The sequence below is a fragment of the Conger conger genome, chromosome 9 (assembly GCF_963514075.1).
Source record: "Conger conger chromosome 9, fConCon1.1, whole genome shotgun sequence".
Taxonomy (NCBI): domain Eukaryota; kingdom Metazoa; phylum Chordata; class Actinopteri; order Anguilliformes; family Congridae; genus Conger; species Conger conger.
In genome coordinates, this window is record NC_083768.1 from 43,848,664 (window position 1) to 43,919,428 (window position 70,765).

General features: G+C 44.9%; 4 protein-coding genes across 9 annotated transcripts; 1 reads left to right on the forward strand and 3 right to left on the reverse strand.

The window, feature by feature from the left end:
* Positions 1 to 961: 961 nt before the first annotated feature.
* si:ch211-288g17.3 (ABC transporter F family member 4) lies at positions 962 to 6,643 on the reverse strand. 2 transcript variants are annotated; one of them, XM_061256379.1, is made up of 2 exons: positions 6,313 to 6,643; positions 962 to 5,018 (listed from the first exon to the last, which is right to left on the reverse strand). In XM_061256379.1, the coding sequence occupies exon 2, from the start codon at positions 4,977 to 4,979 to the stop codon at positions 3,894 to 3,896; it is 1,086 nt and encodes a 361-aa protein (XP_061112363.1). In that variant the 5' UTR covers positions 4,980 to 5,018; positions 6,313 to 6,643; the 3' UTR covers positions 962 to 3,893. The 2 variants fall into 2 exon arrangements, with proteins under 2 accessions (XP_061112363.1, XP_061112361.1); XM_061256377.1 differs by lacking the exon at positions 6,313 to 6,643 and adding an exon at positions 5,943 to 6,281.
* Positions 6,644 to 14,396: 7,753 nt separating this feature from the next.
* On the reverse strand, positions 14,397 to 20,995 carry rnmt (RNA (guanine-7-) methyltransferase). Of its 3 annotated transcripts, none has more exons than XM_061255470.1 (11): positions 20,941 to 20,995; positions 19,761 to 20,076; positions 19,245 to 19,380; positions 18,911 to 19,033; positions 18,640 to 18,755; positions 18,149 to 18,330; positions 17,252 to 17,416; positions 16,701 to 16,818; positions 15,677 to 15,778; positions 15,430 to 15,463; positions 14,397 to 15,133 (listed from the first exon to the last, which is right to left on the reverse strand). In XM_061255470.1, the coding sequence occupies exons 2-11, from the start codon at positions 19,968 to 19,970 to the stop codon at positions 15,096 to 15,098; spliced, it is 1,224 nt and encodes a 407-aa protein (XP_061111454.1). In that variant the 5' UTR covers positions 19,971 to 20,076; positions 20,941 to 20,995; the 3' UTR covers positions 14,397 to 15,095. The 3 variants fall into 3 exon arrangements, with proteins under 3 accessions (XP_061111454.1, XP_061111453.1, XP_061111452.1); XM_061255469.1 differs by having other exon boundaries at positions 19,761 to 20,079; positions 20,941 to 20,993; XM_061255468.1 differs by having other exon boundaries at positions 19,761 to 20,144; positions 20,941 to 20,964.
* Positions 20,996 to 21,170: 175 nt separating this feature from the next.
* Positions 21,171 to 26,383, forward strand: LOC133137290 (uncharacterized protein C18orf19 homolog A-like). Its single transcript, XM_061255472.1, has 4 exons — positions 21,171 to 21,467; positions 22,439 to 22,807; positions 24,960 to 25,068; positions 25,549 to 26,383. The coding sequence occupies exons 2-4, from the start codon at positions 22,476 to 22,478 to the stop codon at positions 25,666 to 25,668; spliced, it is 561 nt and encodes a 186-aa protein (XP_061111456.1). The 5' UTR covers positions 21,171 to 21,467; positions 22,439 to 22,475; the 3' UTR covers positions 25,669 to 26,383.
* Positions 26,384 to 27,801: 1,418 nt separating this feature from the next.
* LOC133137299 (low-density lipoprotein receptor class A domain-containing protein 4-like) lies at positions 27,802 to 53,526 on the reverse strand. Of its 3 annotated transcripts, XM_061255485.1 has the most exons (5): positions 53,426 to 53,526; positions 52,239 to 52,704; positions 34,388 to 34,542; positions 34,128 to 34,181; positions 27,802 to 33,482 (listed from the first exon to the last, which is right to left on the reverse strand). In XM_061255485.1, exons 2-5 carry the CDS (start codon positions 52,333 to 52,335, stop codon positions 32,943 to 32,945), a joined length of 846 nt encoding a protein of 281 aa, XP_061111469.1. In that variant the 5' UTR covers positions 52,336 to 52,704; positions 53,426 to 53,526; the 3' UTR covers positions 27,802 to 32,942. The 3 variants fall into 3 exon arrangements, with proteins under 3 accessions (XP_061111469.1, XP_061111468.1, XP_061111470.1); XM_061255484.1 differs by lacking the exon at positions 53,426 to 53,526 and having other exon boundaries at positions 52,239 to 52,861; XM_061255486.1 differs by lacking the exons at positions 34,128 to 34,181; positions 53,426 to 53,526 and having other exon boundaries at positions 52,239 to 52,861.
* Positions 53,527 to 70,765: the final 17,239 nt, after the last annotated feature.

The following is a 70,765-nucleotide window of genomic DNA, read 5'->3' on the forward strand; positions in this document are numbered from 1 at the left end:
TGGGACGCGAATTTCAACTTGTTTACATAAACATACACCATAGCGCAAGAAAGCGACTCGCTAAGCACCTCGCCTCACCTCACCAGAAATGTCTGTGTGACAACACTGGGATTGGGAAAAGAAGGAGTTTTTCTGTTGCAGAAGAAGTATTTTGTTTCGCTCGTCAATTCGAACGTATGCCGTGAGTTTTCCCTCATGAGTTGATACAGCAATGTCTTAAGCAATATCTTACAAGCAAAACCTGAGATGCACGAGTGTTAAATCAGTTCAAAAGCATACCAAACTCTTCGAGACCTGAACGCTTGGTCAGTCACTTACCAGTTGTTGTTGATCTACCCAACTAACTTCAGCAATCACGTTCCTTTCGTCGTCCTTGTTGACACTGTTTTTCATATTTGTATACATTATCAATAATAAACCACTGTAACGTTTTATTAAAGCGGCTTTACACATGCACGTGCGCATTAAGTTTTCCTATTCAATGTTCTTCGGTAAACATCTCAAAGGAACATCCGTGGTCTACCGGAAGTTAACTCAAACAAAAGTTGTAGGGATCGGGGCCCACTTTGGGTAGCCAGATCATTAAAGGCTATCAGTAAATTATCAAAACATCAAACATGTCGATTTAGCTCAGTTAATGTGCTGCAACGTATTTATATTCCAATAAGTCGGAAAAGACTTAACTTTGCTAAAAGATTGACATATTTTAGACATTATAATGCAAACTTCTTGTTCCAAAATGCAATGTGTCATCCTAGCAAATAACGTTTTACCATTACATTTTTAATTCAACATTTTCTTCCTTTTGGCGTGAAATGCAGGGAATAATAGATTTGACTAGACTAGTGTATCCGGTTCAGTTTTGCACTACTTTCTGGAAAGTTACAATTTCTCTGGCTTAGTTTAACATTAAATACATGCACACAAAGCATCTTTTTCAAATATGACACCAATACAGCAATTAATAATGGCAAGACTTTGTTTTAATTGACTTCCGAGAAGAACACTAACATAGGACCAGATATATAGATTTGTATTAGTTATTTATTGGCTCTACATAAAATACACACATTTCTTTTGGTGCTGATCAGTAAAAAGAAAAGCAAATGTAATTCACAAAGCATTGCTGTAAATTTGACATAAGAAGATAAGGGTGAACTTTCCTTTTGAGTTTTCCCAAGTTAAATCTTTTTAGCTGACTATGGGTTTTCAAAATCGGATTCAGTTTAAGCCATACATACTGGAAAATATTTGTTTTAATTTTCTCGAAAGGTTACACACAAAAAACATCAGAAATAAATGCACAAGTAAAACCAACAAAACACCTACTTTGCTATGTAGACTTTTTTTGCAAAGGAACTATACTGTACATAACTGTTATTACTATGAGGGGAAAACACTGACAAGTCCTTTTTAAAGCTGTGGTAAAATAATAATAAAAGCACAGACTATTCACAAAATCATCAGAAACTGGAACAATATGTTGTGTCCATAACTAGCAAACTAAAAACTTGGTCCTGAAGAAAACCACCCATACAAATGAGTTCAGAATTCAACCTTTTTTTTAGGACAGGAAAAACAGGCGACTTGACCAAGAATGTTAAACACCTTTTTAAATCTTGATCAATTTCACATTTGAGAATGATGATAATTTTAGAGTACAGATGCCATTGAAAATGTAGCTAATGGTGGATTTATTAATCCCATTAATCTCACGTGCAGGTGGAGTACGCAAGTAAGATCAAGGTATACACATTAGGTGAAAACAAAATGTACAACCCCAAAGCTAGTTACAGCAATTCAGAATTTGGAATTCTACATGAGCACCATCCATTTTAGTTGATGGTTCTAGTTTGCAATCAGACACTATTTCTTTCATGGGCTGTGGTTGAAAAAGGCTCACCATTAATTCCAGCTATTTTCAGATTTGGCCATATGGGTGAAAACTAAATTCTTAGCAAGAATAACAGCTTACATCTGTTCGCTTCCTTAATACCTGCTCAAAAAGGTACAGCTGAAATTATCCCATAGGTTCAGGCAGGTCCATTTACCAAACCTAAAGCCTCCAATGACCACAACCTGATGAACACAAACCCAGACAGACATTTGAAACTACTTTCTAAATGTATGGTAAATGTGAATGCTAATAAATGCTACCAGGCTCTAGGGAAAAATCCTATCCATCTTCAAGCTTTCCATCTTCACTTGTCGCTGTGTTTGGAACTTGCACTGTGAGGCGAACAACTCCTGACAAATACATCTAGTGACTCAATCAGACAGCCCATCCAAAGATTTAATTTTGACGTGTCCTTTCTGTTACCATTGTTTTTAAAATATATATTGACATGAGAAGACTGTACTTAGTTTGAAAATAATTCATGAAAATTTTTTGAATTACAAATACAAATGCTACATAGTACCTGATGCAATATGTACTTATTTCATGAATGACAAACTAAGCAGAGCATCATTAAAGTTAAGTAAACAACAGAGTGCAAATAAAATTGTCCAAAAATGGTATGGTTACACCGGCACAAGTTCATAGGATGCATTTTATGTACCATGAATATATACTTGTGTAAAAATGCATTTTGAAACAACAGGATTATAATGTTTTAATTTACCAACAGTTAAAAAAACACTACATTGTAAAACTGTTTACTATATTTGGAGGGATCCCAACCTGGAACAATTTCATGCATTGGCAAGTAAGGCACATAAAACATGTTGAGCGCATAAAAATAACAAAGGGGGATGAACAAAGAGCAGGTGAATTTTTGTTTGGGCTGAAAGAACAGTTGATAATCACCTCAATTTAATTTAAAGGACTGTACTATTATGCCATGAAAGGTCTCCCATCTTTCTTCACTTGATTTATTTGAAGGAACAAATGCATTTTTATTTAACATATGACCTTGGTTATAGTTTTCTTCAGTAGTTTCAGGCCTCATTAATAGCACAATGATTTGGCACTCTAGAGTTTATATTAAGGTTTTATATCATAGCATTTGTTTTTGGTAGCCTCTTAAAGCTTTCACTACATGAACAAATTGTTTATTAACAAGACAGCATTACAAAATGACCATTTTCACCAATTCCATTGTTTAAAAAAATTTAATTTCATTACTATTAAGTAGTTCGTTCAAAGTTTTAAGTTTTGCATCCTAGCACCAGTTACCCAAATCTAATCAGTTTCCATATAATTATAAAATGAAAAAGGGACAAAGAGGTTAACACAATAACAAGCACATTCTCCCAACAATGTAACCCCTTTAGCCACAATTTGTGTAATGCCTATAGGAACTTGCACACAGTGATTTACTTGTGGACTTAAAGGGACATGGATATCTGAGTGCATTGAACATTTTATTTAGGTACATAAGTTTTTCACATCAGTAGAGGACTGAGGGGTAATTCCATGTCAATTAAGTACACGTTTGGACATGTGGAGATTTAGCATGCCGATTTGGCCTCTTAAGAAACCCCAAGAACTGAAATTACACTTGTCAAATTGTTAATATGTGGGGTATGGGCTAACTAATTTGCGTGACTCTGTGACTTTGACTTGCTCGATCTCCATTACTGTAGGCCGTAGAGAAATGGTTCTTATAATCACTTTATAGATGTTCACCAGCTCTTCTTATAAGGTCAAATCAGCACGCCAAATCTCATTAAAATCAGTCCAAAACGGTGTTGAACTGACTTGGAATTACCCTGAGGAGGGTTTACAAAAAGCTTAAATTCAGACAGCATCTCCAAGACCAGTCTTTAAACGTAGAAAGGAAAACTGGAGGATAGGTTAATCAATAAAAACAATAGTGGGATTTGGTTAGGGTAATCCCACAAAACACTTAAAAACACATCCATCTGTCCCATCTATCCCTCCGGGCCTCTTACAGGATTCTGCTGATGCTCTCCCTTCCTGGCTTCTCGTTCTTGCTCCCTTTGCCGACGGCCGCTTTCTTGGACAGCACTGCCTTCCTGCCCCTCTTACCGGCCGCTTTCCCTTCCTCACCCTTCTGTTCCTGTGCGGCCAGTACCGCCGTGCTCCGGGGCCGGCCGCTCCTGCGCTGTGAGACCACCGGAACACTCTCCTCCTCCTCCTCCTCCTCCTCCTGCTGCTGCTCTTCCTGCTTCTCCTCCTGCTGCTGCTCCTCCTCCTCCTTTTCTGTCGGGTCTACGCTTTCCGGCTGGTCACCCGAAGCACCCGGCTCAGGTATTTTTGACCCTTCGTTTTGGCTTGTCTCTGTGTCGCCCTCCGTCTGTTCCTCCGCATTTCCCTCAGATTCTTCCCCCTGAGGTTTGTCCGCCGCACTGCTGTCGTCCTGGCGCGAGCGCTTTGTGGGGGGCGTGCTGAGCTTCTGCTCAGAATCCCTCTCCGCCTCGGGCTCCTTTTTGGCGAGGCTGTTTGCGGACGAGCCCGGGGGCCGACCCCTCTTGCGCGGGGGGCCGTCGGGAGCCGGGGACGGCTGGGCGTTCTTGCGCAAGTGCGCGCCCTGCGCCGACGGGGTCTTGCGTGGGCGTCCTCTCCCTCTGGGCTCCGAGGCAGTGGCGGCCGCGGCGGGGGGATCCTCACGGGGGTAGATGCGCGGCCTCCCCAGGGGCTTCCACACCCGTGGCGACTTGGGCTTGCCCTTCATTTTCTTCCTCTCCTCCTCTTCCTCAGGTGTAAGGGGACTTTTCCTGGGCCTTCCCCTCACTTTTATTACTTTCGGAGGTCGGCCTCGCTTCTTGACCGGCCCAGGGGATTTGACTGGAGCTGAGGTGTCCAAGACTAATTTGCGTGGCCTCCCGCGCTTGCCTGGCGTTTTTACTGGTTTGGGGCTCTTCTTGGCGGACCCCAGCGGCCTGCCCCTGCCACGCTTGGGGGGCTTCTCGCTGCCATTGGGAAGGGCCGAACTCACCGACTCCTCAGAATTCCCCTGCATTGCAGGAAGTTGATCCGACTCTTCCGACAAACTAGAGGGTACTGGATTCATTAAGCCGTTTGGGGGAGGGGGGGGGGGGTTCACTGTTACCTGCAAATACAATATGGAACACACGATAAAAACTTTCCCAACATATAAGCATGCCTGACAGATCAAGCTCTCAAGCCTACTTTGCCACTCATATTAGTGTTGCCTTTACACATTAGCAACATCACCTACACCAGGGGTGTCCAGTCTTATCCAGAAAGGGCCGGTGTGTGTGCAGGTTGTTGTTTTAGCACAGGACTAAGACAGCTGATTGTACTCATCAAGGTCTTGATTATTAGAATAATCAGGTGTGTTACTGCTGGGTTAAAACAAAAACCTGCACCCATGGCAGCCCTTTTAGGATAAGATTGGACACCTCTGACCTACACAAAGGAATTGTGTTTCATTAAAGCACAACACCAAATTGGCGGCATTACAATGCGTCCGATGCTTTTGTCTGAATCTTACAAAGCATTGACTCTTGTCCACCCACAGGTTTCGTTTTTTTAAAATGCATTGCAGCTGACAAAACGGAGCTGCTGATGACAACTACACATAAAACCACCTAAGCTTGGAGAAAATAAATAAATAAAACCATATCAAAGTTAATAAAGTTGTGATAATGTGGAATAACTAATGGTAAATGGTTGGCATTTATATAGCGCCTTCATCCAAAGCGCTGTACAATTGATGCTTCTCAACCCTATTAACCCATGAAGGCACGTGCGAACATTATTTCCGGCAGGCTATATTAACGCAAATGGCGCCAAAGCTGCAAGCCATACCCAACTGTGAGGGTGGCATTTAAAACCCCTCAATTATTATAATTCTCAAATCAAAACACAATTATTTGAAATAAGGATAACTGGGTAGATGGGATTTGATTGCACCTCTAAACTGAATATCTTCAGAACACACGCACTGCTAGCTATAACATTAACAGGCACATTACACAGAGCCAAGTTAACAAGATAGCTAGCTACCCACCTTACAAACTACCGATACTGTACAGCTAGCAATACTACTGCCGCGAGCTAGTTGTATCTGGAAAATATGCAATGCGTTTAGACCAAAACCCATCGCATTTTGCAAACGAGAAAACAAAAATATACCGTGGGCGCGTAACTTAACTTAGAGAATAAAAAGCCTACATATTAGCTAATCAATAACAACCAAAAAAATGTACTAGCTACCAAGCTAACACCTACAACGAGATGGAGGATTTATTTCCTTCCAACGTAGCAAACATACTGCCTTGCAAGGAAGGCTTGGACACAGGTTTCTGCAAACAGATCTACAAGATGCATTTAAAATGTGCCTGAAACATGTGCGCAAAACGCGTGCACATGGCTCTTACCTTGCAGAAACCACTTCTGCTCGTTCACGGTGTCTAAAAATAAAAATATGATTTCACAAGCGGGAGTTACTGAATCAACCCAACGGTCTTTGTTTACGTTTGAATTTGAAACTGCTTCCGGGCCAATGAAAGGCGCAGAAAACTCTTGCGACCCTACCATTGAACTATATGGGGACCCATTTGTTAGTATAATAGTTAAAATCGCAACCTAAAACCTATTTTTATGAATCAAATAACCCGTATGATGGAGAACTTTCTCACATGCATAACAAGTATTTTCATTCATGACACATTTCACGAAAACTGACTGAAATGTAGTAAATTTTATCAACGGAAGTATCACGATGACGTCACCTGTAATATGCCCGCGCAGACAGGAGGCAAAAGATCTCGCGAGCTCCGGACGTCACGTGACGAGATATGCTTAAGCCGCCATGTTGGCAGGAAAACTCTGGGTGCCTGCCATTACTCGAAAAATGCATATTCCTTTACTCCACTACCACCATTCTCTACTCCATGCCCTGGAAACCAATCTTTGTGGACTCCCTCTGTGATCCTGATACTGGAGTAGATGAGCGAAGCGGCTTCAACTGGGCCCTCTAATCGAAGTGTACAAGATATAGGCTACAGTGGAATATTTTTTACATTTCTTCATGCTACGTACTATGAAACCCCACCCCACAAAATCTGTCACTAGGAGATGGTAGAGAACTTAAATACTCCCAATTCTGCAAAATATTTGGCCAAATTTGTGCCGTTCAAATGTGTGTGACGTACCCAAAGGCTAGATTCAACACACCGGACTAATCAGAAACACCTGTTAAGCCATTTGTTCCTATGTTATGCCACCCTAAAATGGGGGACTATAGTAGAGCTATTGGCACCCTTGATCAAAATAAGTAAAAAGTTTGCAATAAACAACACACTAATAGTCTAACTGTATACTTTTATTTAAATACATTTACTCATGTTTCAATGTTTTTTTAAATAATCTCAAAATAGTAGGCACCACTAACAATTATTCTAAATAAAATCAAACAAAGTGATCAATCAAATTTTATTCCAATTTTATTTGGCTTTTCCCATCAACATGGGAAGTGTCAATTCAAAAGAGACCGTCTGGTAAAGGGTACAAAACAAACATATTACATTACAAGGCATTTAGCAGACGCTCTTAAACAGAGCGTCATAAACAGTTCAACATCCCACCTAGAGCTGTAAGGGCAAAGATAAAACAATGTAAAACATATTGAATTGCTGCAAACTTGTCAAGAACAGGAAAAAAGTATAAGTCATGTGGCTGGCGCTTTTATTCAAAGCAGTTGATTTAGACTCAGCAGGAGACAATCCTCCCCTGGAGCAATGCAAGGTCAAGGCCCTTGCTCAGGGGCCCAGCAACTGTGCGGATCTATACCGGGATCAAACCGCTGACCTCAGGGACCCCAGTCATGTACCTTAACCACTACGCTACAAGCCACCCTATATGTTGTCCCCACGGATGGTGAGGAAGATGGTAAGGGAAGCCATAAAGAACCCAAGGAAAATTGGTTGTATCTTGGGGTCACTAAGTGACCTCCATACTAACAAACTCTTTGGAAGGGTGGCACAAATAAAGCCCTTACTGAGCACAATGAACAAAACCAAGCATCTGGAGTTTGTCAAACATCATTGGAATTATGACCAGAAGAGAGTGCTATGATCATATGAGACCAAAATGGAAAATTTGGCCATGCCCACCATTCAGATGGCCAAAGAGGAATGCATACTGGGAGAAACACTTCATACCTACTGTCAAATATGGAGGTGGGTCATTGGGGTGTCTTGGAGATGTTTCTGCCAGTGGTCCACGGGCACTAGTTAACATAAATGGCATAGTGATGTTTCTGCAAGGAAGCTGAGACTTTTTCGTAGGTGGATTTTCAACCAAGACAATGACTCCAAACATACATCACAATCCACACAGAAATGGTTAAGTTAAAACAACATGTTCTGCAATGGCCATCTCAGTCTCCAGCCACTACGAGCACACTACTTGACACATGTAGTTTTAGTTTACAATATTTCTTCTGCATATTTATCAAGGTTCCCAATAATATTAGACCTGTCTGTATATTCCCATGCTCTGTCTTGGCGTTTGGAGTGATCCCAAGTCTAAATTTTCCTTTAATAATGTCCTTTCATGAACTACTAAAGCAGGAAGTAACAACTGTTCTCATTTCAAGTTTGTTTTTTGTTTGTAAGGCATTTATTGCTGTCAAATATGGTTACTCTAGCCTAATAATTAAAGGCCTGCATGTCTGTTCATTATTTTATGAGCTGCCTGACATGCAATAGGCTGACAATTAGCCAAATATATACTTGACTAGTCAGTATGTTATCTTTTGTGTCATGTTAAATCAGCAGCACTTAGTTGACATTTAATGTAAATTTTAATATTGCAACATGATTTCCTCATGCTACAGTATTTCTATGATTCCCATATCAACCAATCACTGTGGGCATAGCTAGTTAGCTTGATCATGAAGCACAACTATAGCAACAAGGTCAACGCTGCCCTGCTCTCCAGTATGCATTTCCAAATATTCTGAATATCTGTTTTTATAAAAACTTATGCCTCCCAAGCTGGGTTCAGTTTCTTAGTAGAATGGTGATCCTGATGCCCTGAAAGAAGATTAGGCCAATGAGTCATTGACTGCTTCCTTCTTATCTGCAGGGCATTCTCCCCCATTTCAGTGGTTGTTTTGAGAGCCCCACAACATATCCTTAAATCTTGTGCCTGAATAATGTCCAATCTGATCAGGAAAGATCTGGCTGCTGAGCCAAAAACGATACAAGTATAATTAAAAACCAACCTGATCAAAGTACATGGTTGGAAAGGCAATTCTGTCCACTCCCAAATTCAATACCAGTTAAGACAGTTTAACTTTCAACAGTTCTTACATTTTGCTTCCACTTCTCAATCTGACATTTCCATGTTAACAAGGTATTAAACAGAAATGTAAATACTTTCACTCTTTTTGTCATATAGTTTCAAAAAATAAAATATCTTTTTCTTTAAAAAAAAAAGAGGAAGTTTCACCACTGAAAACCTAAAACCCCACTTAATATACAATGATCACTCTCCTACTATTTTAATAGCTTCTTCCATCTTATAAAAATGATTAGTATTCTTCTATTGAGACTGGCCATCTGCAAACAGTGATCTACCAATGTTTGGACCCATTTGATTATGTATATCATTAATAATTATAGAAATGAAGAGTGGGTTTTCACGCTACCTTGAGGTGTACCATTTTCTACTTGACATTTACTTTATTATGTATTTCCTATGCAAACCTGAATATTTATATAAAATTTCTATCAAATCTGCAGGTCGGACTGCAGTCTCAGGCTTTCTGTGACCCAGCCTGCATGGCTAATAGGCCTAAATAATGAGAAATCGTGATGGAAATGGTCATGTCCACTTTCTACAGTTTTGTGAGTGACCCCAACTTACTGCCTGGTGATAGGGCCTTTCCTCTTATTAGCTAGGCTAGGAAACACTGGTAACAAAAAAATTCACATATGCATATATATTTAATACTTTTTATTATTCTTGGTTTAACAATCATAATAATGTCATTAACTACACAGATTCTTTTTTTGAGACTTATTTTGTGTATCTGTGTGTGACAGAGGTGTTGTGATCCTGATCCCTCACAAACAACAAAGACTCAACTGAGTATGAAATGTGCAATTTCCTTTCCTATCATTCTCATTTTTAATTGCGCAGTCTCTCCATCATTAAACACATCTATGCCTCCTCGAGCTCCACACTTTCTTTCTCCACAAGGGCCAGCTCTCTCCTCTCGTCCTCCATCCTCTTCCTCTCCATCAGCATGTCCTCCTCCATTCTCTCGCTCCGTTTCACCATCTCCAGCCTCTCTCTCCTCCGTTCCTCATCCAGTCTCTTTATCTCCACCAGCACCGCTTCCTTCATCCTCTGCCTCTCTGCCTCCATCAGGGCGCTCTCTCTCCGTCTCTCTTCCTCCATCTGCATCCTCTCAGCCAACAGCATCTCCTCCATTTTGACCCTTTCGTTTTCCATCTGGGCCTTCTCTCGTCTCATCTCCTCCTCCAGCCTCTTTCTCTCCAGCAGCATGGAATCCTGCATTTTCTCCCGCTCCTCCATCTGGGCCTGCTCCATCAGCCCCTGCAGCGAGTCGCTTTCGTCCTCTTTCTCCTTCTCCTGCTCCATCAGCCCGCTCACCTCCACAAGCATCGCCTCCTTCGTTCTCGCCATGTCATTCTCCGCTTCCACCCTCTGCGTCCTCCTCTCCTCCTCCAATGTCTTTCTCTCCACCAGCACCACCTCCTCCATCCTAGCCCTCTCTTTCTCCATCCGCGCCTTCTCCCTCCTCGCCTCATCGTCTGTCCTCTTTCTCTCCATAAGCATCGCGTTGTGAAGCTTCTCCCTCTCCCTCTCGAAGTGCGCCTTCTCCGTCCTCCTCTGCTCCTCCAGAGCCTTTATCCCTAGGCACATGGCCTCCTTCATCCTTTCCATCTCCCTCTCCATCTGCCCTTTCTTCCTCCTGCCCTCCTCCTGCAGCCTGGCCACCTCCAGCATGGCCACCTCCCTCACATTCCCCTTTTCCCTCTCCATGAGCACCTTCTCTCTCTTCATCTCGGCCTCCATCCTCTGGACCTTTGTCAGCAGCGCCTCCTCCAGCTCTCGCTTCTCCTTCTCCATCCGCTCCTTGCCCCTGCTCTGCTCCTCGCTCAGCCTCTTCCTCTCCATCAGCACAGCGTCCTGCATCAGCTGCCTCTCCTTATCCAACTGCACCATCTCCCTCTTCCGGGCCTCGTCCAGCGTCCTCATCCTGGTGAGCATTTCCCTCTCCATCTTCTGCCTCTCCTTCTGGATCTCCAGCTGGTCCCTCTTGCTCTGCTCGGCTAACGCTTTCACCTCCATCAGCGCCAACTCCTCAACCGACTCTTTGGCCGTCTCCTTCACTCTCTCCGTATGCACCTGTCTCCTCTCCTCCTCCAGTCCCATCATCTCCATCAGCAGTTTGTCAGCTATTTTCTCCTTCTTCAGCTCCATCTGACCCACCTCTGCCCTCCTTTCCTCCTCCAATCTCTTTACCTCCATCAGTACCCGCTCCTTCATTTTGTCCATCTCTTTCTCCATCTTTGCTTTCTCTGCCCTCCTCTCCTCCTCAAACGCCCTTAACTTCATCATCAGCGTGTTTTCAGTTTCCTTCCTCTCTCTCTCTGCCAACACCTGCTCCGCTGTCTGTTTCTCCTCTGTCAATCTCTTTTTCATCGTCAACATTTCTTGCTCCGTTCTCTCCCTCTGTTTCCCCAGGTGCGCCTGCCCTATCCGCCGTTCCTCCTCAAGTTTCTTCTTCTCCGTCAGTGTTGCGTGCACCATCTCCTCCCTCTCTTTCTCTATAAGCGCTTTCTCTGTATTTCTCTCCCCTTGCAATGTCTTTATCACCATTAACATGGCTTCCTCCGCTCTTGCCCTGTTTCTCTCAATCTGTGCTCCCTCTCTCCTCCTCTCCTCCTCCAGGGTTTTCATCCGCACCAGCATTGCCATCACCATATGGTCCATCTCCTTCCGCATCTGCACTTTCTCTCTCCTGCTCTCCTGCAGCATGCTTTGCACCTCCCTCTGCCATAGCTCTCCCTCCACCTTCACAACGTCCTCGATCTTCTTCACCGAGTCAGAAATCTGACCCTAGAAAAGTGACAGAAAGTTCACAAAACAACATTGATGTGCTATCATCAACCATCCTATTTTTATTTCATTTTCAAGTATTTCTGTGACATTTCAAGGATTAAACATAGCAAAGAAACCAAAAAGTTCAATGATTAATTATTTAGTCTTTTATTATTTAGCTAATTAGATGTATAATCATTTGTGACCTGCTCTCTCAAAATCATCACACTCACCACAAAACCTATTTAGAGTTTTAGAAACTACTCAAGAGGAGAACGTAAGCTTCCTAACAATACCAATAAATGTTATCTCTCTACTCCAGATATCAAGGGAGTTGTGTCCTGTTGCATTTTGAGAGCCACCAAACCAGATTTTTGAGCAAAACAGCTTCAAAATGTAGCCGCAAGATTGTAGTTAGATGAACCACACTGGGCTAACAAAACTACGGGCTTTGACCTTGCCATCTTATTCATAAACCCTTTAAAACTATATGTTTATATTTACTCTTGATATTACGACATACAGATCATGAAACAGGTACATTCTTGAGCAAAATCAGATGAAAGCGAATAGCTACATGCAGCCACGAACACAGCTGATGTGGGTATTTTCCAGGTGTCTGGGGAAAGATGACAAGTTGGCTGGCAAATGATGAAAGCCAAGCGATTAAAGTGGTTGCTATGTGCAACATGGTAACAAATGGCTACATTGTCTCAGTAGCTGAACGGGACTATTTAACTAATATAAGCTTCTTACATATAATAATAAACAGCAAAATCATTTAGCTCATATATATATAATTATGGGAAATCACATTTAATGGTTAGACCTGATATGATTTCAAATATAAATGGGGGCAAAGGAAACATTATAACAAATTGTCTCATAAAGTTGCTGTGTTTGGTATACCAGGGTTAACCACCACACATCCTAATAAATAAAAAGTGCGTAATTGAGCTGGTGCAGTATATGGGTGGCACGTGCTCAAGACCTGCAGCTTGTTGTTGACGTCGTTTGAGAGGTGATCAAAATTCTCGTTGGTTGTAAAATATGACATTAGTACAGGCTAGTGGGGTAGCTCAATGTCGTCGTTGTTTTGCCCGCCACCCCTTCGTAGCAATCAATGAACAATGAACAGTTTAGCTTACAGTGGGGGCGCGTTTGAACCTGTAGAGTGTAGAAAGTTTGAACCGGTACTTGATTGGTACTCATTGATTCTAATTAAGCAGTTACAGGATAGGCCATAGTAAAAATCTACAGGCTCTACAGCAATACCAACGCCTTCTGTCATAATACCCCGCGCAGACGTTAAAACGACAATCCCAAAACATCAGGAGTAATGGTTATTCAAAAGGCACGGGCACAAAACATCTTACCGTATTTCAATAATATCTGTTATACCACCCTCTCTATTTATTGTATTGCTGTTAATGTCGTAATATACATACTACCCTACAAGTTTAAAGGAATTCTACCGGTTGCGTCATTCAAAGAAGCAAAAAGATAAAATCTACCAGAGGAATTGGGAGCATGAGATTACTTTTAGTCATTACCAAGTCATCCCAGCCCCTAGGGGTCAGTATCTTCCATAAAATCCGAATAACTGTCAATTAAACATAATCCACAGATTAATAAAGAATCGGTTTTACGGGGAAAACGTACCGACAAATGCCAACGATCCATAGTGCGATCCACGGGCGTTAAACTAGTTCTCTCACAAATGAAAATATGGCATGTTATTTTCTTCAAGAACTGCCCACTTTAAATTACTTGTATTGTTGTAATAGGTCCTTTGATGTCACAGTGATATCTATGAGCAGTGTTCTTGGCTACGCTCTCCAAATGATTGACAAAGATTTACGTCATAAAAAGACAGCAAAGACGTATTGAAATAACAGCCCCATCTTCCGTCATTAAATGGATTCGAAGAATGCATGGATAGCAGGAAACCAATGAGCTAACGTATATGGATGAAATACTGACTGATGTTCTCCAATGCCAGACAATGAGTGCTGTGTAAATCATACCAAATCTCAAATTCAAAACAGTAACATGTACTACAGTTAAAACACGATAAAGTATATATATGTTAGCAAGTTTGAAGAGATTCAAGCCTGACATTAATATCAAGTTAAAATGAATGCTTTTCTGAAGCTAACAACTGGTGCTAAAAATTATTTGGCGTGCTGCGACCTAAGGCCATCTCATGCTTTTGACTGAAAATGAACCAGCGCGGCAAATGGGACATGAACGAAATGCGGTCTTCATTACTTTTAAGTTAATTAAGATCGTTAAACGAAACCCATCAAGAGCGATTCTGACACGCACCATGCTAAGAATAACACAAAGACAATCAATGAACCAAGACAATGAAGCCAAATCTTGAGGACAGCAGCTGCTTTATTCGTGGAAAGATCACTCGGTGTCAAAATCGTTTTACGGCATTTCAAATATTACATTCACCCAATTAGCAGTTTTGCCCTCTGCCATTAATCCTGTGTGCACAAATAACGTCTTGATCGGAGGTAGTCTAAATCAAAGAAAGAAAAAACTGGAAAAAAAAACGAAAACTTATGTCTCAGTACCCCAAGTTTCAGCGTTGTAGAACTGTCTGAAAACATCCTTCAAAGGGTTTAGCTCTTCCTTTTTAGTTAAGTTCAATGCTCAGCTCAGTCTTTGGACAGTGAATGGAAACCATTTTGCTTTAAAGTTGGGCATATTGCAGGCAGAAAACCATGGGGTGGGGGGATAAAGCAATACTATGACAAAAAACTACCTGAAATTGTAAAAATCCTATTTGTTCATCCATTTAAAAAAAAAAAAAAAAAAAATAGTGCACCTTTTAATTATACAGAAATGTTATTCAACATTAATGTCTGTCTAAACAATGTACAATTGCAGCTTATTGAGATGCAGAGATTTCTAAAAAGAATAATAATGGGACCACAACAGTTACTTTAACAAAATAAAGAGGGGGGGGGGGGGAAACTACAGTACGACACTAAAAAAACATCTGCTGTCATTGGTCCTAATCCACCTAGAGACGTGCATATGAAGGTCTGGCATTCCACAGAGGTGTTCAGGACATTTTCTCAAAGGCAAAAACCAGGTATATACCTAGAAGAGAGAAAGAGGGATACAGACAAGAGGAATAAATGAAAGGGGAACATTCAGTGGACGTGTAGAGAATTTCTTGGCGTGATGGTATTTTCAATTTTCTTAACAGTGATGGTCAATGGTCAACTTGCATGCACAGCTCGCCGCAATGCACATAGATATGAGCCACACATTGTATTAGATATTACTCATGCATTGTTCAAAAAACAGACTGAAAAATGTAATCTTGGGCAGAAGGCCTAACATCCATCATATCTTCACATCAGCAGGTATTCATGAAAGGCTTTTATACTTACTAGTCGCTTCCCATTCAGACTTGCTTAACGTACCCTGTTCAAAGAAGGAGGGGGGGGGGGGGGATATCTTTTAGTCACCAAAAGCCATTTTCACACTTTAAAATATTTCAAAGAAATTGGTGAAGTGTAGAGTAATTCACAGAACAAAAGCAGCTGCACATTGTCTGGGGGGGAAGAAGTCCTACTTATCAGCATTCTGACTGAATGGCGCTGCCAGCCTGCCCTGGAAAGCAGCAATGACACTCACCAAAGGGCCTTTCACATCAGCACCATCTATCCGCCTCTTAACGTGCTCGTACTCCTCTGCACTGTCCGACGCGGGCTGGTTTCGTCCGTCTGCTGGGTATTGCTGGACACACACAAAATAAAAATAAAAATAAAAAATATATATTGTGAATTCCCCAAACAATGCAGTGTCACACAGCAGCCATTAACAGGCACAATAAACCTACACCACAAATAATGTTGCAACAACATGAAGCTGATCTTCAGTGACTGTGCTAATGCTGGTTTGACAAAATACAAACCCCAAAACCTGGCCCAATAAGGAACATATGCAGCTGCTCAGAGCCCATTTAATACCAGGGAGGGAATGGATGGGAGGATGTCTCGAAGGCTGTCCACTAGCACATCTTTTCATTGCATCTCATGGGTCTACGATATGTGCGGTGTTGGCTTCATTCATTGGAATTTGGCATAAATGAGTTAGTTGCATTTCCATGCAAACACCACCAGGGGTCAGCACAAACCAAGAAGAACCCTCAGAGGAGAAGAACAGCAGGTCAAGGGATAGAAATCGCGGCTCACTGTGGGGCCCCCCCAAAAAGATGGCTAGGGATGAGCAGACAAGGGGAGGTACACAAAGATCCCGGAAATTATCCAGCGCATAAAGATGAAGATCCTGAATTTCGGTCCAACTAAATCAGAGCGTTTTCAAGCCTTCACAAAAAAAAAAAAAAAAAAATAGGGACATTGTTTTAAATGTCATTGGTTTTTAGAATTTCTTATTTTAGCACCTAACATTGTGTGACCTGGGAATTACAAGGTTCTATCTGCGTTCAGAGTGGTTTTGAGATATTGAGCTTCAAAGATACCAAATTGAATGGGCTCCCAGTAGATAAAAGGCTGAATTTAAAAGGTTTTATCACAATTTTAGTATTTCAGTGTAAAATTTCACATGTATTCAGTGCCCTATAAACACCATATTCATGACACCAACTCACTTTTGTCTTGATTGGGTTTTAGTTGCTCAGGAATACAGAATTATTTACCTCCAGGGCTTGCATCTTTTTCATCAGAAACTTGTGTTGCTCATTCTGTATCTTTTCCTCAAAGAACTCGTGGAAAGTCTTTTTGAAGACCAAGCGCATGTTGTACTTCTTTGCCATCCTACAAAAGAGACCGAGAGCTCAAAGTTTATACTTATGACAGGGCGCAAGATGCAAAACGTGTGGACATTGCTCCAACAAAGACAAAAATTGTGAGGAAGGAAACTGGTCTGGGATCTAGAGATGCCAGTGAAGAGACTGCCATGTTTACATATTCTTAAGTATGAATTGGTACAAATGGAACAGACATATTTGACCCAATACTACAATACAAATTTTCCTGCTCATTTGTGTGTATCATCTGCTGGAATGTGAAAGAATTTAAATCTCAGAAACAACCAGGAATTACTCTCTTTATCTGTACATATCCTCAATAAATGCATCCGATGTATGCAAGTACTGAAAGGAGAGCAGGGCAATATTCAACTATATTTATAATGAGCTGCAATTTTAGTTATATTAAAAGAAAACAAAAAAGCAGTCTGATAACTTACTCCTCAAACAGTGGAAAGTAGACCAGGAATTCTGGTACATTGACAACGCCCTCAAGATTAAAGTCGTACTGACAGCCAAAGAGGGGGTAGTCTCCCTTCTTCTGAAACGTCACACTGTACACCTCATTCCCAAAGGAATTGGCCTCGGACGCTTCCAGACGTTTCCTGAAACGAAAATGAAAATACTCAGTCGGCTCTGACCATACAGTTCAATATGGAATCAAAACAGTGGGGGGAAAAAATGTATCATTGGCACTGTTATTGAAAGTGTTAATCTCAGGTCAAGTCATGTCAAGAAAAAAAAAAAAGTCTTATGAGAGGAGGAGACTTGCATGCTTATTTTTTAATTGGTTTTAAGTTACTGTTTGTTGCCTACTCTCCCTTCATTTTCACACATAAGTAGATATTACAGTAAGCTCCTGCATAAGCAATAAAACAGGACCAGAACAGAAATCAATGGAAGGTTGGATAAACCAGTAAAAATGCACAGCAGCTGATGCAATTAAAAAATTTAAATATGCAAATGTTAATTAAGGCAGCAAACTGAAAGCATACACATATGCACACATGATTTAAGCCTGAGGAGAAAGGTAAAAGTCCAAAACGAGTCCCCCCTCCTCATGTTAACGTCAGTCAAAAATTCCCCCCTGAAAAAGCAGTTTCACACGTCTGTACATCGTATTGCCGAAACTAGTGCTGCTCTAACTTCCGTTTCAGCTTGTCTTTAAGCAGAATGAAAGCGTTTGAAACAGAGCAGTAGCAACAGAAGCAAATGCAGCAGTGCAGCAGACGTGCAGTGCAGCAGACGTGCAGTGCAGCAGACGTGCAGTGCAGCAGACGGGCAGTGCAGCAGACGGGCAGCAGACACGCGGACGGTGTGACGGCGGGTTTGCTCACACAAGCTCGAAGGCGTCCGGGGTAGTGCCGATGAAGTAGCCGCCTGGCCTCAGCCTCTCGCAGGCGTTCCGCAGCATCATGTCCGCCTGCTCCCGCGTCTCAAATGAGTAGTGGTACACAAACTGGCAGCTGCAGACGTCAAAGGTCTTCTCTGGGTCCTTCAGCTTCTCAGACAGCAGCTCCTGAAAAGGACACCATCACGCCAAGTAAGACGAGACCCAGCCTAACTCCACTCCCCTCTCTGAAGAGTTACTCTCTTATAGACTAGGGTACGGTAAAGCTGACAACTCGCAAGTTCCGGTGAGGTAATAACTGGCCCAATTGAGGCAATGTCACATTTACAAAGCAAGGGAGTCAAATGTTAAAACCTTATTCATCAATGAGATCAACTCCATAGCGTCTCAATATTGTTTAATTACTTTCATGCCTATACAGCCCTTTGAATTGACTTGGAACTGAATGTTGTTTTATGCGATTTAAAGGCTCAGTACCTTTGTGCAGTCGGCAACGACAAACTCTGCGGAGAAGATCTGCTCGTGCGGGCGGCACTTCCTCTTCATGTCGCCATAGCGCTGCTGGCACTGCTCCACGGACACAGCAGCAATGTCTGAGAGAGAGTGAGCGGGGGAGGGAGAGTGAGAGTGAGCGGGGGAGGGAGAGTGAGAGTGAGAGGGGGAGGGGGAGGGGGAGGGGAGGGAGAGAGGGTGAGAGAGAGAGAGAGAGAGAGAAAGGAGAAACCGCCTCGCGGCATTGAGTGTTTACCTGCACACACCAGCCTGTCGATGCGTCCTTTCCTCCACTTGAGCAGGTCTCCCCCTTTGCCACAGCCCAGGTCCAGCACAGACAGCTCCCCAGTCCTCCGTCTCACCTTATCCAGAATCTCACCTGTGAAGGAGCCAGCAGCCTTCACACACATCACCTGGAACAGCCTTCACAGCAGCTCATACAGAACAGGAAAATGTGCCAACCACTGCATCTATACCAACACCAAAGTCCAACACTCCGAAGCAGGAGACTTCCTTCGCATTCTCTCAACTACCACAGGAAATATAAGGTGATGAGAGGGGAGGAGTTGAACAAGCATTAGGCATCTCACCGATGAGCACACTCTTCAGCCAGTTGTTGAAGTTGCGCATGTAGAAGATTCTGCTCTGGCTCCGAGCTGCGAGGCCGCACTCCTGCAGGGTGTTATAATGCGACGCCACTTTCTGACTGTGGCCCTCTTCCGTGTCCTGCCAAGCATAGGAAAACAAATGAGCAATAACTCAATTTGATTACAGAATAAAATATCACAACTACAGCAAGTATTTGCAATTATTTTGGCTCTGCACAAGGTGACAATGCCAGATGTATAAACTTCCAACCAAACCACTGGCCTAATTAGATCATTGTGAGCAGATGAGGGTAAAGCTGTCTAAAAACCAGCATATAAAAAGTAATACAAATATTTTCCTAATGCCTCTGTTCAAAGTATCAACTGTTAGTTAAATAAACACATAATATGTGTTTTTGTGAAAGGCACTATTGGCACGCCTTGTGAAAGCAATAGGAACACTTGATTGACTGTGTTCCTTCACAGCATATTAGTATAACAGAGAAACAAGAAACATACCAACTTCTTAACTGGAGAGGCGTCTTCGTCATCTCTCTCACGTTTCCTCTTCAAAGGAGATATTTGTGGTGTGCCCGAGTTGCCATATCTCTGTGAGCTGCACGACGGTAGCCCGTTTCCCTCCTCTCCCGCCCTGTGCTCTGGAGATGGCTGGTTTCTATTCTCAGGCAAATCAATGCTGGAAACGCTCGCATTCGGTTCCTCCGCCATAATGGTAGTTTGAAACAATATCACTCTTTCTTTGTTTTGGAGCTTTTACACTTACGTGACTCGGGCGATATAGGCAAAATGACGCCTGGTCAGGGGTTCTCCTCTTCTTCTTCAAAAAAACAAGAAGAAACGGCGCAATTACCTATCGTTGCTGGAAATGCAGATGTTCTCAAACTAAAAATAAATGTAAATCAGGAAATCATTTTGATGTGCATTATAGCTAACTATTATCTCCGCTCAATTGCTTGAAGCACCGTTAGCATCCAACGTTATATCGTTTTATGGTTCGCTACCCGTAATTTGGCGGGTGGCATATCGACCATCGGAGGAGCCGTCATGACAGTTAAGGTTTACCATTCCTTAGAAAATGATATAACGTTAGCTAATATAGTAAGATGCTCATTGTTTTGCGTAGGCTGCGTGAGCTAACTAGCTAGGCTAATGTTACATTAGCTATATTCTCATAGACCCTACGTCTCACCATTGTTCTTGAATTTGGGTTGGTTACGCGATGTTTTAATGTTAGATTTTAGTTTCTGAAAAATCTAGCTAATGTTAGTTAACTGAAAGTAAAGTGAAGTAGCTATGCAAAAGGTTAGTTCTTAAATTACGTCAGAGATCTGAAAGGGAACAGAGCTATGCAATTGAAACCAAACATCACACTAGACAATTTCATAAGTACCCAACGTAATTTACATATTCAAAACAATGCAACATCACTACATAAACACATGCGTGTAAGAATGTTATATATCAAAACTAACTAGCTAATGTTACAGCATGGGACAAATAATTGGATAACGATGCATTAGCTAATTGTGAACCTCTTAGAGCAATATAATCGACGGGAATAAACAGCCAAATAAAATATAATTACTAGTAGTTTTAATTTACCGTCATAAATAACGATAAATGTGCATTCAATACACTAACATATGAGGACATAATAAATCATTAGTTTTACACTCACTTGAGTTTTCCGCCATTATGCATGCAGCACCGAAAACATTGAGCAAAGAATTCTGGGAATAGCGTTTTATGCTTCCTGTCTTGCGTCTTTTGTCATGGTCTCTACAGACTCTGGGAAATGTAGTTCAAATATTTCCAATGCCCTATGTATCAAAAGGGATTCGTTGAACAATGAATACTACGATTCCCGTGTTACATTGCGCGGTATCGCTTATCGAAATGCGTGCGAAATATGTCCTTACTTTATATCAATGGCACAGGACCATATACAGTCTATGTACAGGACTGGCTCATCGTTTTCGGAATTTTGTGCCAACTTCTGCTCTTAATTATTTCTTTAGCTCAGCCATAAATTGATTGATGTCAGATATCTTTCCTATCGAAATATTGTCATACTTTCAACGAGCTATCATTTTGCTAACGATTTTTTACCACTTAGTTGATTCTACTAAAGACTTTTATTGAACTGACTTTATTTACACGTTACATTGCAGGTACGAGATTAACATCATTGAATCATACTTTCGGGTGAGTTCTACTGCGTTGATGTTTTGGTTTGAGTATAATAATTTCGCAAAAATCTTTAATTTGAAAGATAACCAGTCACTGTGGTACAGACCCTGCACTGACCGCAGGCACGTGTATTGATGCACTTATTTGAACAGTGGGAGACTTCAGGCCAGAATGGAGTTCAGTTCATAGATGCTGGAAATTTCACAAAAATCTACGAATGACTGATGCCTCAAAGCACTGGTTCCTAAACCCCCAAGCTGTGTGTGGTGGTTTTCGTTCCAGCCACAATTGCGATCCCAGAATTTGAACAAGCTGTTATTTTTTCCTAAGTAAAGGTTTTTCATGTTCAGATGGAAGTAACATTTTGTCAGAAATAAATATGCTCCTAACTGGGTTGTTAAATAAAGCTCTTTAATCATTTTCCTTAGCCATGTGTCCACTCTAAGGCCTTTTGATTCACCTCAGACTTTAATTTGATCAATTAAAATAGTGTTACCTCTTTTTATGTAATTGAGCATAATGTGAACATGAGACTTGTATTCTTCATGGCATCGCTATTTCTGACATAATGTGGCTTAAGCAGGTAAATAATTCCTCCAAACATGAACAGCAACTAATGTGAAAAATTAAGAGTTTGTAAAAAATTCTGGGATTGCAATTGTAGTTGGAAGGAAAACCAGAATACACCGTGGTCCCCCAGGATCAGCACTGCACAACCCTGTCCTGTAGGTTTTTACTGCAACCGTAACAAAAGCACACCTCATTCAGCAGCTAGATATCTCACTGAGCTGCTCACTAGTAGAATCAGGTGTCCCAAATTAGTGTTGAAATGGAAACCTACAGGAGGGTAGATCTCCAGGAACAGGGTTGGGCACATTGGCTTCTAATCATATCATATCAGTTCCATGTTGTCTTCAAAGAATGTCACCCCTAGCTGCAAACTGTACAAAGGTGATGATAGTTTCACTGGTATCCTGTTCACGTAGGGACCCGGGCAGGGTGAAAGGAGTCGGGTGGAGGGAAATGCATCCGCTCCTGTGCCAGAGGATCACCATACCAGCCTCCACCTTGCGCTTGGCACTGCTGGGCCCACCAGCTTTCCAGCTACGCGTGGGGCCCCTGGGGTGCCGATGCGTACGGGCGGTGACCCGGCACCATCGGTGGGTGAGCACGTCACAGGCAACCAGGGCTGAGACACCGCCCAAGCCCAGCGCTGGGGAAGAAACCCAGTTCCCACCAGAGACCATCCTCCAAAGGTTCAAGAGGACCTTTAAGCAGTATGGAAAAGTCATGATACCAGTGCACATCCTGACGTCCTCCATGTGGTTCGGCATGTTTTACTATGCTGCCATGAAGTGAGTGGATCCTCATTCAGGGTCTGTCTTTTGCATTGCTGATACAGTGTAATCTGGAGGTGAATGTTCTGTGCCACAGAATGGCTATGATAGATCTTGCAGAGATTTATGCTGCACCTCTTATACGTATTATTCCTCACAAATACTATCCGCTGTATCCTGTTGAGAGTCACGTGTACTGCAATGTATTGGGGATGAGATATACAGTCCCTTCAAAAAGTATTGGAAAAGCAAGGGATAGCTTGTATAACAACTTGGAATGTCCTGAAAAAGAAAGAAACCACTCGCGTACTGAGCAACGGACATCGAACAGGTCAACCAAGGAAAACGACAGCAGTTGATGACAGAAACACTGTGAGGGCTGTGAAGAAAAACCTCAAAACATCAGTCGGTGACATCACAAACCATCTCCACAAGGCAGGGGTGACTTGGAGAGCAGCAATATAGAGGCTATACCACAAGATACCATTAATCAGTTGTAAAAATCGGAAGGGGAGATAACAATTTGCAAAGACGTACAGAGATGGGCCACAAAAGTTCTAGAACAAAGTTTTATGGACTGATGAGACTAAGATTAACCTCTACCAAAGTGATGGAAAGGCTAAAGAACATACAAGCTCATCTGTGAAGTATGGTGGAAGAAGTGTCATGGCTTGGGCTTGCATAGCTGCTTCTGGAGTGGGTTCTTTATTGATGATGTAACTCATGATGGTAGCAGCAGGATGAATGAATTCAAATGTTAGAGAAATGCATCCAAACTGATTGGGAGGAACTTCATCATCCATCCATCCATCCATCCATTATCTGAACCCGCTTATCCTGATCAGGGTCGCAGGGGGGCTGGAGCCTATCCCAGCATACATTGGGCGAAAGGCAGGAATATACCCTGGACAGGTCACCAGTCTATCGCAGGGCACACACACCATTCACTCACACACTCATACCTACGGGCAATTTAGACTCTCCAATCAGCCTAACGTGCATGTCTTTGGACTGTGGGAGGAAACCGGAGTACCCAGAGGAAACCCACGCAGGCACGGGGAGAACATGCAAACTCCGCACAGAGAGGCCCCGGCCGACGGGGATTCGAACCCAGGACCTCCTTGCTGTGAGGCGGCAGTGCTACCCACTGCACCATCCGTGCCGCCGGAACTTCATCATGCAGCAAGAAAATGGCCCAAAACACACTGCCAACACACCAAAGGACTTAACCAAACTGAGCATGAATTTCACCTCCTGAAGAGGAGATTGAAGGGCAAAAACCCCCAAAACAAACAACTGAAAGAGGCTGCAGTAAAAGCCTGGAAAAGCATTACAAAAGAAGAATGCAAGAGTTTGGTGATGTCAGTGGGTCACTGGCTTGATATGGGATATGCAAGGGATATGCTACCAAATATTAAGTGTTGTTTATTTTCATTAACTTAAATACTCTCTGTTCCAATACTTTTACTCACCTAAACATTGGGTGGTCTGATACCAAAGGCGCTATGTTCCAAGTAGTTTAACACATCTAGGTGTAAATACCTGGAAATAAAATCTGAAATTCTGAACCTCTGTTTCGTGTTCATCTTTTTATCAACCCCAGATGTATTCAGTGTATTGCAAAAACAAAGGAATTGGCCTTGCTGTTCCAATACGTTTGGAGGGGACTGTATGTCTGGAAAGTTATTGTTTAACTTTCAGTTCTTCTCCATGCAGGCATACTGTAAGTAGCTAATTGGCTTTATTGCTCTTTGATCCTTATAAAACTGGTGGCTGAAGGTAACTTGGCACAGTATGGACAAGTAATTAATTAAGCAACCTGTCTGTATCTTCGATGTCTAGACTGGCTCTCCAAGCCTATTATTTCAAGATTTGGGCATTTGTTCAATTCATCATTTTTTCCTTTTATATGCAATCGCTGATGCTGATGATTGTGTTTTTGTTTCATACCTTTGATTTTAAGTTCATATCCGTAGATAAACTGAAGGAAATTGTGTATAAATGAAGCCCTACCTTATTTTATTATACATTTTACAGTTTACAGAACAGTTCAGTGTGAATTGTGCCTTGTAAGTATGTGTGCATCATGGCCTCCCCAGTAATATAAGCCTTTATTTTTTATTTTTTCGCATATTTGCAAAGGTGATGTAGTATTTGTCCTTATCTATAGAGGTGTGAACCTGATTGCATTCCTGGAAATGACTGGGTTTCCTGGAAAGATTGATCTTCAAGAACATTCTCAGGGTGGCTATGCACTCACTGCCTATGCCATGTTCAAGGTAAGTATGCCGACCGCGCTTAGACACTGTTGAATATACAACGAGCAATATGGTGTTGTTATCTTCATGAGACCGATCATAAAGTAAATGATTAGATTGCCACGCTGTTGTAAAGTCTCATTGATGTATTGACTTCCACATCACCTTGAAGAAACTGTTTATAGAAGACTTGCCATTCACAACAAGTATGCTCTTGATTTCCTGTGAATACAGAAAATATATGAATATTTATGCTGCACCAGTACTAAAAGGCAGTACTAAAAGGTACTAAACACCAATACTCCAAGTACAGAATTTGTTTCACAGTAATAAAAAAGGAACATTGAGGTTAGCAACCTATGAAATGCACAAACAATAAGCAAGTTGAAAATAATAAAACAAATTAAGGATTACTATATATCCATGGGAATATGGATATATGCATTTTGCCTGGCATAAATCATTGTTTTTGTTTTTTTTGCGTGTGCTCTGTTTCTGGAGATTGCAACACCAGCCAGGTATGCTGTGACCTTGGGTGGAACATCTCTCTCGATCAAGTACCTCCGGAAGAAGGGCTACATGTCCACCCCTCCCCCGGGTCAAAATGGAGGCACCAAGTGAGCTGATTTATGAAAAAATAGGGGGAAACTAAGGACAAGTTCTCTGAAAAGCTACAGGAAACCAAAGGCGGGGTATCTTTCAGGAAGAAGGCAGAGTAGTGTTGATTTTACAGAACAAATTATTCCTGATACACTCATGCACCGCATGGTAGGCCTGTCACTTAGTGTACTTTTAAAAAGGTGGCATTTGCAGTGGTAAAAACAGCAAATGTCAAACAGGTGGAATATAAATAGATTGTTGTAGATTACATCTTCAAGATCACTTTAAGATAAAGCTTTGCCTCAGAAGTCTGAACGAGTTCCATCATTGGTCTTTTAAACATACACCTGGGTGTTGAGAAAAGCTAGCTGTCCACAAACTCACTGTACAGTTAATATTTAGTATTGAACTGACATTTGCTTTGATTCCTGGTTTCATGGTGTCATTACGCCTGCTGTGCTGTAGTTATCAATATACAAAAAAAATTAATGAATGAATAAATTAGGCAAACAGAATTACAGTGAAGAGGTTCTGCTCACATTGCAATGCACTGAAAAGCTTAAATGCTTCAACAGTGATAAGAATAGCTCTTTAAATTAATTTGTCAAACATGTAATTAACTACTGTACTTACAAACTGAAAATGCTTCATTGTAATCTTGATTACTGTCATGCATAGTTTGACAAACAACTCATGTTGTGTACTATTGTGATGAAGAATAAAGTCAAGCATATTGCCTGTGTGGTGGTGATGTGATGTACTATAACATACAGTGAGCTCCATATGTTTTGGCACTTTTTTTAGATTTGGCTCTGTACTCCACAATTTTAGGTTGGTGCAGTGGGTAGCACTGCCGCCTCACAGCAAGGAGGTCCTGGGTTCAAATCCCGGTCAGCCAGGGCCTGTCTGTGTGGAGTTTGCGTGTTCTCCCCGTGTTCGCGTGAGTTTCCTTGGGGTACTCCGGTTTCCTCCCACAGTCCCAAGACATGCAGGTCAGGCAGATTGGAGTCTAAATTTCCCGTGGGTATGAGTATTTCAGTGAATGGTGTGTGTGCCCTGCAATGGACTGGCGTCCAGGGTGTATTCTTGCCTTTCACCCAATGTATGCTGGGATAGGGTCCAGCCCCCCTGCGACCCTGTTCAGGACAAGCGAGTTAAGTATAATGTATAATGGATGGATGGATAATTACTGCAATGATTGCTTGAAGTCTGTAACCCATAGACACCACCAGGTGCTGAGTATCTTCTGTGGTGATGCTCTGCCAGGCCTGGATTGCAGCTGTCTTCAGCTCCTGCTTGTTTTAGGGGTTGGTGCCTTAGGTTTTCTCTTCACCATATGAAACATACTCTGTGACCACTTTATTAGGTAGACCTGTACACCAGCTTGTTAATGTATTAATTTAATCAGCCAATCAGTTGTAGCAGCAAATAAATTTTTTTAAACATTGGGTTAGTTGTAACACCATTAATTTGACCAATAAGGGATGAGTTGTGGTAATGTTATCAGACCCATATTCTCCTTTAAGCCCACAGCAGGTTTGATGACTCGGTTTGAAATATTTGGAGTTAAGCCAAAGGTATAAAAGAGGCACAAAAGGAATAGATCTTCGTCCATTTTTTTAAATGGTATAACTTCCATGGCAATAATACGCAGTGTCTTTAGTCAAATGTGATTCTTCAAATTCATGCTAGGTTCAAACCCACAGGCCAAAATAGTTGCCTATATAGTGGCTGCCCGGGTTGGGGATGGTTGTACGTGTACAGTAGTATGCAAAAATGTTAGGCACATATTTTAAAAACGAAATTAATTAATGAAATTAACTGTTTTAAATACTGAAAAATACTATAAAGAGCAGTGAAGCGTTAAACTGAAACAAATCAGTATTTGTTTTGACCACCCTTCACCAAACTTTCCACAGTTCTTCTGGAGACTTTGGTATCACCAGTTAATCCCAGACAGCCTCAATCAAGTATATCAAGTATATACAGAAATAACACAATATTTCACAGTATTGTTTTTCAGTATTATACAACCAAGGACGTGCTGGATCAAAAAAGGAGGCATTATTAAAACTGAAAATATTTTAGGTAATGCTCTCATTTTTAATTAACTTTGTAAAATCCATTTCCACAGAAGACAGGACACAATTCAAATCTTTTTAAAAGTTTTAATTATTCTGCTGCAGTTTGACCACAGCATAAGTACAAGCATAGATTCTTTATTTAGGACTACAACAGCATTTGGAGCAATATATATATATATACGTTTCTCTCTTTTTCTGTAGATGTATTGCAATTACCGACCTTAGGTCTAAAACCTATGACATCACAACTGCTTAAATAAAGAGGCAAAAATATACAGTTTTTTTTTTTTTTCTTCCCAATTCACTGGGATTCATTTTGAGTAAAGCAAACAAACGGTACAAAGTCCAATAGCTGATGCAGTCCTGCGATAAATTACACAGATCATTACCAAGACCGACATAATTGTGATAATTTAGGAGCGGAAAAGGGACTGCTGTCAGCCGTCACACGCAGGCTTATGGTAACTGAAGGAAAGCCCTGGTGAATTTACTCAGCGCCCACATTAGTTCAAGCAATTGCAGAGAAATAAATGAACAGCCTATAGTTGGAACAAGAATTATAGTAACTTCTCAAAACTGCATAATTGCATGTGTGTGTGTCTGCTTAAGAAATGACATTTCTATGTACACATAGACAATGAACATGCGTAACTATTGTACAGTGGATTTAGTATTATGAGTGCAATTAAAATATTTTTCTATACTGTACATCATACACCTTTTTTGTATAAAAGAGATAATGTGATGACATGAACTGCATTACCCATTTTTGGTTGGTTGACAGCTTTTCCCACTATAGTGCTCTTACAGACTTATATAATGAAAGTTTTACGATGTCTCCGTTAGCTTATCTTTCATTACAAAAAATGCTTCGCTAGGTAATTTGTGACGAGGATCAATACAAAGTATGCCTTTAAAAATGCACAGAGGAATCTCAAATTCCAGCCCTTTATAATTTCTGTTCCTAAAAGTGGTAAAATAATGTGAAGGTGACCATACCTTATGCCGAACTGCATGTTATCGTGCCACATACCCTATCCTGTTAGGCTATACATACATTGATCAATTCAAGTTGTCTGAACGTCTATTCGATCATCAGGATTCAAAGTTAAGGACGGCGCATTGCAGTTGGGACTCCATAGATGAGTGAGAAATCTAGACCTCAGGTGACAAAACGTTGGTCGATACCAAAGGGGAGACCCCTCTAGCTAGTGCCAGTGTGCGTGTGTGCCTCAAAAACCAGGATGTGGACTTCAACTCGAAAAGACTAACAGCAAGCTAGACTACATTTCGAGGACACATAAGTCCGACTCAAAGCTGGAGAATTCAGGTAACGGTACACACACGGCACATCACGGACGTTATGCTCAATGTGTAGGAAACATGGGTTCACTTAGTTTGCCATTGAGGCGACTTAAGGACACAGTACCGCCCTGACTAAAACTTAAATTATACTATTCAAAGTCTATGGACACTGGAATAGCAACAAAGTTAAGACTGTGTTTATGACAGTTCTATGCTATAGACCACCCCGTGAGATGGCCTCCCATGACAACGGGTTGAAAGCAAAGGCGGGGTCTTCAAAAGGCCAAGAGCTTCTTTCTTTCCAGTATAAAGAAAAAATAACTCGGTTGTGTCTAATTGTTTATTCAATCGCCGTTTACTTTTGTTTTTCAATAACTGACACGGTCTAGACAATCTCGTTTATGCCGTGTGTTCAAACTGGTCTAACCGCGTAGCCTAACTGGCACAAAAAAATGGCAAGCAGTGGCACTGATTAGAATCCTCGTGAAAAAGCAAAAATAAGACGAAGAGTACCGATTCTGTTAGAAACCGTGCAATTTCGGAGCATTTTGTTTCATCCTTAAGTAACAGACGTATCTATTTGGGAAATGATTAGCAGTCTGTGTTTTTATAACGTAAGAAAGCGATAGGCTACGCGAACCTTTAATTCTTCTGTTTATAAAAAGACAAAGCACATTTTGTAGGCATTTCGAAATGTTATGCCACCCGGTTAATGTTTTTTTTTAATATCCTCTGTATATTACATTATTAACAATGTATTTCTGTGGTTTCTACCCACTGGGTAGGATATGTGCATAATATATTCAAGTTATGTACAGCACCTTACAAATAAACAGAGAGAGAGAGAGAGACAGACTAGTGAAAGAAGCACCTTTGGAAATGAGGCACGATGAAGGTGTAGGAGCTTGAGTGCAACTGGGTTCCTACATCAGCTCAAACATGAACGTTAGGCACCATATTTGCTCACATAATAGTAACATGCAAACCTTGAAGATATTTTTTTAAGTTTCGTTATTTACTACGACAAAGGGACGACGAGGGGGGGAAAAAACAAACGAAAACAGAGAAGCACAAACACAGCCGCTCATTTCTCTAAATAAGGGAAGGGTCAGTCGCATTCTACATTACGGTATAAAGCTGGAGAACAGACAGCAGCAGCGGTAGTAATAGTAGTAGTAGTAGCAGCAGCAGTAGCAGCAGCAGCAGCAGCAGCGATTGAGAATGAGGAAAACGCGGAAAGAATGCAAACTACACTCATAAGGAGTGACGGGGAACACAGACGATTGGGAGTCCATGTCCAGGAGTCGATGAAGTGGTTTTTAATCTCAATGTCGAAAATCAAAAATCCTGCCTTTTTCTTCAACGTTTACCAAACCCTTGCCAGCATATTGTATGCATACAATTCTAGGCTGCCGATATCGTCATTTGCACGTCCATGGAGTGTGTGGATTTGCTCATTACATAAACAGCAAAAATACACAAAAGGCATAACGCTACATTACGTCGTTCCGTAGCGAACACATTTCGGCGATAACGCCAATGTATCTGTAACACTGCACTGTACCGAGCGGATGTAGGCTACGCTTGACGCGGCCATTGAAAGTCCGAGTTTCAGGTGGGCAAATGAGTATGAGCGGAACTCCAGATTAAAATATGTTTGGTGGGGACAAAATAAATACTTAATTTTTTTTATTTTTATCACTGCTTGTGCCGAGTTATTTTTTTCAGTCAGCTGAGATTGGCCAACTGGAAACCTAAACTATGATGCAGACCGCTCGTTGACGGCTATCAAGAGGGAACTCGTACAAGACCTGTATGAACATCGACATACCCCCTACAGGGCACTAGCTGATAAGGCTACAGTGCCCTAAAGTACGTCTTATTGGTGGGCATGGGTTGGTTGGAGGCTAAATCTGAAGTCTCTGTCTGTATCTCCTCTATACAAACGTGGTTAACCATAGCAAATATATTACTTTCTTAATTACAATATCACATGAATAACTAGGGCATAGTTATCGAATCAAAATAGTGACAAAATATTTTTCGTATTTAAAAATAAGCAAAAGTGTACAAAAGTGGATTTCTGCAGATGCACTTCAAAACCAGAAGCTCCCATTACGCAATTATGAGCATCTGCTATTTCTTGCTCTGTTGCTACAAGAGTTTTTGCTTTCATTATTTCTTTCTTTTTTTTGCATGGAAGAACCCGCTGAAAAGCCTAGGTGTGGCGAACCTTGTCCAAACAGCGTCCGGGCTACTCTCTGAAGGAACCTGCAAGCCCGGCTTTGTAAAAGACACCCTCCGCACAAGGACAAAGGCAGGTAGTAAACAATGCACAAGTAGTCGTGGCTAGGGGGGGTTTAACGCTGCGTAGCGAGAGCAGGAGGGCGCGGCGACAGTGCACAGGAGGAGGCTAAATCTATGAGGATATTTAAAAAACTGACCCTCGCAAGCACAGCCCTTGACTTAATCACAGTTCTAAACCTGATTACACCATCACGCACGCGGTCTTCCAGCTTCTGGATTTTTTTTTTTTCTCTTTGTTGGCTTTTTTGACAATGGCGGAATGCGCATGGTACGTCTGTATGGAGACAGATGGCGCTAAGTGCAGAGAACGAGGGCCAAGGGGAGCGGGTGAACGTCTGCGCGATCTGAGCGGTCGGCTGGAAGGCCTGCGACAAACCAGCGCACAAAGCTGGGTGGGCTTGACCTGGAAATTCCAGTCCTTGGATTTCCATTAGATCAGGAAAACGGGAAAATGAATATGGGACTGCTGACCTGGGCCTGCTCATTTTCTCAGAATTCTGTCCGTTTCCTTGGTACTGACTGAAACTGGATGAGAGATGGGGGGGGGGGGGGGGTGGAAACATTATACAGAACCAAATTTAGCCCTAATCCATCACATTAAATGTACACAACAAAATCCAGCTGTTCACTCTCAACAAAGTGCCCGCGGGTGGACGGGAACTTTTTGCTGAGAGAAAATGAGTCCATCTTGAGAAAATTTGAAAACATGACGGTATGTCATTAAAAGAAAGGTGCGTTCACAATGACAACCCAAAGGCTTTCACTTCTCCATCTCCGCAGTGGGCAGTTTGACCAAGCGGGGGGGAGTAAAGTGACATACAAGATTTCATATGCTGTTCTCAAAACAGTGTCCACAGGCCTTCTACCCACCGGACTCAGTGGTCTGTTGGAAGCGTAATGGAATGTGAACAAGTATGTATACTTTTGTTTTCAAGTGTCTCCTCACATTTGAATCATGGAGATTTTAGGCTGGATCTGAGTACATGTCACGTTTTCAATAACAAAAAAGCCAGTTGCTCCCACTGAAAAATACCTTTGGAGCTAATGGACAAAAAAAAAAAAACACATAAATAATAAACAGCATTTCCCTCTTCTCTTTAAAACAATAAGATAGTGCAATATAGTTTTTCTTTTGAATGCTAAACAAGTCAATTCCCCAAAATGACTTCCACATGAAACTTGGCACTCAGATTTGGATTGGTTTTTCAATCTTGGTTGTGCACAAGACCTTGGTCTCGCAAAGAGAGTGACACTCAATCCTATGACCAGATGAGTCCTCAGAGTGGGCGTGGGGTTTAGTCAGTCTGTGCTAATCATCTTTTTCTGAAATAAATGAAAGAATAAAAAAAGTTGCTATGAAGCCAAAACATCCACGCAGCAGTCCTCGCAAAATGACTTAAAAAGCTCACGATTTTTTAAAAAGTTGGTTCCTCTTCCCCCCCCCCCCCATTTGTTTGCTTGCTTGTTGCTGTAGTAAAAGTCAACATCTAAATCAAGTGCAGAGGGAGTGTTAAGAATGAAGCCACACCCCTTTTCTGTCGAAGAGGTGGGGGGGGGAGGAGGGGGGCAGGTCCCCAAGACCCCGCCTCCCCCCAAACTTCACACCAGTTTATCTCTGCGCCCCTCCTTGGCCTTGATAAGGACTATTGTGCTTTCGCTCCTGCCCTGCGGGACTGTCCTGCTCCCGGGCCTCTGGGCCGAGGGCGCGTTATTGCTGTGCTGGTGTAGAGAGGAGGACGAGGAGGAGGAGGAAGAGCCGGGGTGGCGGCCCGCCACCTCGCTGTAGGCGGGCGGCGGCCCCTCCGCGGGCCCCCGGCCCCCCGAGTTCGTGGCGCTGACGCCCGAGTTGCAGCTGGGCGGGCGTGGCCCGCCGGCCAGCTCGCTGTCGTAGACGGTCCGGTTGGGCGGCGCGCGCACCGACTCGCGGTTCAGCTCCATCTGCTGCTCGGGGTCCCGCAGCTGCAGCTTGCAGGGCCCCAGGTACGGGGGCGGCTCCTCGCCGTCCGACAGGGCGATGGTGGGCGGCAGGTCGATCTGGTGCTGCAGGTATGGGTAGGTGGGCTGGAAGCGGCCGAATCGGTCCCTCTGCATGAAGGAGGGGGCGGTGAACCTCTCCCGAGAACGCGCCCCGTACATCATCTGCACAGAGAGGGGGGGGGGGGGGGGGGGGAGACAGGAGCAGTCAATCACCTCCTCCTGCTCCCTCGCACAAAGACTCCAGACACAAAGACCTCCGAGCATGCGGGGGGAGGGGACCGGGTGTGGGGGAACAGCTCGCATCTTTCATTATTACATCTCCGTCTGCTTTATGGCCCACATTTGTGTTGAAATAATTTGTATTCAATGAATGTTACTGATCGGCCCTGTTTATCTGCATTTGAGTGTTAGCTGCATACCATATAACCCCTTGATATACGTCTACTGGATAATGTGCAATTTTCTCGAGTGCACAAGCTGATTGTTTGGTTGATTGGAAAAGTATGCTTAATACAGCCGTAAAATAACACAACATTTTAGTAGATAAGCGGGCAACATTTATCAGAGCGACACAACAATGCGTTTATATAGCAATTGAGTGTGCAACAAAAATCTTTCACTATGATTAAACTGCGCCAGTTCCTCAGCGAGTAAACTGGAGCTGATAAATTCTGCGCCAAACCCTTCCTCATACATAAATCCTTCCCCCTCCATGTTACACTCGTTTATGAAAAGAAGGGGGTGAGGCCTGGCTAGGAAATCGGGGGGTTGAAAGGGGCAGGGGGTGAGCAGCTGGTGACCTCTGACCTCTGAGGCTCCGTGTTGCGACACCAGACTATCCGACGGCCAAGCGCACCCATCCTGGGAGAAAGGGGGGGGGGGGGGGGGGGAGGGGTGAGAAAGAAGGGTGGGGCGACATTAAAAGGGAGAAAGAGACAGAGAAAGCTGGACAAAGATCAGGAGGAGTTAAAACAATGCCCGGGCGAGGCGCGTCGGGTGGGTAGGGCCACGCCGATTGGCCGGGGCAGGCCGTGGCGGGGTGTGGTGCATGCTGGGACGGGACTCACCGGCCTCAGGGCCTCCTCCTGTCTCCTGCTCTGACTGTGTCTGGTGATGAGGGACCAGCTGGAGAGCTTGTAGTGGTTCAGCAAGCACACGATCACTACGATCATCACAGTCATCACCACGATTATAATGATTATCTGAACAAACTCCAGTTCAGCTGAAACGACAAGACAAACACAAAAGGGGAAGGGAGTGTCAGTCAGCACACCGCAAACAGCCTCCCACTCAAATTCCCAACATTCAGTTTTACTCTTCAGACCTGGCTGCTTGAAGTCAAGTCAACTGTACTGTCAGTCCGAAATATGTAGGCCACACAGGGGAGCGAAATAACGATTCTTCAGGACCAAGGAAATGCACTACCGATATTACTATGACAACTATTTCTGGGATTTGTTCTCAGTGGAATCAATTCAACCATAGGGGGGCAGCAGAGCACAGATGTTACAGCACGAATAGATCGCTATAAAAGGGAAAATTTACAATGTCTAAAAGCTAGAATTAAACATACATTTGTAGTCATATATCGTATATGTAGGCATACATTTGTAGTGACAGGGTTAACATTTTACAGTGAGCCTGTGTCACTCAAAGGACCAAGTCCAGACCCCCAGCATTCAGTATCCAGCTACAAAGCCCATCTTAACACCCTCTGTCACCATCACAAGAAACCAGCTCAAGTTCACATCCATATGCATGCCATGGTAACCAAATTGTATTGCAAAGCACAGTAACCAAGTATACAAGTAATTATCTAAAACACAACGGTTATATTATTCAACAGTTATATTCATTAATGCCAAGAGTGTCAACTGAGAGGCTTAAAAGCTCTCTTGTGCCCAGAAAGAGGCCCTGGAAAGAGGAAAATGGTGCACATTAGCAGCCTTCTTTGGACTGGCATCCCTGCAAGAATGTACATGTATGCTGTGCTGTGTTTGTGTCTCAGTATTGTTCTGTTTTTCTTTTGCCTTTTTTGTTCCGTTTTTCCATGAACTTTGTGATCTGGATACTTGTGTGAGTCCGGCAAAAACATTTCCGAATGTGGGATCAATACAACACCACAACTGCTACTGCTACGTCGACGTAAGAGTTTAGTCACTCCGCGTCTATGTCCCGACTCCATTCCTCTGGACAATATCTTCAACATTTCCTCCCTCGCAGCTCAAGGCCAGGTGGGGGGGGGGTCAGACGAACTAGGCTTGTTCAAATGCCATATCTGTCACCATTCTTCCCGGGATAAAGGGCTGCTGTTGTACAGGACGGTGATGACCAGAAAACTGGTGGCGGGAAAACAGGGACCACCGCCTTTGCTCAAACGGGCGGGTAGACGGGCAGAGCCGATCAGGGCTCACTGCGTGCTCCTGGACCGGTCTGGCACCGTGAGTCTCAGTAACGACGGCGTGCTCCTCGACCGGTCTGGCACCGTGAGTCTCAGTAACGATGGCGTGCTCCTCGACCGGTCTGGCACCGCAAGTCACAGTAACGATGGCGTGCTCCTGGACCCGTCTGGCACCGTGAGTCTCAGTAACGATGGCGTGCTCCTGGACCGGTCTGGCACCGTGAGTCTCAGTAACGATGGCGTGCTCCTCGACCGGTCTGGCACCACGAGTCACAGTAACCATGGCGTGCTCCTGGACCGGTCTGGCACCGCGAGTCTCAGTAACCATGGCGTGCTCCTGGACCGGTCTGGCACCGCGAGTCACAGTAATGATGGCGTGCTCCCTATGGAGCGACAGAGCAAGAGGCCAAGAACGAGAGACGGAAAGAAATAAGGGGGAAAGCGAGAGAAGGAAAGAAAGAGAGAGCGGGGGGGGGGGGGGGGGGGGGGAAGAGCACACTGGCTCTTAGAGATGGCTGACCCAGAAGAACAGGGGCTGACAGAAGCTCTGTGAGGAGCTGGGCCAGAGGTTATGCTTCATGCCTCAACCCTCTCACAAAACCCCTGAAATGCACAGCATGTACGTGTATGAAATGCAGCATTATGCAGTGCCCAGGGCGTCGACCCGTTTCACTCAACATGGAAGACCAAGGCCTTCGGCGAGCGACTTAATAAGGACGGTACGCGAGCAATAGGCCAGCTGCATCGTATCAAGGGAGACAGATGAACAAGCTGCAATCAATGCATAAGATTTTGTCTTATGCCCTTATACAGCCATACCCCTCTACCACCGACATGTCTCCTGAACACCGGCACAGAAGGGATGTTGCCTGGCGACAGCAGAGACCCGGGTCGTTAGACGAGGTTCCCCTGGCCTCGCGTTTGGCACGAATTCAGCTGATACAGGTGCGTCCCGGCCGCAGCTCTGACGTAACTGTTCTCAGACGGCCCCCCGCTGGCGACCGGCCGGGAACACGGCGTATCGGCTGGCCGGGGCGCGGGCGTGTCTGCGGAGAGGAGCGGGGCCCATTACTGCAGCTGGCCCGACCCGGACCGCCCCCCCCGGGCTGCGGCTCTTAACCAGATTAAAGGCTGGGAGGGATCCAGGCGGCAGGGCCGGGGATGTGATGTAACCGCTTCCACCAGGAGCGGGCGGCCGAACTGGGAGCACGGAGCTCCCGTCTCGCGGTGGGAGAGGAGGGAGGGCGAGAGGGAAAGAGTGAGACGGAGGAACAGTGAGAGAGACGCAGAGAGAAAATGAGACGGAGAGAGTGAGAGAGACGCAGAGAAAATATGAGAGAGAGAGAGTGAGAGAGACGCAGAGAGAAAATATGAGAGAGAGAGAGAGAGAGAGAGAGAAAATATGAGAGAGAGAGAGAGAGAGAGAGAGAGAGAGAGAGAGAGAGAGAGAGAGAGAGAGAGAGAGAGAGAGAGAGAGCGCCGGCTCTTAGAGAGAGAGTCTCAACCTCGTCCACTTTCTGAACAGAACAGAACAGTTTGTACCGAGCTGGTGGAAACAGAGTGAAAACAGGCTGGGTGCAACAGAGCCCCTAGTGATAGCGCTCTCAGCAGCACGGCTACACAAGCTACATTCAGCAGCCGACGCTCTGCCCGAGATGAACACTGAGGCGGGAATCAAAAGGGCCTGGCGCTCCCGTCAACAGAGGGACCACGACTTCAGTGTCCGCAGTGTGCTCTGTGGACGCACGGGACACAAAAGACGCACTGTGCGTGCGCTGTGTGGCGGGGCGCGGTCGCTGATGTCGCCAAAGAACATGCTGTCCGTCCCCTTAGCCCGCGGATCCAAGCCCAGTGCAGGATCCCCAAGAACAGAACCCCACGCTAAGCGAGGGCAGGGTCGCGGGGCACCAAACGTCCCGATTCCGACTGTACGCCGAACAGACGGACTCACAGCCGTAGCCTCACCATCCTCATAACCCGGCAGCTACGGGAAGAAGTGTAAATGTCAAGAGGGCAGATCAAAGCCACTTATATTGTGCGCGTAAAGGTCTTTGCCGAACAACAAACAGCAAGGATATTTATCGCTTGTGAAGATTCATAATTCCGGAGCACAGGACAGTAATTACGAGATATACTTGTAAAAGTTCCACAGCCGGAAAAGCAATAAATCTATTTCTCACCGCGCGGCGAATGAAATGATTTTTTTTCCCTCTGAAAGGCCATATGAGGGGGGACTACCCGCAGCAGACGGCGTGGCACAGAGAACGTACTCCAGCCGTCTTGCGCTTACAGAGATCAGACGGGTAAAGCCTCTTATTGCGGTGGCACAGAGCACCATGTCACGGTGTTAATACAGAGCAGCAGCAGCAGCACCACCCGTATGACCGGCAGGGGCCTCTGCAGACTTTCCCCAGAAACATCCGGGCTTCCAACGAGAAGGGCTTCTGTGCTAAAACTGCTCGATAAGAACGGAATACATTTTGATTGACTGGTAAAAAAAACCCAAAAAATACAAATAAATATGGTATGCGCACACACCGCTCCAAAGCTCTCATTCGTTCAGACATTTCTTGTTCTTCTTTGTCAACCATTTCATGGCAGTTTTTATAAATCAGCGGGTTTCTCGTGATCTGGTCAGGACAGGATTTTTAGGAATGGAAACTTCAATCTGACTGCAAGTCATTGCAATGTGACTTGGCGGGGGGGGGGGGGGGGGGGACAGGATGGTTGTGGTTGGGTGAGGACATTCTTCTGGTTTCGCAGCAACAGGGCTGGGGAGACTGGTCTCCTGGATGCTGAGGTCACAGGTCTGGCACATGGCTAAGCCTATAACAAGGCTCAGAGAGGTCACATGATCACAGGATCACTGGCTCCAAAGCATCAGAGCACATGCATTCCTGCCCTGTCCACACAATGGGCTCCTTTTTGTACTCCTAGCTCCACCCATCGGGAGAGGCTAGAAAAAGAGGTTAGGAAAAGAGGTGAAGACGAAGAAAAATCTGGGAAAAATGGGATTCGGCAAATGGAATGTTCTTGCTCCTTCAAACGTCAGTTAGACGTGGCAGATGGGGAGAGATGGATCCACAGGTCGATCACTTATACATCAGACTCTCTGAAAAAAGACCTCTGCAAAGGATGCGGGGTCATGTTTCCTTACTCTAAAGGAAAGCTTGGGAGTCACGATCTTCGACTTCCAGCTCCTAGAAGGAACATTTAACAGGTAGGAACGTCCTTAAAGATGGCGGTACTCGATCAATTCTCCACATCAGGAGCAAGGGAAAGAAAAAATGAAAGAGGAGAAACATAAGCGAGTGGAATGAGTCCATTGTGCTCGGTGAAGACCATTGTGGGGTCAGGGTCATTCATCTTGAAAACTTCCCCTGATCCAACACCGATTGTGGGGCATCAACATCTTAAATATTTCCGTAACATTCCCATTATTAAGGCATGCCCAATGCATGTAAAAACATGTTTGCTGTACTTAAAGGTGGTATAAAACCATAAAATGGGGCATTTATTTCCAGAAATATATTCAGAATCAGATGATGCCTACGCTATGACACATAGACCTCTTGTACCATCAGAGTAGAACGAGTTTCACACGTCATCGACACAACACATCTAAAACAGGCTTTTTTTTGTCATTTCACTGAACCGAATTAGTCATCAGGAAGAGCACAGGGTTGGGGTCAAATTCTATTTCAATGATTTCAGTTCAGAGAATGAACTGAAATTCAATAGAGCAATTTAGAAAAATCCTCAAAAAATTTAGGACCATTCATTTCGATTACTGAATAGGTTTTGTGATTCATTTCCTGACCGGACGGAGCACCTCCTCTGCTGTTCTGGGGTTCTGGGAATGCCACTGCAGCAGGATCCGGAAGTACAGGCGAGACTGTAAAACGCACGAGACGCTGGATGTTCTAGGAATGCGACCGGGGCTACGCGCGATCCGCCGGGTTCCGCCCCGCGCCGGGTTCCGGCACCGTTTCCCCGTCGGGCTCCGCGGGGTGGGAAGGAAGGACGCAAAAACAATGGGCACCTTCCTGTTCCGACAGGCGAGGCGGCGGTATCGCGCGGAGCGAGACAGGGCGCCGTGGCGACGCGGGCCGGGGTCCGGGGAAACAAAGCGTGCGCGAGAAGCCCCGAACCCACCCCCCCTTATCTGCACCGCTGCACCAGGCCGGGGGAACAAAGGCCAGAGCACGTCCCCGTGGGCGGCGTGGGCAGGAGACGCGCCAGTTGCCAGGTTTGGCCCAGGGCACGTGCCAGACAGGGGGGGGGGGGGGGGGGGGCTGGCTCGCCGGGGACAATAATCTGTCTGTTGCTGAAATGTTTCCTGGCAGCGGCGAGCGAGTCATGAGCGGGAAGCAGGTGACAAAGAGAGAACATGGCTGTCCTGGAGCGAGCAGCCCCTGCAGAAATGGACTGGAACTTAATGGGTTTCATAACTCTCTGTCTCCCTCTCTTCTCTCTCTCTCTCTCCTCTTTCTCTGTCTGTCTGTCCCTCTCTCCCTCCTTCTTCTCGTCTCTCTCTCTCTCTCTCCCTTTCCATCGCTCCATCTCTCATTCTGTCTCTGTCTCGCACTCCCTCTTTCACAATCTCTCTCCCTCTCCGCGCCGACACACGCACCCACGTATGTACGCACGCACGCCCGCCCACACAAACACCCACCCCCACACACCCACGCACATCGTGGTCATACTCAGATCTGCTCAGTAACAATCTTCAGAAACATTTTAAAAAAGGTTTATAGAAAAAATAAAGAATAAAAAAATAAATAAAAAAAGTAGAAAGACAAACGTCTTCGGGCATGTAGCGGCACTGCGGGCTCTGCAGACGCAAACGCTGAAACCAGACACTGCAGCCGGCACCCCAGAGCAGGACTCCGAGACATAACAAAACCGGAGGAGGGGGGTACACAGAGCAAGACGGCAAACAAAAACTTGTTTTGTTGTACCAACCCCCCCCCCCCCCACTTCCAAAATAAAACCGAAGAGAAAAATAAACGCCGTCTCCGTGTGCACGGCCGGTTGTGCGGGCAGGCCAAGCTGCCACGGAAAGGTAGGCGGGGGCAGGGAGGCCCGGTGTAATCACGTTCCCGCGGCGGGAGCGATCCATTTGTGGCGCGTTGGCAGAGCGGCGCTGTCACCCGACGCTGCCCCGGCGTCTGACCCCGGCGCTGAGCTCAGATAAGGCTCGTATTAAAAGGCCTCCCCGGTGCGGGTGCCAGACGGGTCTAGACTTCCCGTGTCATAACAGACTTTTGCTGAATTATTTAACCTGGCGGTGGGGCTGAGAGGCGGCTCAGACTGCTTCCGCCCAGACGCCACCTGCTAGAGTTCCCCCGCCGCCTCTCCAGGAAGACCGTCTACCTTCCTCCACACGCCCGACTGTTAAATATTTGCTTCAGATAACACTGATAACGGCTGGAAACTTTGCCGGATTTATGGCCTCTTTTTTTTTTCTTTCTTTTTTTTTTTTTTCAAAACCCAGTGCAGCAATTAATAAAACGGTAACAGGGGCATTTGTAATTACACAGTAATTAGGGCAGCTGGGCTTCCAGTCCTCTTTTTCGTTGTGGCGCGGCACGCGCACGGAGAGGAGCGCGCGGAGCACGCGCTGTGGCGCCGGCCCCGTTTCTCCGGCGTTCCGGCTCCGCTCCGTCGTCCCGATAAAGCCGGTCGGAATTCAGCAGCTGGCAACAGTACAGCTGGCAGCCGCACTTCGGCAGGGAGAGTGCGTCACGTCTCTCGGAGTGACCCCGCCGATCCAGCCCGGAGTGTAAACCGTCTGTTAATGTATGACAAAAGTCTGGATGAATCACTGCGTTCGTGCACACCCCGCGATGATAGCCCACGTTCTATTTTGGGAATGCCCGCATTTTTCAGTCGCACACGCTCGGTACTTATTAACGCAATCAATTGACTCGAGCTACTCCGACGACAGATATGGGCAGTGCAAACACGGTCTTCAAACATATCTAATTTTTTTACAGAACCAAGCCCACAAGCCAAAGAAACAGGGCTGCCATTTTCAATAGTTCCGCCTCAACTCCCAGCGGTCGAGTTATGGACATGCCACCAGAGGCTTGGGAAAGACACCGCATCTTAGACGAAGCTCAAACAAAGCCGGACCTCTACCATCACTCCAGGAGGGCTGGGAACAGCCTGCAATTTGTTTAAAACAAATCCTGGTTTGTGGATATTGTGGCTTAGGGGAGGTCCACAGTGAGACTCAACATAGCTCGAGGTGTTGACTGGGTCCTGTGTGCAATTTCTTGTTCAACTACTTCACAACACATGGGTCAATACATCGGAATCCACACGTATTCATCTATCACCCCACCAGCCAAAAACCTGATTTTATCCCAATCGGAAATCTGCACCCATGTAAAACCATTATTTCTCAGTGGGCAAAAAGCCTACATAAAAGCCTATATGCTGTAGAGAAAAAAACCCCCAAATTGGGTAGTTTCAAACCAATCAAGATTTATTGTAAATATGAAGCTCCACAGGCTTACTTTGTAGAACAAATTTGCCAATAATTATGTCCACATGTTTGCGTAAATTTAATATCATGGGATAACCTTAAGCCTACCGCTTTAGCCTATTGTTCAAACAGCAGAATCAGACAATAGCCTTGGAAGCTGCTCTATAAATGTAGTTACAGCAAGCAACTAACAAAGCTGCTACAACGCAGCTACCAATAAGAGAAATGTAGCAAAATAAACTGAAGCTACTTTTAAAGAGTAGTTAACTACACTGAAGCTACTTCATGAAAAAACACAAATTAGGTCACCTACGGACCATGCCAGACATTGGCCAACACTGTGTTTACGGTCCCTCTTTAATTAACATAAAAATGAATTCATAAGCAAAACAGTTCATTTAGATGCATGTTTTTTTTCACGAATTTACCTCACTCATAAATCAACTGGCTAAAACATAAAATAGTCCATTCCTTTGCCTGAAGTGCATTGAGAATCTAGTTTAGAGTTTATTAAAGCATCAACAAAAGGATGTCATGCATTACTAAAAAAAAAACACAAAAAAAAACAACAAAAAATCATCTCACAGTTGCACCGCAGGAATAATGAGAGGTAGCTACTGCTATGGTACAACTTGAAAGATAATTATTCTTCAAAGTAGTTAAGCTAGTAGTTCCGTTATATGTAGTTCTGCTGCCCAACACTGTCAACTGATGCATTCCAGACAACAAACGAAGCTTCAAACATTTAATAATGAATATTTATTCGATCAGTCAATCCCACATAACCAACGGGAGGTGTAGTGACCAGGTCTCATTTCCTTCCCTGACCACACCTTATGATGCTGCATGTTCCTCATTTTCTTCACAGCGAAAAACGCTACGGGTCGTTAGACTGCTGGACTACCCGGCATACTGCAGGCTGCGCTTAACCGCAGAGTTCTGCTACCTGAACAAGGTCAAAAGCGAGAAGCCATCCCCACCGCGACAGGTAACCGGCACGTGCGATAAATGCGTATTAATCACGCGTTAAGTAGCCGTTTTAAGGCGTAATGCATCGGCTCAAGATTAAAGAGGCAATTTCCTCTGCGGCAGGCCCCTACGACTGCAGATGAGCTCCGCTCCGTGTGTGCAGACGCCCGGCGCTCTGGAAAGGTGTAACACTGACCTACATTAATCCCGCCCGGCGCGTGATCCTACGCCGGCATCGCCTCGCTGTGACTGATGCATCTAATCAGCTCTCCTGAGCGCCATCCGCCGCGGCCATCACTCCGGGAGCCACTCTGAGGGGGACGGGCGATCCCTCAGCCCGCCCAACCTCCAGCGCGCACGCACGCGGGATACGGGCGATCCCTCAGCCCGCCAAACCTCCAGCACGCACACATGCGGGATACGGGTGATCCCTCAGACCGCCTCCGAGGTGGACCATAGAGCCACACGACAGGCCCGAGCCTTAATCTACAACCTTAATCTATAGCATTAATCATATATTATACAATGTGTATTACACATTGTTACCAATAATAATTACTTGTTATCAGAAATATTACCAATTTCATTATTTGTAAGTACTACAAAATCCTTTGTTGGCAGGATAATATATAATTTCATGTAAAATAAACGGGTTGATGAAATCATAAATCATGAGAATGTGTGTAGGCTCTTAGAATATATATACATATATTTAAGTTAAAGCTAAAAAGTGTGCCTGCAGGCTATAATGTGCCAACAAATATTTGCTTCACATATCCTCTATGAATGCTAGTTCCCCCAACATTTCGGGTGCCTGGTCTGATCACGTCATGATATGCACAATATCCTTAAACTGAACTGGCATATCACATATGAAATCAACAGCCCCCTTTATTACATCCATATAAGACATCTGCAATCTGCAGTCATGACTCTGCGTCTTGCTGTTCAGATTGATTCTCGTCAAATCAGGCAGCCCCTGTAGGAAAGGAGCAGGAGTGATCGGTGGAGAAGGCCACGGTGGTTCACATCATTTTGAGGATGGGGGGGGAAGCTGTGTTCTGAGAATTTACACTCGCCCTCTGTGTACCATTATTAATTATTTACAACGAAAAAAATTCACAAAACAAACAAAGAACGTATGAATCCAGACACGTCCTAACAATAAACAGGAAGCACAGACCGTGTTTGAGCCTGCTCTCACCTAGCTTGAGGAAAGATGATGCCAATAAGCATACAGACAACACCAAAAACAACAACAACAAAGCCTGCTAAGTGCACGGCACCTAAATCAAGCATCCCGGGTCCAAAAGGGTCATTTTTCAAAATGTCAGTTCAGAGCGCAGGGGAGCAGGCGGCCCAGCCCTCGCCCGGCACACAATGGGAGCAGCCTCTCTCCCTGATTGGGGTCACCCCGTGAAAGGGGCAGGCAGAGGGTGGCTGGGTGGAGGGGAGACAATCAGATCCCTGTCGGAATTATAAATGAGGGGTCAAACCAGACGCAACCTCCGCCCCGCCTCCCCGCCCCGCCACCATGGAGGGGGGCGCAATTCAATTTCAATACCAAAGTTTCGGCGGATTTCAACGAGGGCCGCGCGGACAATGACTCGACACTTAACTTGATTAAACCGAGGCTTCAAACCGGCACGGCAAATCAAACCGTGGAGAGCTTAATATCTGCAGGCTGATATATAAGGGGCGCTGGAGAAGGTGCAAGTGCGTTTCTTTAAGGAGGTGGAGGAGGACTTAGACGCAGAGAGTGAGATCTGTGTTCAGGCCGTCCTGAGGAAACGGAGACAAAGGGGGACCCTGACTGATGCCCAGGACCTCAGCCCAAGGAGCAGGTCCCGCGATGACTCCAAGTTGAATAAATGCATGCAGGATGAGCACATCTGAATGCAAAGGAGCATTAAGACAATAGCAGTCTGGCTCTGCTTGGGCCTTCAGTCTGGCCGCGGAAGACAAAGGCGAGGAGGGTCTGCCGGCTTGCAAATGACGTGCAATTCAAATGAAATGTTTGCCTTCTAATTTCCCCAGGGAGCTCATTTCATATGTAAGAGTTGGGGGGTATATCCCAGCTTTATTACCCCTATCCTGTAACATTAACCCCGTCAGATCACATACGTGATTAGAATATTCCTTACTCAATATTCTAAAGCTGATGTCACAATCACTACTGGTAATTGGAAGCAATGGAGTTCAATGGAGTTCTAGAACATAGACTTAGAATTGAGAAACATTCCAAAGAATCTACTCTTTACAGGGCTAAAAACCTCAATATTTATCACTGCAACTCCAACATCCTGTAGTGGCAGCAAGTGGATATCCAGACAGGACAGACCGGCGGAAATTGAAGCCTCCACTGAACACCCACTGCAGATTCGAGGAAAGGACTCCATTCTCTATTCTGTCGATAGCCTGTTCCGTGAAACTTGCACCTTTCAGAATCCTAACCCGTACCATCTGCTCCCAATTCCATTTCCTTATAAGTCTGCGGTATTAAGAAGCTTATGCTGTGACCCGACAGACCCTCTAACGGAGGCAGGGGCCTGGTAAGCCTATGTATCTGTGGCCGGTTCCCCAAGTTCAGTGTGTCCAATGACTATCTGACAGCATATAGACCACATGCTTCATCACAGACCCTGTGGTTTAAACAACAAGGGAAGACAAATAATCAAGCAATGGAATACATCAACTTCATTTAAACTTCACCATTAGTCTACCATGTATTCCCGGGATTTCAGTTAAACAATTGTTAAATGGTTCCAATTGGCAGGCACAAAAAAATAAAAAACCAGTTTCACTAAGTGCATTTGCAGAAGTAGCATTATACCACATTTGCATGCACTATTGCACAGTACGGTTAACCAGGATGTGAAACAAGACTGATCTCTGAGAATCGCAGTCACGTGACCAGTGATTCTCATCCAGTCATTCTGATCTTACACAAAAACATAATGCCAGCCCGTTACACAGTTCTCAGGCAGCTATACAATGCGAGTGAGCCATTTCACATAATGTTCCCACTACAGGAGACCTATGGTGCTCTAGACAGTTTATTGTGTATTGAACATCGATAAACGTCCTTGTGCCCGTCTCATTTACTACATCACGGCGACTTCTTTTGTGGCCAAGCAAAACCACTACAGGAGTCATCAGAACCTGCAGTTAGCACCAAATCCAGGCCATCTCAGCACTCCTCTGCTGGCCAGATCGCGCTAGCCACAAAAGTTGGCACAACCAAACGGTTAGGTCCATATTTATCAGAGGAAAGAGAACGGACAAACTACGACCCAAATCCCCCAGCCATTACAAACAAACTCACGTCCTCTTATTCTCTTATTTGAATGGTCATGGTGCAGCAACCATGGGCAAAGGAGATACCCACCATCAGAAGCTTGGTCTCTCAAACCATCTGCCGCGGAAACACCCTCTCCTCGAGCTTGCACCAACAAATCAGTAAATGCAACAAATCACTAAAAAAAGCTTTCACCCCATGCCCTTCAGCTTTTCCCAGTGCACTAGCTGTATGGTGGCGCAACTCCACGCTCACCTATACTTAGCCAAATCACAGCTCAGCTTCGGCCCTGCCTGAGGCTGAGAGACATCCATCGCGTCTGAGACGGAAGCACAACTTTTGTTTTTTCCCTGACATCTGAAATGGTGGTGCTGCAGATACACTAAACATAGGAAAGTGGGTGGACTTGAGGGATATGACACTGACACACACACACACACACACACACACACACACACGAGAGGCACTACAGTACACTGCGACTGCAGTAGCTACAGTACCCTCATAGCTATTAAAACCAGGCCGGTTCTGAGGGTGGCGTGCAAACAGTACTACCGTTAGGCGAGACCAGACAGCTTTCAGCAGAATCATCCTCTAGCCTCCTGAGAGCCGAGCGCTTGTAGGACGTTATGTCACCTGCGTCAGCCGTCTCTGGGGAAGTGAACGGAGCGGATTTAACCCGTATGTAACCGCACTTTAGTTCCACTTCACACTTCAGCGATGCACCAAAAGGTGACAGACTAGAATTTGCGAAAAGGATCCAAATACATTTGCTTAGACCAGATTAATCTAAAAGATATAAAGACATGACAGATGTATCCCATATCACATTGCTGTCATGTTTTATTTTGGGGGTTTTTTTCCTAATACTGTACGTTCAAAAACCCGACTCTTCCCACGGGTCTCTCGATTACACAACTGTCATGAGATTCTTGGCTGTTTTATCTGTCGACTTCTCCTGTGGAGTTTTACTGCCTTGTGAATGTTAGAGCGACCCTGGGAACAGGGAGTACCTGTGCATTTTGGCCATGACCTTGAAATGCAGGATCAATTCACTGTGAAATAACAACAGCAGACTGCACAATTCTTCAAATTAAAGTTTGGCATAAGTAGCAAGATTTTTTAAATTGTTAATCAAATTCAATATGCCAAGCAGATTTCCATCCGAAGCTTTAAAATGGTGGACATCAGGTAGTCGATGCAAGCCTCGCACAATGCCCAATGCGTGTCTGATCCAATTTCTCCAATAACTGCAATGTAACTCATAACATTGTTATCCATAAATATAGGTGCATTAGGACAGCAAATGTGTGAAATTCAGAAATGCTCTTTAGCCCTGAAGGTCTCATATGCCAAACACATCTCATTCCAAATTTAGACATGAAAATGCCACAGGATTCTATAAAGTGTCCGAAAGGAGGAAATGTATAGACTTAAACATGAACTAAATCGAATTCCTCTCTAAAACCAGAGCCTGCGAGGGGCGGAAATAAGAAATGTACCAGGAAGCATACTTCTCAAACTGGTCAAAAGGAGCCGGCAAAAGGTTCAACGCGGGCGCACAAGTCTACGGCGGAGCTCTCCAGAAACACACAAAGCATGCTGGGAGAGCAGACCTCGACCTCGGGCTCTATCCATCAGGGATCTCCGCCCGTCAAAAACACCCGAGTAAATAAACTGCGGCCGAGACGAGCGACAACCCCCCCACCCCCCCGATGAGTGACTGTCGCCCCGCACCAGCGCTCTGCCGGGCCACCAATCTGCCCCGGTCCCAGAGGCGCTGTGGGGGCGGGGGCCCGGGAACAAAGGGACCCACGGCCAAAGTCAAGGCTGACTGAATGTACCCCGCACCCCCCTTATCTGCAGCGCAGGCCTGCGGCTCAGCTGGCACCTTGGGGGGAAGGTGGGGGGGCAGGACACACAAAAACCATGGCTGACCTCTTCTTGGCTATGTGGATGACCCCCTCCCCCCCTCAATAAGGAGTAGGGGGGGTTGACTTATTTCTCCCCCCTGCCAAAAAAAAAAATATGCATGCAGTAATTCCCACCGAGGAAGAGACAGATAGATGTACAGGAGCTCTTTGGTGGGGATCCCACCCGTGAGGAAATTCCTGCCGAAATTAATTACGGAAGCTCTGGTTACGACAGCGCCCACCAGAAGCCCCCTGTGTGGGTTATCCGTTCGCTTTTCGCTGCGATGTTTTCAAGCTGACAAGAAGAAAGAAAAAAAAACGAAATAAAAATCCTCTTCTCAGAACCCAACCCCCCACTATCAACCCCAACCCATCTCACACGCAGACAATGGAGAGAGCACACTTCTGACTGGCAACCCAGGCAATGATATTACTGGGGGGTGGGGAGGGGTGACAGTTGACCTCTGGAGTCACCTCATCAAGTGCATCCCCTCCCCTAACCCCAAGCACCGCATTAATGGGAATCTCTATATTATTCTGTAGAGCACAGGGCTCAGCTTTGGGATAAGGCGATATTCCAGAAACAAACCTGAGGGGGGAAACTCTTGAGCAAAAGCGAGACTGGATGCGGGCCGCAAGCAAAACATTTCTCCCTGCGGCAGTTTTGCCCCCCCCCCCCCCCCCCTCCAACTGCTGAGACTGAGAGAGAGAGAGAGACCTGCTTCCCTCCACACAGACGATCTTCTGATTCCCAAACAAAAGATGTTCTGTACCTCACCCAGACTCAGACAGAAAAACCTGCACCTAATTAATGAGAGAAATCAGGTCAGATTTAAAATGAAGCGCACGCACAGATGCATTAATTCAACACGTTCTACCAAGCCGATGCCTAGCCACATTGACTCGACATCCCAGACAAGAAAAACAGCCCCAACAATGGGAAGGAAGCGGCTTGGACAGAACTGACACGCGATATTAGCTGGGAAAAGATACAAAATTAGTACGTGACTTTCCCCCCCTCGCACGGGCTACAGTTAACGAGGCTTCAGGACACAGCTGCCTAAACAAGAACCCTGGGTCTGTTTCCATGGCCTTCTACTTGGCCAGGGCCTGGCCCCAGCGGATACAGAACAAAACCAGATCTCACTGACGATGACATCACATGAGCATGTAATAAAAGGGAGAAGACTACAGAGCCCATATAGGAAGAGCCAATGACCCTGCTATAATGCTGAATCCCTTTGGTTTTTGACACATTTTCTAATTTCATTCAATTTAATTTATGCACCAAGGCACTGTGCTAGGATTTCTGATCTCTCATTGGCTCTCATTCATTCCAGAACCTCTTGGCATAACTGATATTTTCCTATTGCATTTCCTCTTGCAGTGATTTTCATGTCACTCGTTATTTCTGAGAACGTCAAAAGGTCGGTTAAAAAGAGATTACGTATGAGCATCTCTGCAATGAGTATATGAGTAAGTCAACGTGTAATTACATATAATTACTGCTCAATTACAGGTGGCTCAAGTCATGAAATACAGATGTTAATCCACAAAAAACGGAACAGATTTGAAGTCAGGAATAATAGATTTGTATTGATACATTTATATATAATTCTACTATATATTATTGCATGATATGAACATATTTATACAAAACAGGCTCTAACTGGGCAGATTCCCATATTCAAACAACGTGTGCATTACAGTTCATGACACACAACCAACATAAGCCAAACTTTTAATTGCAGCAATTAAGGCTAAGTGTCTTGCTCTGCATTACAACCACAGAGTCTCACCCAAGATTCACAATCACAACCTAAAGGTCCAGAAACCAGCATTCCAACCACACTGCCAGACAGGATAAATGCATCCTGCTCAAGGCTGCAGCTTCAGTCTTTCAGGGATCGGAGGATTCAGACCCAAGACATCCACGGGCTCACCCACGACGGGGCCGGCACATTACCCTGAGGTGCAATTTCCACTCGTGATGGCTAACAGTTAGCAGGAGACTGCACCCTTCTGATGTCTCCATTTTTACCCTTCGTAAGAAGCCATTCCAGTGAGAGTCTGTGTTTCTTTTGGCTCCAGGAGTCAGAGCCTTCAAACATATGTATTTTATTTTCCAGACAAGGAGCCCGGTGATCACAGCCTAGCTATTCCACTTCAGTTCTTCCCATGTACACTACCAATGCCAATGTGTTTGACAGAAATTACCCACCTATGATATTTAAAGTTATTTGTGTCAAGCTTTCAGCCAATGAAGCTAAGAGGGCTAATAACCTGAAGGTAAATATTGACATAAAAAGAGAATAAGTCCCTAGGTGATTACATTTTAATTGGGTTTTAGACTGTTATTTTCCTACACTTACCAAAATGAGACATGCAGAAACATAAGTCTAACTGAAAAGGTCAGTATTGCTTTTATTGCATTAGTAACAAATTCCTGTAATAATCAAAATCTCAGAAATATCCATCAAGTAACATGTAGAAAATTAGCAGGATTTGTCACTTGAAAACGACAAATTAACAGTTCTTCAGGCAGAAAATGTTAATTGTCAATGTCATTACCTAAAAGAACAAAAATAGCGAGTTCCATTACGGCATGGATCACTTCTGCTCCTCTTGTGAACTAGATTCCTATTTGTAATTTCAATTCTCATCAGCAAACATCTCTGGCCATTTGTCATAATTTGGCCAGAGACAGTCCCGTTCCCAGGAGTGTTTTTCACCTCCCACCACCCATTCTTTAGTGCCCCTTTGTCCTCGGCGTGGTTCAGACAACCCGGAGCTCTGTCTGAACCAAGACAGTCTAGGGAGAAGTGGGGGAAGGGTGAGCGCTTTATTCTCTGACGAATTTGTGTCCATTTCAGTAAAGGAAGAAAAAAAAAAAAACTTTTAAGAGCCAGCATTAAGGGGAAAAGACACTTATGATGCCCTTTAAATTTGAACATGCTAAATCATACATCATAGAATAAGTCATCAATAAGTAACATTTTCCTATTCTAGCCATGGAAATATTAAGGTTTGCCAGTGGTGCAATATTTTTATTGCAGTAGCAACGTTAGCTCGTGGTAGCTATCTAGTTAGCCCGTTCCCACGTCTTTGCAGTCTTGCCATGTCTGAAATGCAAGACCGAGGAAAAGATTTTTTTCGCCCGCAGTAATTTCCTTGGGATTCATACGAGTTTCAACACGAGAATGTACCCAGACAGAAGTTTACGTCTATCCACATAAAACGTTAGTCTAAGTCAGGTTGCAGCTAGACTAACTTCTAACAACACGGCAGCTAGCTAATTGTTTTGTGCAATTGAAAAATAATATCGGAAACATCCACTGGAGAAACGCTTGCCAACCATTCTTTTTCTGAAGAATGGACATATCAGCTTAAAATGAACAGACAACTAAGCTAGCTAACGTTGACGATCCTGCTCTCGCTATCTGTTTGATTATTATTACGTTAGAATAGCTCATCGAAAGACGACACAAACGAGTAAAATTAACTGAAAAAGTACCAACCAACATAGCTATACACAAATAATACAATGTCGTTAAAAATAGTTAACTAAACCGCTAAGCACTCCCTTTAAAATCCACTTCTCCCCCCCACCCACACTCGGACAAATTCACTGTCGTCTTGAAAACCTTTAGCTGGCTGGCTAACTCGATCGTTAGCTTACGAACACAGTGAACCAGAAATATTGCGATTCTGTCTCGGCCATATCCGAACAAAATCTCGAACATATTTTCTCAAATCTTACCAAATGCGCCAAAACCCAAATGTTATATGCAAATACATTTGAAAGAAATAAGTAAATTAGAGTTTAATCTACCGCACAACTTACATATATCCATCCCCTGGGGCTGGGATCCGGTGCAGTTGCAGGAACAAATGACATTGGAGTTAGAGTTGGAGCTGCCCCGGACCGTTAGGTTTTGCATGAGGATCGGGAGAAACTGGATACCGGGGAAGAGCCGCCAGTTAGCGGCCCTACGCGGAAAGGGAGGACTACTTCTACAGCGGCCAGCTGTAAAAGTCTTCCTTTCCGGCCCCGTATTTTTCACGCCATGATCGCTGCCTCCCGGCGTAGCTAACGTTGGCTATTAGGAGTCGGCTCCCCACATCTTGCCGTCCTGCGTTTTTTCCCCGTCTTCTCCTCTCGCATTCATTCAAAAGATTGCCTCTCGGTTACGTGCTCCTGTGGGCAGGCTCAAACCCCCCCTAACCCCCCTCCTGCTCTTTGAAAGAGGGAGCGTTTCCAGCCAGACGTGAGGTGGGGTGGCGGTGGGGGTGGGGCCGTTTGAGACAGTCTGCAAGGAGAGAGACTGGTGACAATGGCGGTGAAAGAGGGGCCGGCCGGTCTAGCCAGTGGGAGTGTGGGCGGTTAGAATTACACACACTCATTAGAGCCAGCCACGACCAATCAAGGCAGCCATTGAAGAAGCTAACCTTGGTGTGACCCCGCTGTCTCGCTGATCTTCAGCAGATGTGTCCGACCCCCACCCACCCACCCAAACCGTCTCGTCTATAAATAACCGAGGCAGTTTTTTTGTAAAGTCCAGCTGGACAAGAACGATAACAAGGTCTAAATACACACAATCAACGTTAAAACAGCACTATAATCACAATTATAAAAGTATTAAAGTGTTTTTCTATAATTCGTTTAAACGCTCCAGATGAGGCATTAACTGCATGTTCAAACCGTAATATTCGTGAATCATGGTGCTAACATCTGAAATAAGCTCAGTTCTACTTTGTCAGAGAAGCGGGTTGCTATATGTGGGCCAATAATTTTGCACATAATACAAGTGATACGTGATTCCCCCGCCCACAGACCCTCGGCTACAGAAAGACAGCTTCTGAAAACTAAACCTGCCCAAAGTTTCCCCCACTCTAGCAACTGTGTTTCCAGGCAGAAGTGAGGCAGGTTTCATACGAGCAACGGACGTCTATTTCCACCTATCATGCGCATTACGACGGTGTTGCCAACAACATTTATTACCCACAATAGGAAATTATTTGAAAACATACCAATCCATGTCGACAAAGAGTAATAATGTCAATGTAATATGCAGACTCAAATGTAAAATGACATACTCAGTAGGCTATAGCCTATATCGTCCATTCAGAACTCGAGCCTGTTGTGTATACGGAAGTGTCTTCGATGATTTACTGGGTGGTCGTTCAATCCGAAAGCGAATAATGCAACTCTTTTTCTCTATTAGCGCCACCTTGCGCCCATATTGAGATGGGACAGAGACGCGCTACACGCCCGTCATGCTATTTATATCAAATAAAGTGAAACTTAATAATATTTAATATTATATAAGCTATTTGATTCCAAATCATTTAACATATAAAATGACTGCAGGCGCAGTGTGATTTTAATACATAATACATAAACGCGGACACAGATAAACTTTCAGGTTATCAAATAGTTCATTTTTAGCAATATCATTAACATAATATGACAATTATCCCGTTATAAATGAACATACAAAATTTAGAACTATTTATCATAACTAGCAACTGAATTCATGAAGGAGGAGTAAGTGCGCATTGGCACTTATAAAAAATGCTTTTGCCGGCACAATTTCCCCTTTATACATTTTAATTGCACGTTTTGGTGCATTATTAAATCTCTATAGCCACGCCTTTTTAATATGTATGGGGATGTACACATACCAGTGTTATTGTTGCCTTGTAAGTCTATAATTTGAACATTTAGTAAGTAAGCCGTTATGTTTATAACCCTTCCATAATTCGCGTTGTTCTTTGGAATATTATTGGCAGGGTTGTGTCACAGAGTTGTGTGACTGTCAGGGAATACTGCAGGTGAGAATTCCATGCTGATCACCGTGCCCTATTACAGGATGCTTACAGCACCTGAAGTGCTTGAGTTAAATATCCCAAAAAATTCTAAATAGGTAAAACATGGCCCTGGCTATGGGGGGGGGGGGGTTAAAACAAATACACAATAGTGTGTCATTATCCCCATAATTGTTATCCCCATAATATGTTTTATTGTTGTTTTTTGTGCATTATTTGTAACAGAGCTACAGGTATGCACTTGATTGAGTTCATTTACAGCACATGGTAATGTCTGACCTGCTTAATTTTGATCGGGCTGAATGAACACTTTCAGCACATTCTGTCACCATGTCTTTTTTACAGCTGCATATATATATATATATATATATATATGGTTTTGTATATGACTGACAAAAGGTTATGCAAGGCTTTTTATTATTCTATATACCACAGAGCTGTCTGAAACACCCCAATTAAAATCGCATTGCCTGACAGGCAGAATTACTCTGACAAATGTGTACACACTGACAACGCATGTGGTAACTTTACCACTAGAGGCACTCAAGAGCAAAGGGAAGTATGTGCAGCTGGTGAACCAAAAAATGTAAACACCAACGTCGTGTCTTAAAAGGATGTTGAACAGTCACGTCTGGCCATGGAGATAGAGTAGGCATAGAGTGTACCAGCATCTGAAATTCTGCAGGAGCAAGACAAAGCCACTCTTCTGCAAAGTTACCCCAGATAAGGCCATCTGGGGCCTGTATCACAACACAGGATTGCAGAGTTAGCTGGATAACTGCACCGAGTAAAACGGAGAACAGCTCTTTTTTACTTCAGTCCATGTTCCTGATTTGGGAGGGTTCTGGGTTTTACTCGGCGTAGTTATGCAGCTAACTAAGTATCTTGCTCCATGATACAGACCTCTACTAAGCAAGGTTATGTTAAATCATAAACAAATCCCTTAATAGGGGTCCAAAGTCTTCATCAAGGAAGAAGAAGAATGTCAATGATTGTCGGAAGTGGGATGCTCACCTTGCAGGAATCCAACTGTAATTTTGCTAGCAAGCCATTGTTTTTCTTCTATCTTTGGCCTTGCACAGAAGCAGATAAGCGTATCAGTGGAGACTTCCACCTCCCGCCACAACGCTTCAATGCCCAGTTATCTCGACCGCTTCATATCTTCCGTGGCTACATCCACCTATGCACCTCTGCGAGGGAGTTCCTGCAGATTATCATGTGTGTGTGCCAAAAACACATTATCAACAGGTGGAAGTTTGTTTTGCCATGGAAGAGAGGGGGGAAACAGGCATTCTGCCCGGCAGGATGAAGTAACGTCTGGGTGAAATGCCAATCTCAAGATCTGGAGGGACACTGTTACTCCTTGTCCTCTGGGGGAACTCCGCCGTGCTGAGCTCTGCCGGGCTTTCGCTGGGTTCTCCTCAGGGCTCTTCTGCGGTAAACCCATGATTTTCAGCAGGTTCTTTAGACACAGTGCAGTATACATTTGAGTGGGGGAGTGGTGGGCCCTACTATGCACTCAAGTATAAGAAGCAGATACGTTCACAACATTCTCAATCTTTCAGTCACCACCAATCATTATACATGTTAGCAAGCAAGGAAATATTTTTTGGTATGAGAAATAACTACCACATTTAAAAGTACTTCCAATGTCATTAGTGAGGGACAGATAATTGGGGAAGATGGGCTTTTTACCATGGCGCGACTGCATTTGACAAAATTCTTTTTTTATTTTGAAATATTTAGTACACCAGCTAATCCACTTACAAATTGGTATACCTTTTTATGCAACTCCACAGAAGAGATGCGAATGAAGTCTCTGGAGGACCCTAATTATCGGATCTGCATGTTGGGGGAGATTGTGACCTTTTTACATGTATTTTGGGAATGCCAAAAAATGTAAATGTTTTGGAAATGGCTGCTGACTAGTCTCATGGGATATACGTACCACTGAGCAGTTCTATGCAGAATTACATTTTCACAGGTACACTTTGCAATACTTTTTGTGTATCATCTCTCCCTCCCTTCCTGTTGTTGGGATACGGGTGGGATTTGAAAATCAATGAAAAATTGTTCCCAAAAAACCCCCAGTATGGATATATCATAATTGTTCAAATAACAATAAGGTTTTTAAACATACACCTAATAAACATGCTTTCTGCAAATGATCAAGAATTAGCATAATAATGAAGATATACTGGTAAGATCATACTAAAGCTATAGGGTGAGCATGCATTTCAATGGCCAACTGAGAAAAAGTAATATAAAACATCTTACGAATATTGGCCAAATTACAGACCTAATCCCTTCCTATTATCTGCAATGGCACAAACGAGGGTGGAGAACAGGATGGAGATATATCAGGCCAACGAGCGTGCTTTGGGCACAACAGTAGAAAAGAAAGAGTACCTGAACACTGAATACGTAAATATGTTCATGGGCAGACAGTGATTTCTCCAACAAAGGAGCAGATTGCTTGTCGGCCGCTATAGTAACAATAATAATGACAATTGTTATAATATTTGTAGAACCCTTACGGCAGTTATCGTGAAGATACTGATACCCTACTATGATAGCAGCATGGTGACTTTATCTAATAGGAACATTCCCACTCCCCACACCCTGTCCCTAACAAAGCTGAAAATCGCAAAGATAGCTCACAGTCATAACACGGGAGATGCGTTGCTAGAATACACACGGCTAATGAGATACTTCAGCATTCTGCCAAACCTGCTCCAAAATATTTCCCACACCTCGGAATAGTTTCCTTCTGCATCACCAGTGATTTTTGCCAGAAGTCTGAATGAATCCATTCTTCTCTATACCCACGTATATGTACCCTGTACCACAGTATGATGACTGTAGTCCAATGGCATGCAGTCAGGGTATGTAAGGCAGTGCCTACCTTCTGAAAATACAGGAAAAAACAAAATGATTGAGCCTGATTATTCATCCAGTTTTGTGGTCCCGATGCATTTTATGCATAGCAAAGACAGGTACAAAACCTATTGGGCTGATAGAATAGCCAGAGCCTAGCCAACCACATACCTCACTGCATATAACTGTACTAGCCCACCATCAGACTGTAGTTTCAGATTAAGAATAGATGCTTATGTCTGGATTTTGGGTGATGATGATGGAGACTGAAGGGTTGAAACAGGAACATAACCATATAATCTCTCTGCAGAGACAGGGGAAGAACCGGTTTGAGTATGTGCTGACACCCTCATTCAGTAACATTTATCAAGCCTCGAGGTACAAGTACACACATAACCAAAGTGTGAACAGGAAGGAACTTCAAACACCTAACTCGATGAGAAAACAGGAGACGCCTAGTAATCTGTAATCTGTTTTACAGCCTAGCAATTTCCAGCCATTTTGGGGGTTTTTTTGCTATGAGAAATAGTTTTTTTGTGATTCTGATGAAAGCTGTTGAGTTCAGGTGGGGGCTGGGGAGAAGGGCTGACTAATGAAGAACTGGTGTCCTGAATTCTGTTGTTATCCCTGCTGAAAAAAACAGCTCAAGCTAGGTTTTGAAACAGCGGGTAACTGGTTGAACAGTTCAGACAAGCTCCCGGTTCAACATGGTTTCTGGCTGACAAGTTTAGGCCAGCTCAAGCTATGTTTTGAAACAGTTGGTATCCAGTTGACCAGCTACCGGCACTAGCTAATTGACCAGCTCATATCCAGCTAGACCAGCTTACCAACTTGACCAGCACAATCTTCAAGCTGGTCAAGCTGGCATAGCTGGATTTTACAGCAGGCTTGTGATTCGCTGTAGGGCTGTCCAGCCTGTCACCGTCCTGCAATGTTATGCAAGCCTGTCAGCGGGATCCTGACTCACCGCAGACAGACAGAAGGACTGAAGGATAGAGAGCAAGAGAGCAAATCTGGCAGTTGGGTGGCAGTCAGCCCCTATGCTGTTCATGGCAGAGGAGAAATGTCAGAGCTCAGCCTGGCATTCAAATTAGCCTGACACCATGACGGCAGCCGAAGATATTATTAATATTTCCTGAGCCAAACCTGTATCGTGGGCTGTGTGCATAGACTGCGACTCAAACCAGCAGCCTTCCAGTTGCCAGGTGACCAGTTTGACACAAACTGACAAACCGTGCACGCCATAGATTGGTTTTCATTGGGACGTATTGGTGTATGCGGGCCTTGCTGTCCTATCGACTATGCTGTTGCACTGAAATTGTACAGCTGTGGCGGTGATGGGGGAGGTGCTGCTCCCTCTTTGGTGAGGTTGACTGTGTTTCACAATGCTCCAGCGATTTGTCCACTCTGAACCAAATCGTCAGACGCACCGGAGCTGATTCACGGGCCACCCTCAGGGAGCTCAGCACAGTAACTGTCCTCCCCACTCTCATGCTGGGGCGGGATGATCACTTTAAGCCAAACGTGGCGCCTCTTAAACTGTCCCCTCAGACACCTTTGGCCAGCCTGCCAGGCCAGTTCTGCACTCTCCACCTTTAGAGCCAAACAGACACATTAGCCACACCTGTGATTAATCTTGGTGATCCCCGTGGAGACACCAAGCTTTCTATCCCCTCTTTCTCCTTGACAGGGATGAAACAGAGAGCAGGAGGAGTAGAGAAAGAGAGTAGAGTGTGTGTGTGTGTGTGTGTGTGTGTGTGTGTGTGAGAGAGCTAGAGAGAGACAGAGAGAGAGAGAAAGGAAACTGTGTTGTTCAGGGTAATGAAATCCTCCTGCTTGGGTTAATCCCCCAGTGTAAGCAGTTTATCACTGTGATGTTACAGACACACTGACACTCCCTGGGGCCTCAATGACTGGCAGCACCTGACCACTGGACTCAGTTAAACCTGATGAACTGGCAGTCTCCCTCTTTCTCAACCGTGCTCACTCACTTCCTGTTTCCCACCCTATATATAGATGCCCTTCTCTCCGTAGCCCTCTCTCCCCTCACTGTAATTTCTGTTTGGGCTTTGTTGTCGTAACCAGCTGCGTAGATGAAACGGATCACCACAGGACAAGGGGATGAACCAGAACTGTTCACAGAAAAAGACACAGTGCTGTTTATGAGTAATGCATATCTGAATTCTCAAAGAGAAGTGGAAAGTTTCGTTTTGTTAAAACATAGCAACTCATGTGATGCTCCGTGCACTTGTACTGCACGGAGCATTTGCATTGCTAAAAGATCCTTATGAAAGTGTTTGTTTATTAATTCCTGTACTACTGCCTTTCCGCTGTCCCTAAACCAAAGTACGGTGCTTTCAGCACAAAAACAACCAAAGAGCATCTTCCTCCCCATAGTACAGCTGTCTCAGAGAGCTCCACACACCATACCAGTGGTCCAGACACAACCCCGCAGGGCTCAGATAGAAAAAATGTCACAGGCAAAAGTCCTTACGGTGATGTGAAAATCTAGATCTGAGGAAGGCTTCTGTTAAGGTATATTATCACTTCATACTTTCACACCTGAAATCCCGTCCTGGGAGAAACTGGGATTTGGGTGTTTGTAAGAACTTGAGCTGCCTTTGAAGAGAAGTGGCTGAGTTCTATTTCATATTATGTTTGGGATCTATTTGACCCCATCTCTTAAAAAGCAGTTAACCTTTATTTAAATCTTGATACTGTAAGCCTTTTCTAATTTTGTGTAATTAAACAGTAGACAAGAAATAAATGTAATGCTATGTACAAGTCCTGTACAAACTCTGGATACAAAGGTTGCGTGGGCTTTACCCTCTGTCACTGAATAACTTAAGAAAATATGCAACCATTTTTATTTCTTTGTGAATGATTCAGGTGGCATGCAGGTGTCAAACTTTCATTTACCTCAGGCTCTAAAATGAAAGATTTTTCTCACAGATTGTTCATATTTGTGTCAATTCAATTTGTGTCAACTGTTGGGGTAAATTTGACCCCAAACATAAATGCGGGGTCATAAAATGGTGATGATATGAGGGTTAATCATATCTGTAATTTATCAAGCACATTGTGATGATTAAATACTGATCAGTCAGGATGATTAAATACTCAACCAACCAAGAAATACACAAAGCAATCAATCATTTAATCAGCCAACAAAATAAACGTACATTCGTGCAACAGTATTCACATTCAATGTTATTTTCAAAATTATAAGTTTGAACTTTCCTGGTTGTTGCTGTGGAGAGAAATGCCCAGTTGTGCTGTCATGCCTTCACAGAGTCAGTGCCACGCTTGAGAGATTAGACGCCAAAAGAGAAGAAAACATATTTGGGCAGGTTTCACGGACACAGATGAAGCTTATTCCTGGACTAAACCAAGTTTTGTATGGAGAATACCAATTCAAAGAGGAATTTAGTCTAGGACTAGCCTTAATCTGTGTCTGTGAAACTGGCTCTTTGGGTTTTGACTGAAAATTGAGCTGGTCAAGCTGGTCATAACCTGGCCAAGCTGGGTATGAGCTGGTCAACCAGCAAGTGCTGGTAGCTAGTCTGAGCTGGCAGCTGGTCAACCATTTACCAGCTGTTTCAAAACATAGCTTGAGCTGGTCAAACCATGTCGACCTGTGAGCTGGACTGAACAGGTCAACCAGCTATCAGCTGTTTCAAAACCCAGCTAGAGCTGTTATTTTCAGCAGGGTGTACAAAGAAGGGTTTCCTGATTTAGAGCTTCTCTGGTATTCTGTTTTGGGCATATCATCTGTCCTGGCAACATCCAGTCCTCAGACTGTCTTGCCAATTTCCTGCCTCTTCTTGCAGTGTGCTGGATGAGCAGTATTCTCCCTGAAAGCTCCTCTTAATGCACTCAGGGGAAAAAAAAAAACGTTCAGGTTTTTTGTCCTAGCAGGCTGTCTAGCGCCTGCTTTTTATAACCCCTGCAGTCCTCAGTGACGGCTCCGACAGACACCGTTAGCACGTCGTCTTCCTGGCCCGCACTCCTTTTCTAAAAGCAGAACCACATAATAACCGCATTTCACCGCTCATCAGCTCCCCTGATCATTTTAATGCCTCTGAAACCAGTGGCATTAATAACCAACAATGACAGATAACAAGGTCTTCGTACATGCCTTGGTACAAATCCAAATTACTTAATTTGTATTGTTCCGCATTACTGAACATCGCTCTTCTGAGAATTAATATTTTGGGCAAGTACCGCTTGCCTCAGTAGTTTCAGAGAGCAGTTACAGAAGCGATTAAAAACCTCTTCCATCCCCTGTTCGGGCACTGCTCCAAACATAGTTATGATGGGCATGTTTGTGGCAATTTTAGGCTGATGGTTGTTCAGTACTGTGAAGGATAAGAGCCGCTCCACTCTGCTTCTGACTAATGTACTTTCGCTAGACTGGGTTAGACCAGTTTCAACCTAGGTTTTGAAACAGCTGGTAGCTGGTTGACCAGTTCAGACCAGCTCTATAATCAACATGGTCTGACCAGCTCGAGCAATGTTTTGAAACAACTGGCCGGTAATTTCAAGCTGGTCGTAGCTGGATCCTACACCAGGGCTCACTCCTCAGTTAAAAGACCCGGATTTACTGGAAGCAGTGATGTGAGCTGGAAGGCAGCTCGTGAGCCAGCTGGTTTGTGGCCCTGCAGGACCAGAGCCGAGCAGCCGTGGCCTATGGAGGTCACGGGGTTCCCTTTCAAAGCCACCGCAGACCTGCTGACTCACCCCCGAGGCCTGCCGACCCTCCGCGGGCTCCGTTTGGGTTCTCCAGAGGGATTCTGGCACCTTCCGCCAACAGCTGTTACTGCGGTAACGGGTTCTTGGCCTCCCCGCGCACACACACCGCAGCACCTCTTCCTCCTCCGTACTCCACCTCGCCCCGCGTACACAATGTTTCTCACACCCGTAAACACCCCGCCTCTCTCACAGACCCGTGTCACACGCGGTGTCCCCGCCTCAGAGTGAGGGGTGACAGTGTAGAGAACTCAATGCCTGTGGGTTTGATTCCCAGCTGGGGGCTTCGTGCATGCTACTTAACCTGCACTGCTTCAGAAAAAAATATCTAGCAATATACGCTCAGTAAGCACTTAGGTAGACCTGTACCCCAGTTGTTTAATGCAAATATTTAATCAGCCAATCATGCATATATTCATGCAGACAGAGAGTTTGCAGAGAATGGTGCAAAAAACAAAAAACATCCAGTGTGCGGCAGTTCTGTGGGCGAAAACACGTTATTGAGAGAGGTCAGAGAAGAAGGGCCAGACTGGTTGAAGCTGACAGGAAGGTCGCAGTAATGCAAATAACCACACAATACAACAGTGGTATGCAGAAGAGCATCCTCTGAACAGACAACACGTCAATCCTTGAAGTGGATAGGCTACAGCAGCAGAAGACCATTAAGTCTTAAAAATAAGTCTTATAGACACCTAATAAAGTTCTCACGGAGTGTATATGGATTGTAGGTAAACATGTAATATCTTGAAGTTGATAAGAGCTTGTGCTAATTCCTGAAATGTAACGCAAATCTAACACTGCATTCTCCATACAGTATCTCTCATACGCTGTATTTAACATTCAACCATTTTGAAGCATTTTTCATAAACTGTCTCCCCTACCCTGTCTCCTGCAGTCTTTCACAAACACCCTGACACACCTGCGCCTTGCTGTCTCTCACACCTGTTTTCCCCCCTTATCTTATCATAAAACTCACAGCCAGGCACGATGAAGTCCCTCTCCTATATTTGGCATTGGTGATGCACCTATGAGGAGTGTCAAAATGGGATGTCAACAGCTTCACATCCCGGCCCGTGCAAAACCAAGTGTGACAGGGTTTTCTGCAAACTGTAAAATAGCGTAGGTACGATTTTAGAAACAGCTTAAATTTCAATAATTGTATTATTTATGGCGAAACACCATAATACATTAAACATTTGCTAGATACACAGCCTGCCACCATATGCTTAACATATTGTTTCCATTATTTATACGGTAAAGTTCTGGCAAACCCAGTTGCCAGTATTTACCCGTAAAATTTTACCCAAGAAATTTACAGTGCACATTCACTTCCTTTATTCTCTTCCATTCACATAATTAGGCTAAACCGTAACCGTCTGTGCATACTATCATAACATTGATAGACCAACCAGTTCACACTTTCAGTCCTGAAATTACTCTCAGCACATCCTGTATCGTGCACCATGACTCAAAGACGAGAGCAAGTTTTAGCAGCACGATGGGTGTAACCGTTGACCACTCCCAGCCACCATTAACACCACTCCCAGCCACCATTAGCACCACTCCCAGTGAGCAGAAGAAGCTGCCTGCCATCTGCACGAGCCTCAGACATTCCCCGGGCGCTCAGACGAGCGGAACAACCGCGTCAGTGTTCGACGAGGTCACGACCGCTCACCAGCTCAGGAACCGTGGAATGTGCATGAGCTCATGATGTCATCGCTGGTGCGAGGGAAGGTTGGCGGGCAGGTCGAGAGACTCCAGACATCAGTAAGGCTACAAACGTCTGACACTTTGTACCGTGATGTAAGCGCGGGAATATTTATGATGCACGGTACTTTACGATGATGAAATCATTCTCGGTGCACTTGAATGGATTTTTTTGAGCTGCCTGAGTAACTTTGTTCCTTTATATCAGACCGTAATCTTTTTGGGGGGGGGACAAAAAAAGAAATGACATTTAAAGCACGTCGAATAGGGCTCTTTAACAAACCGCCTGCGACAGAAAGAAAGGAGGAGCATTTTCGGGAAACGTCTGACTGACGTTTCTCAGCGTCGGCGGGGGCTGCGCTCGACGGCGGGGCGACGGGACGGCCGCACGCGGCGGCCTCTCCAGGGGGCTGCTGGGAAACGGCGCGGTGCCAGACGGCTGTAATTACGCCCCCCGTCTCCGCCGCCGCCAGCCGCCGCCAGCCGCGGGAGACTCGGGCGGCCGCCGTGGCGGAAGGTCCCACGGTGCTCATTAGAGATGTTCTGTCACCCCTCTCACTCACTTACGGGCCGTTTCCCTGCTTTTTCCCCTCGCACCGCGTTTGACAGGCTGTCTCGCGCGTGGGCTCGACAGGCTGCGGGCTGACGCGCTCTCCAGCTGCGCGGATGCCTGCGCTCCGCAGCCCGCCGGCCGAGGGCGCTCCCTGCGCAGCCGCGACAGCCAGACTGCGGGCTCCTGATTGGCTGACGCGAGACGCGGTGACCTGCTGACTGCCACTCTCCCTCCCCGAGTGTTGCTCCAAGTGACGCCCCAGGCTCCACACTGCAGCAGGCAGGATCGGGGATAGACTCCTGACCGTGGGGTCCATCGCTGCCCCGAGGGCCGTTGCCATGGCCAGTTTCGGTCCCACACCTGATTCACACAATTTATTTCATATCGTCAGCACATAGGGGCCCGTATTTACTCAACAATTGCAGGTGAGAATCGGTGTGATGTCCACAAAGGCACATACAAATATTTAACAAGCAGATGCAATGGCATTTGTGAGTGTTAAACATCAGAAAAGAGTGGCATTTTTGCCCTCAGCCCGCATATGTAATCATGAGTATTCTGACAGTTTGGGAGAAATACACTGGAGGGTGAATTAATGCACATCATAAACTAATGAGACGCAATGAAATTTATCAGAAACGATGACAGCCGAGGTACAGTGCAACTGTGTGCCCTTTTGAGGACATTTATGAAGCAGGTGCAACCTTTGTGTCAGGCTATAGAGATTTCTCGGGGACAAATGGCTCGCTGTAATTGTTGCCAGGAGGAGACAATAGAAGCAACAAAAAGTGTGTGAGAGGTAACCACGGGAGATTTCCTCTTCAAAGTATCCTTGTTGAAATGACCAAAGACCGATATAAATCAGCACAGAGGACTACAGCAGATGATTTACGCGATCAAATAAGAGAAGACCAGGGACCGCAGGCCGCACCCCTGCCCCTCCACTGTGGCTGCGTGCACTCAGTGTCCTTGCCTCTGGCTCATTCCAAACGACTGCGGACCTTCCAGATGGAGCTTCACAGCCCAGATGTTCCGGCGGCCATTTTATAGTGCTTAACATCACACAAAGTGAGGTCACGTTAACTCAGGAATTCTGTTTTTTTTCGGCATAAAAGGCAAACCAATATGCGAGGAAGAAATATATACTGTGTTCTAAAAGCAGCTATTCAAAGGTGTTTTTTTTTTAAAGAACGGGTGATGACCCAGATGTGAACCACAACAAAATAATTACTCCTGTCTCTTTGAGCCAAACGTGTTCGGTGTCTGAAATTTGTGTAATTTACAGATCATAATATTTACACAGCCATCGGTAGCGTTGCAAGATTCAAAGAGAAAGTGCTTAATTTTAATGCAAACAAGATGTTACGCTCAAGATAGGTTTTTAGAGATAATGCCTTTGATCTGAGCGTCAAACACTGGAGCGTCAAAAACATTTTGTGCATGGAAAACAAGAAGGCTAGTCCTTATTTCATCTGTTTCTATTACAAGCATCAAAATAAGATCATGAATAACATACATTTATTGTGCCAATACTGCGAGTAAAAATAACAAAAAGTTATTTTTCTGATCAGAAAGTGAATTCGGGAAAAACACAGATTTCATGCATTCCATTCCAAACATGCAGCATTCCATGGGCTAGCAAGAACACTGACACTGCGGAATACAGAGACAGCTTCTGTTCGCCAGCACTACGCTAAATTAACTGAATTAAAACAGTTTTACACCCGAGCTCGCTCAGAGCATTTCACTGCTCCCAGGTCCCGTTGGTCCCCCTCAAAACCGCATGAAGCCAGTCACAGAATCCTTAGGTCTGTATACAATAATGAACATGCAGGTTTTGTACAACTCCAAAAAGAGTTGTGGTGAGGTGCCCTGGATCAATACTTGATTTATCTGAGATGGACAAGGCTGGCTGTTAGGTAAGGGCCAGGATGAAAAGGATGAGGCCAGCAGAGGCTGTGATTCAGAGGGGAAAAGCAGCTTTTCTCCTTCTGCAATCGCTGAGAATTAAACACTGTGTCAAAGCTGTCTCTCCGAGCGGGAGGCCCAGGGGCCCTCCTCTCACCGTGTCTATCCCCATCCACAGGGGTGCCCAAAACACCGCACACACACGCTCATACACACACACACACGCTCATACACACACACACACACACACACACATACACACACACACACGCTCATACACACACACACACGCTCATACACACACACACACGCTCATACACACACACACTCACTCATACAGACAGACACACACACACACACACACTCATACACACACACACACTCATATACACACACACGCTCATACACACACACACACACTCATACACACACACTCATATACACACACACGCTCATACACACACACACACACTCATACACACACACACACACTCATATACACACACACGCTCATACACACACACACACACACACACTCATACACACACACGCACATACACACTCACACACACACATATATATATACACACACACACACACACACACACACACATACACACTCACACACACATATACATATACACACATAAATATACACACACGCACATACACACACATATACATATACACACTCACACACGCACACTCACACACACATACACAAATGGATACACACGCACGCGCATACACACAGCTAACCAAGTCAAGGGACTTCACACGGCACATATACTGTATATAAGTTTAGCATGCCCACCAGGCCTGGACTTTTCCCGCTGCTGAAAAAACAGCACACATGGGCAAACTGAAACAAGTTTTACTCAGAACCTAAAAGCATCCAGCCACAATGCACATAATGCACCAGGTGACCTGTGCGGGGGGTTGAAGATATTTTTCCAAACCGATGAAACGGATAAGAGTACACGGCCAGGTCTGGAATCGGGCCAAGACACCGGGGAGGGTACCACTGCTACTACAACTACAATTACTACTGCAACCTTTTGCCATCAGATCCTCACATCAAAGACCTTTCACATGACAAGACATACGAGGTGTATATCTCCAGCACTTCCAAGGACCGATCAATAGGAGGAGACAGGAGAACGGACGCAGTATTTTTGGAGGGATTTACAGTCTTTTTTCAGTGGGCCTTTTCTTAGAATTCGCCCCGGTCCTCGCGCATAAAAAGACAGACAGCCGGGATACGCTTGGAACCCCCGCCGTCCCCAATGTTCAACACACCTCCCAGGGAGTGGGCGAGAGGCCTGCCTGCTCCACGTCCCCTCTTTGTACCCGTTTGGGTTTCCACAATCCCCATTCTTTCTTGAGAGATGAGGGTGGGGGTGTGCTACAAGGAGTCTTCGTTTATTCTTTACAGTGTAATTTTCTGAGCCGCTCTTTCAGGGAGAGGAATGAAGGGAAGGCGGGGGGGTATGGGGGGGGGGGGTGAGCTGTCAGCCTCCTGAATCTCCCTGCCTGGCCCACATCATTACCTTTATCACACACACCGAGGGGGGGTGACGGCCTGAAAGGGTGGGGGGGGGGGGGACAGACAGAGGGCTGCCTACGGGGCATCTCGGAACACAAACAATTAAGAAAAAAAAAAGGGGGGGGAGAGAGGGAAGTGAAAGGGGGCCGTCCCCCGCTGCGTTCTCCTCACCGGCCAATCAGGGGTCTCGGCCGTAAACAACCCTGCGTCTCTGAAGGCCGGGTTGCCAGGTGCACGGCGGTGAGCATGCATCACTCAGGTTGGGGCGGGGCGGGGGATTCTTCGCCACGCCGTGCTCTTTGGTGGGACGATGTGGGTGGGAAACATTACAGACGGCGGTTTCATTAAACTGACAATATGCCCCCGCGACTCCCACCGGCAGCGCACAATATCCCATTATGCGCCCGGCTCGGCCTGAGCCCTCAAACACTGACAGTTCGTTTTTTAAAAAGCCGGGGGGCTTTGCTCCGCCGCAGCCCCCGCGTCTTTAGGTAAGCCGGGACACCTGGATTTACCCTCGTTATGGGCCTTTCTCCCCCGGCCGGCCTCGTTCCTCACAGCCGACGACAGAAGTCGAATGGACTCTAATTGTCCTGGCTTTTCTTTGGCGTTTCTTAAGGAGGGCGCAGCGGCGTACGGGGGGGGGGGCTCCGCCGTTTCGTGTGGGGGACACGCGCTGTGCGAAAGATGTCGGCGGCCGGGCGGTTGCGCACCGGTTTTTTCGGCGTAGGGGCAGGTTTCCAGGAAAGCCTCCGAACACAAAGAGGACAGATGGGACCTCCTGAGTGCAGAGCCTCCTGTTGCGGCGCTCGCTCTTAGCGCGGCGATGAACCCTACGGCCCGGGCGAAACCCTGGGCGTGCCACTGTGGACCCGGGCAAGGGCACCGGCCGTTTAGCTGTAATATCACTAGGGAGGGTCAAAGCCAGCAGAGGGCCTTAGCCCAGTGAGCAAAAGAGCAAAGAACAGAATCTAGGCCCATCCAGAGGGCTGGAGATCATGGACTGAGAAACGTTTGGACATAAACAGATTAGTTTAATACCAAACAGGTAACTGTCCTCTCTGATAAGGTTCGATGTAACCTACATTTCTTTTTTTCCTTCCACACCACCTGAGTTTACTTCACAACATTGTTTTAGAAGCTATTACCACGAAACTACCACGCTCATCTCTTCCAGCAGGGAAGTGTTATTTTTGCAAATGGCCGATGCGGCAGGTCAAAAATAGTTTACCTTAGCGCTGGTTGGCATTGATACTGCAGCTAGCGCAGTCAATAGAGCTAGCTACTCAACAGGGGCATCATGCACACAAACATTTAAGGAAGGCACAAGAAATGAAAATAATAATGTAGCTCTGACCAGACCCTGCAAAGCGCACCCGGGTAAAGCTATCAGAAGTATCGGAATATGACGTGAATCAACCCCTTAAGTCTCACCAGGGCCGGGCTGGTGTGGGTGTTTTCCACTCATTCCTTTTTTCACATACGACGCATATGCACAAGTGACAATTTAAAAAATAACCACTAGGAACCTCTCTAATAAGCACTTGCTGCATTTGGTCGTTGAAGCAAATAAGCGCCACAGTGATCACTGGACATTTTACGGAAGTTTTGACAAGACATCGTGAAGATTGTGTTTTCACATTATAGCTATTCAAACTCCTCCTGTAATAGAGAACTTTGGCGGGTGGGGTGGGCTACAGGAGTGGCCACACATTGACCAGGGGTGCCTGTGATCTGGATGGAACAGGGCTACAGGTGCAATTGGACATTCCGCATTTTAGGGAAACACAGGGTTGTCCCTTACATAATAAATTAGTTAAAAACAAAAGTCTGTTTAGACTGACTTGAGTAGCCTCCTTGCTTTACCAGTATTTGACAAACAGTAGCTTTGATTTTCAATAGAAACTGGAAAAAACACAAGTGCTCACTGCCATCAAAGGGAAATCTCAGGTATAGTGCCAACTCACACAGCACCGACCTTTCACACTTGACCTCTGACCCTGGCATGCTTAAGTGGGGAGGGAGGGTGGCATTACTGAAGAGGGCGTCCATTATCTCACAGGCCCGGCTCCCGTCTGTTTGAACTGCAATGCATGGATAAGGAGGAGAGATGTGGTCGCTCTGGTAGGAAAATGAAGAAAAGTGCTTCAATGCAGAAAACAGAAAAAAAGCCTTGTGTGTGCATTTGTGTGTCTGCATGTGCATGTGTGTGTCCGTGTCCTTGTGTTTGCGTGTGTCCGTGTGTGTGTGAGTGTGGAGGGGAGTGGGGCTTTAGAGAGAGAGCGAGAGAGAGAGAGAGAGACCTCATCTTTATTCAATCCGTCCTCATTGTTGGCTGGGGATAATGAGTGAAGCACATGGAAATGGGAGCAGCGAGGAGCCGGACAGCGGAGCGGAGAGATCAGCATATGAATGGCAGGAATCCCGCTCCCTCCCACCCACCGCCAACAGAGCCGTGTAAAACAGCGCCCCGCTTTGAGGGGTCACCAGCTACGGGCCTCAGCAAAGAGAGACGTCCCACCGCACCAGCGCCACTCAATCACAGCCTCCGTCCCCGTCTTTGGGCTAACTGACCCGCAACCAGTGTCGTCCGGCAACAGCGCTAACGTCAACCGCTTAAGATCCCACCGCTTAATTACCCTGGCGGTGACCAATCACAGGCCACCAGGAAATGCTGATGATCAGTGTACATGCAGCTGTAGCCAGGACAGTGAGGAGAGAGGATGTTCAAACCCACAGCGTGTTGTTCTCAACAACACGAGGGCAGTTTGAGACACTGGTTAAGAGAATGCAGGTTAGATAAGAGCTTATAAACTGCTGAGCATTAAGTGGTGCATAGAAATATGAAACTTTTCCTTCCGGATATAATATGTTATAAAATATTAAACACGAATATAAGATGAAGTATATAGTATTGAATATAACTATAAGATTAAATATATATACACATTTAGAATGCTCAGTCAGAGCTATAGGCCTGTCCCATTGTTCTCTGTAAGTTTGGATAGGACATGATAATATGCAGTCCCCTCCATAATGCTTGGGACAAGGACATATTTTTTTTCCAGATTTTTCCTGGATTTAGGTATGTAACCAAAAAATGTGGTTAAGGTACAAATTCTCAGCTTTTACTGTATTTCTATGGATTTAGGAAATTACAACACTTTTCTAAGCCATAACCCCCTGCCTCCCACTTCAGGGC

Bases quoted from the DNA above. Each gene is read 5' to 3' on its own strand.
- si:ch211-288g17.3 (XM_061256377.1), bottom strand. From the start codon at position 6,035: ATGGGTTTTGGTCTAAACGCATTGCATATTTTCCAGATACAACTAGCT. The intron at 5,019-5,942 runs GTGGGTAGCTAG...TTGTATTTGCAG, and splicing joins CAGTATCGGTAGTTTGTAAG to GTAACAGTGAACCCCCCCCC.
- rnmt (XM_061255470.1), bottom strand. From the start codon at position 19,970: ATGGCGGAGGAACCGAATGCGAGCGTTTCCAGCATTGATTTGCCTGAG. The intron at 18,756-18,910 runs GTAAACACTCAA...ACTCTCTCTCAG, and splicing joins CGACAGGCTGGTGTGTGCAG to ACATTGCTGCTGTGTCCGTG. The intron at 15,134-15,429 runs GTAAGTATAAAA...TCTCTCTTCTAG, and splicing joins GTCTGAATGGGAAGCGACTA to GTATATACCTGGTTTTTGCC.
- LOC133137290 (XM_061255472.1), top strand. From the start codon at position 22,476: ATGCATCCGCTCCTGTGCCAGAGGATCACCATACCAGCCTCCACCTTG. The intron at 22,808-24,959 runs GTGAGTGGATCC...CCTTATCTATAG, and splicing joins TTTTACTATGCTGCCATGAA to AGGTGTGAACCTGATTGCAT. The intron at 25,069-25,548 runs GTAAGTATGCCG...CTGTTTCTGGAG, and splicing joins CTGCCTATGCCATGTTCAAG to ATTGCAACACCAGCCAGGTA.
- LOC133137299 (XM_061255485.1), bottom strand. From the start codon at position 52,335: ATGCAAAACCTAACGGTCCGGGGCAGCTCCAACTCTAACTCCAATGTC. The intron at 34,543-52,238 runs GTAAGTTGTGCG...TTGTCGTTTCAG, and splicing joins GCCCCAGGGGATGGATATAT to CTGAACTGGAGTTTGTTCAG. The intron at 33,483-34,127 runs GTCAGAGGTCAC...CTCTCTGTGCAG, and splicing joins CGCAACACGGAGCCTCAGAG to ATGATGTACGGGGCGCGTTC.